Source organism: Aegilops tauschii, chromosome 2, assembly GCF_002575655.3.
Source record: "Aegilops tauschii subsp. strangulata cultivar AL8/78 chromosome 2, Aet v6.0, whole genome shotgun sequence".
Lineage (NCBI taxonomy): Eukaryota > Viridiplantae > Streptophyta > Magnoliopsida > Poales > Poaceae > Aegilops > Aegilops tauschii.
The window spans coordinates 329,573,084-329,645,172 of NC_053036.3; the positions used below are offsets into that span (position 1 = coordinate 329,573,084).

The 72,089-nt window shown below is 45.7% G+C and overlaps 3 long non-coding RNA genes across 4 annotated transcripts; 2 read left to right on the forward strand and 1 right to left on the reverse strand.

The window, feature by feature from the left end:
- The first annotated feature begins 42,814 nt into the window (after positions 1-42,814).
- Positions 42,815-44,287, forward strand: LOC120973375 (uncharacterized). The gene is made up of 2 exons (XR_012202609.1): positions 42,815-43,298; positions 43,988-44,287. It is a non-coding gene; the product is annotated as an uncharacterized lncRNA (long non-coding RNA).
- Positions 44,288-45,636: 1,349 nt separating this feature from the next.
- Positions 45,637-49,882, reverse strand: LOC109740222 (uncharacterized). 2 transcript variants are annotated; one of them, XR_012202608.1, is made up of 7 exons: positions 49,524-49,882; positions 49,256-49,410; positions 49,011-49,160; positions 48,588-48,667; positions 47,877-47,979; positions 46,713-47,333; positions 45,637-46,620 (listed from the first exon to the last, which is right to left on the reverse strand). It is a non-coding gene; the product is annotated as an uncharacterized lncRNA (long non-coding RNA). The 2 variants fall into 2 exon arrangements; XR_012202607.1 differs by having other exon boundaries at positions 49,519-49,859.
- Positions 49,868-53,312, forward strand: LOC123493341 (uncharacterized). The gene is made up of 2 exons (XR_012202610.1): positions 49,868-52,884; positions 52,997-53,312. It is a non-coding gene; the product is annotated as an uncharacterized lncRNA (long non-coding RNA).
- Positions 53,313-72,089: the final 18,777 nt, after the last annotated feature.

Consider the following 72,089-nt stretch of genomic DNA (forward strand, 5'->3'; position numbering starts at 1 on the left):
AGTTGCCGCGGCCTGCAGCAACGCATCAAGAAAGTAGAGATCAACGAGCCAGATCGTTGTCTTCCTTCTTCTTTTGCCCTTCTGTATTTCGGGTGTTGCCACATGTGGCTTTTTTAATTATCTTCCTGAACATGTAAGACAATTATTATCCACTGTCATCGTCCTTATATTCATCAGTCTTACTATAAGTCATAGTCGATGCTATATAGGTCCGTCAGATCTTACATCAAGATCCATGCAAAACTTTCTTTTCAGATTTTCTTTTTTCTCTCTTAAATCTCAGTCGAGTGAGACATAGCCACGCCGTGAAACCAGGGCTCGGGCGCCATTAATGGAGACGTTGGGAGGGAGGTGGGCGGCGGATAGAGGTCAAAGGGCTCTCCTCCCGATGAGCACGCGCAGAGGTTTGATCGCACGCCTCCCGTACTCAAATAGCTACCCCACACGACACCTCCCAGCCAATAAAAAAGGGACGCGTGGCGGCACGTAATTGGTAAGTAGAATGCCCACGGTTTCAATAATACTTGTGTTTCCGATTTGTTACGTGACAGCACTTGTTCCAAAATGACTTTGTTGATTGCTAATGTGTGCGCCTTCACAAATCGGACAGAAAAATTACCACAGCATTTTGGTGCCATGTCATGACACCATGCCAAGTTTCATGATTTTCAGGCGAGTTTTGGATTTACGGGAATTTTAAAGCCAATTTTTTCGATGTTTCCAGCCAAGCCAACAAGCCCAGATGTTTGAATTACATTCCCACTTCTTCCATGGGACCTAGAAGTTCGCCCAAGTACACATAAATAATTTTCCAACTAACTTTTGCACACTGGAGCACGCGCTTGTATTTCAAATTTGAATTATGTGCATTAAATGCCTGGAAAATCAATTAATGTGTAAAAAGGCCAAATGAACCCGGAATAATTCCAAAATTTAGCACGAAACTCCTATTTGGTCTAAGCTGCCTGTGTAAAAAAAATCAAGGCGGGAGAAGGCAATGTATGGCGTTTCGCACACGGAGGTGACACGTTCCCTCTCGGAACCATGAGCCTTCTTGAGAGAAGCTCGGGTTTGCAAGAAGCTTATACCAAAGCTTGTCCCAATTCGGTTGAAAAATTTACCACAACATGTTGGTGCCATGTCATGACACCATGCCAAGTTTCATGATTTTCAAGCGTGTTTTGGATTTACAGGAATTAAAAAATCAAGTTTCTCAATATTTCCAGCCGAGGCACGACGCCCAGATGTTTGAATTCCATTCCCATTTCTTGCATGGGACCTACAAATTCACCCAAGGACACACATGTGATTTTTCAACCAACTTTGGTGCACTAGAGCATGTGCTTGTAGTTCAAATTTGAATTATGTACACTAAATGCCCAGAAATTCAATTAATGTATAAAAAGGCCAAACAAACCCGGAATAATTCCAAAATTTAGCATGATACTTCCATTTGGTTGAATCTGCCTGTGTAAAAAATAAAGGCGGGAGAAGGCAGTGTATGTCGTTTCGCACACGGAGGTGACACGTTCCCTCTCGGAACCACAAGCCTTCTTGACAGAAGCTCCAGTTTGCAAGAAGCTTACACCAAAGCTATTCCCAATTCGGCCCAAAAATTTACCACGGCATGTTGGTGCCATGTCATGACGCCATGCCAACTTTCATGATTTTCAGGTGTGTTTTGGATTTACATGAATTAAAAAATCAAGTTTCTCAATCTTTCCGGCCGAGCCACGACGCCCAGATGTTTGAATTTCATTCCCATTTCTTTCATGGGACCTACAAATTCACCCGAAGGACACACATGTGATTTTCAACCAACTTTGGTGCACTGGAGCATGTGCTTGTAGTTCGAATTTGAATTATGCACATTAAATGACCAGAAATTCAATTAATGTATAAAAAAGCCAAAATGAACCCGGAATAATTCCAAATTTTCACTCATGTAGTTCTATGTTGCCTCTATAAAAAATCAAGGGGGGAGGCAGCGTATATCGTTTCGCACACAAAGGCGACACGTCCCCCCTCAGGAACCACGAGTTTTCTCGAGAGAAGCTCCGGTTTGCAAGAAGCTTATACCAAAACTTGTCCAAATGCGGCCAATTTTTTTACCACAGCATGTTGGTGCCATGAAATGACACCATGCCAAGTTTCAAGATTTTCAAGCGAGTTTTGAATTTCCAGGAATTTAAAAACCAAGTTTCTCAATGTTCCCGGCCGAGCCACGATGCCTAGATGTTTGAATTTCATTCCCATTTCTTTCATTGGGACCTATAAATTCACCCAACGACACACATGTGATTTTTCAACAAACTTTGGTGCACTTGAGCATGTGCTTGTAGTTCGAATTTGAATTATGCACATTAAATGCCTAGAAACTCAATTAATGCATAAAAATGCCAAACGAACCCGGAATAATTCCAAATTTAAACACGACACTCATGTAGTTGCATGTTCACTGTACATAAATTTTCTAGCAATTCAAACACCATCCTTTCCCTCCGTAACACCATTTTGTCTTTCAAAACATAATGAAAAAAATCAGGTATGCCACAAACAACTAGAAAGAATCGTGTGGGATGCGATATAAAATTTCTTGGCGCACCGTCTTGTCTGGCTTACAGAGGAAGCTTCGTCGTCTATAGTCCACCACCCGCGCTTGAACCACACTTGCGCGCTAGTTTCTCGCGGCATCGAGCGAAATTTTTCTGCCACCACGGAAATATCTATCTCCCCGCCCCCTCCCTCCCACCAAAAGCCACATTTCCACTGTTCCTCCTTGCTTTCTAAGTTCAAACCTTCACTACTGCTTACTGGTAGATCAGCCTCCTCGCCGGCGACCCTTCTTCTTGCAGCGCTGCCTCCTCGCCGACGACCCTTCTTCTTGCTGTGCGGCCTCCTCGCCGCCAACCCTTCTTCTTGCTCTGCGGCCTCGTCGATATGGTCAGGTAATCCACACCCCACCCACACCATCCTCCTCCTTCCCCATCCCACATGCCCTGACCGACGACGCGACACCTTCAACCGAAATCACTGTCCCCGTCCTCCAATTAAGCGCCGCCCACAGCCATTTTGCACGCAGTATAACGTGGAGCTCAGTAGCATCTGGCAGCGGAGAAGCAAATCGCAGTCGCACACACGCATGAGGTCGCTATGGCTGCCATGCGTGCTGACCGCAAGATCTTGGAGGAGCACCTCGTCTTTGAGGCCACCGTCGACACTGCCAGACTATTGTCTACTTTAAAATACAGTTTGTGTTGTTTTCTCGAGGCCACCGCCAGTGCCTTCTAGTGATTTGTCCTCTGTAATGTTAATATGCAATCTGATGTTCAGTTAACAGTTTGGTCCTCTGAAATGTAATGTTCAGTTAACAGTTTGGTCCTCTGAAATGTAATGTTCAGTTAACAGGTTGGTCCAACAATTGCTACATTTCGTAGTACTGTTCTCAAGCATTCTTTGTTTTGTTAACTGTCGTATCTTCTAGTACATGTTTCTATTCTGCAATGTCATGCTCAGTTAACTATTTTTGGTTCATTTGGTCTCACTACTGCAGGATGCTGCTAACGCGGCACTACGATCAGAGACCCTTCGATGAAACTGTGTGCGATGTCATAATCGCAAACGGCGGTGTAAAAAGCCCGTCAAAAAAGGTGCAAAATGTTTCCGATGACGGATGCATCAAACACGGTTCAGATTTTAGTTGCGTGTGCGATTCAGGGCATACGGTTCAGTTCAGTTAACCGTTTTCGATGAGGAGGAACAAAAGAAACGGGCAGCCAGATGAAGGTGTGTGCGAGGTACAGCATACGGTTCACTCGGATGAACTGTTTGTGATTAGGCAACACAAAAGAAACGGTCAGCCAGATCAAGGTGTGTGCGATGTACAGCATACAGTTCACTCGGATGAACTGTTTGTGATTAGGCAACACAAAAGAAACGGTCAGCCAGATCAAGGTGTGTGCGATGTACGACATGCGGTTCACCCGGATGAACTGTTTGCGTTGAGACAAGAGAACAGAAACGGTTCAATATAACAAATACCATAAATATTGCAAGGTTCAAATACAAAGATTACAACGCCCAAATTCATACATTGCATGCTGCGTCATTTCTGAAATGGGATCAGCCGCTGACAAGTCATGTATGGGTTTGACACAATAACTTTCAATTGCTTTGCCATATGATCTTCCAATATGAAGTTTCGCATTTTTGGAGGCACTTCCATTCCACAGTACCAGCCGACTCTGATAATCTTACCATTTATCTTTCATAATTAAATGCATGTTCAACCTCAGTACCTTCAGCACCTTTGCTCTGGCAAGAAAGAACCTGGCGAGTGTAATCTCCGGTGGGGTCCCTCGGTAGGAGTTCAAATTAATATTTGAGAGATGCAACTCCAGGCATTCGATGTGATTGTCGTTATAAACATCTTCCACCGGGCCTAATATGCACTGCAAAAGAAGAGAACGTGTTTGTGCCTACATGCAGTTTTGAACACTGCTACACGCCCATTTGGTTTGGAGGATTTGTAAAATGCACCAACATGCCATCTTCGATTTGGCATAATTAACATGGGCATTTGATTACAATCTAGAAACATGTAGCCTTCTTCACAAGAGGTTGGATTGGATGAAAAATTCCCTAAGAAAACTAGTACATATGAATCCAAAGGAGAAATGCTTATGGACGATTGTAACCATATGAATGAAGCAACCAATATGGGGTTGGGGTGTATGTCCTAAAATCCTCCAAAATTCCTTCAGAAATCGTAGTACATTGTCCTTGTAAACTAGTGAAAAGGTGCAAAAATTTGAACTCCTTTATGGTTAACATTTAACAGGAAAGGAACATCACCTCGATATACAGCTTCTTCAGGCACAGAAAGCATCTCAGGCAACTGAAAACTTGGTCCAGGTTGGGGACGACAGATTCTAGTGCCAAGACCTTCACTGTGCCCAGAGTCTGGGTGAAGCTTTGCTGGATGACAGACGAACATACATCTTCAAAACTAGAAATAACGTTGATATCAAGAAGGAGAGGTATATAAGGAGACTGTTGTACCTGAAAGTTGTAGTATTTGACAGACGAGTAGCGCACCACTTTCAATTTCGGCGCAGAAATGACATTGATTCTTGTTGGACCTTGTTGATCAATTACAAGTAATCTCTCAAGTGAAGGTGTGTCCTGGATGACCATATTGTGGTCCACCTTTTGTGATCTCTCGTTGCAGCACCAGCAACACACACAAATAGTGTGGAGAGTCCTGGAGGTGATGTGCAAGGTACTCAACCAATTCATCACCTGAAGACGTAGGAACTCGAGTGCAATACAGCCGCGGAGCAGGCGCTCCATGTCATCCTTTGGGATGCGGACAGTGACGAGCTCGAGGTGCTTCAGTCGTGGTAGAAAAAGAGCGGGCGCGTCATTAAGGGGGGGAATGGCAGTTCATGAACTTGGCGAGGCGCAGCGTGGGCGCGAACCAGAGCGCGGACATTGGCAGCAAGCTCATATGCCCATCATTGTAACTTAACTTCTTGAGCTGATCTATGGCGCGGGATCGGAACCACTCGTCAAGCTTGGCTCGCTCCTTGCCATTAGAACGGAACTTGCCCGCGATAAGGCCTTTAATTGGGCCATGGTGACTGTCGAGGATCTGGGAGAACGCATCCAAGCTTTGGCATAGCCATGGCAGAGCTTGTGGGCCTGGAGGAGGTCGATAGGGGTGCAAAGACATAGGGTGGGCCATCGCCGGGAAACGGCGGCTGTCCTCGCCCGATTTTGGATTGGGAGAAGGGATATGATGACTATCAACATATCATCGGGGAGGTTGTTGATGAAGTCTAGGCCTGCTGGAGTCGCTTGCGGTTCTTTCTCGACCCGCCTCCGCTTGTTGGCAGCCTCGTTCTCCACCTCGTCGGCGGGGACAGAAACCTCTGTCTCCATATTCACTCCGTGCTCTGGTGCTTCAGCAGCCCCGGCGTCGCCACTCCTCCGATGGGGCGCTTCGGCGGCATCCTCGTACACTGATGGCTTTGAGGACTCAGAGCAGCGTCGAGGATGCGGGCGGAGAGAAAGGAATTGTGTGTGTGGCGAGGATGGGGGTGCGGCCGCATGGCGGTGCCATTAATATAGACCAGTCGGAGCGAGGCGGGCGGCGGTCCAAGGCTGTCTCGCTTCAAGGTGAGATGAGAACGACTGCTTAATCTCTAGTATGAATGAAATCTATGCTTAATTAATGAATTTTAGTTGCAAAAAATAGATAGTGATATTGATTTTTAGCTGCATATTTTGACAAATCATAGTGTCTCTTGGCTTAGCGCCGAAGTCTGGCTTTAATTTACATACCGTAATCTGAACCGTTTGCGTTGAAGAGATGCACAGGTCATGTGTTGAACAGCTTGTACGCTTCCCGGTGAGCCTGCGCACCGGACTGCGCTCGCACGCCTCCCATTCAGTCAAGCAGTTGTCCACACGGCACCTCCTATAGCCATTAAAACCAAGACACATGGCGTCACGTGAATGGTTAACTGAACGCGCACGGTTTGAATTATACAAACGTTTGAGATATTAAAGTGGCAACTATTTTTTTCAAAATGCCTTTGTTGGCTGTCATTATTCGAGTGCGCCTTCTCTCAAAATGGACATGAAAAATACCACAGCATGTCGGGTGCCCTTCCATGATAACATGCCAAGTTTCATGAATTTCAGACGAGTTTTAGATTTACTAGAATTTAAAAACAAAGCATCTCAATGTTTTGCCGGCAATCAACGGTGCCCTGGTGTTTGAAATTCATTCTCATTTCTTGCATGGGACCTACGCATGCACCCAAGGACACAGATTTGATTTTTCAACCAATTTATATGCACTGGAGCATGCGCATGTAGTTCAAATTTGAATTATGCACATAAATGCATTGAAAACTTAGTTAATGCATAAAAATGTCCAAACGAACCCCGAAAAATCACAAAAAATCACACAACACTCCTGTTGTTCTATGTTGACACGAGAAAAAAATTGAAAGCAATAAGAGGCAATGGATATCGTTTCGTCCCCAATGGTGGGACGTTCCCTACCAAAAACCATCATGCTTGTTGTGAGAAGCTCCGGTTTGTGAGAATTACCTGCCCCAAATGGGACAAAGTTTGTACCACGGCATGTTGATGCCGCTCCATGATAGCATGCCAACTTTCATGAATTTCAGACGAGTTTTGGATTTAATAGAATTTAAAAATCAGGCATCTCAATGTTTTGCCTGCAATCAACGGTGCCCTAGTGTTTGAAATTCATTCCCATTTCTTGCATGGGACCTAAGCATGCAGCCAAGGACACATATTTGATTTTTCAACCAATTTATATGCACTGGAGCATGCGCATGTAGTTCAAATTTGAATTATGCACATAAATGCATTGAAAACTCAGTTAATGCATAAAAATGTCCAAACGAACCCCAAAAAATCACAAAAACTCACACAACACTCCTCCTGTTCTATGTTGACACGAGAAAAAATTTGAAAGCAATAAGAGGCAATGGATATTGTTTCGTCCCCAAAGGTGGGACGTTTCCTACCGAAAACCATCATGCTTGTTGTGAGAAGCTCCGGTTTGTGAGAAGCATATACCCAAACCTGCTCCAAATGGGACAAAATTTGTACCACGGCATGTTGATGCCGCTCCATGATAGCATGCCAAGTTTCATGAATTTCAGACGAGTTTTGGATTTAATAGAATTTAAAAACCAGGCATCTCAATGCTTTGCCGGCAATCAACGGTGCCATGGTGTTTGAAATTCATTCCCATTTCTTGCATGGGACCTGAGCATGCACCCAAGGACAAAGATTTGATTTTTCAACAAATTTATATGCACTGGAGCATGCGCATGTAGTTCAAATTTGAATTATGCACATAAATGCATTGAAAACTCACTTAATGCATAAAAATGTCCAAACAAACCCCGAAAAATCACAAAAATTCACAACTCTCCTGTTGTTCTATGTTGACACGAGAAAAAAAATTGAAAGCAATAAGAGGCAATGGATATCGTTTCGTCCCCAAAGGTGGGTCGTTCCCTACCGAAAACCATCATGCTTGTTGTGAGAAGCATACACCCAAACCTGCCCCAAATGGGACAAAATTTGTACCACGTCATGTTGATGCCGCTTCATCATAGCATGCCAAGTTTCATGAATTTCAGACGAGTTTTGGATTTAATAGAATTTAAAAACCAGGCATATCAATGTTTTGCCGGCAATCAACGGTGCTCTAGTGTTTGAAATTCATTCCCATTTCTTGCATGGGACCTAAGCATGCACCCAAGGACACAGATTTGATTTTTCAACCAATTTATATGCACTGGAGCATGCGCATGTAGTTCAAATTTGAATTATGCACATAAATGCATTGAAAACTCAGTTAATGCATAAAAATGTCCAAGCGAACCCCGAAAAATCACAAAATTTCACACAATACTCCAGTTGATCTATGTTGACACGAGAAAAAAAATTGAAAGCAATAAGAGGCAATGGATATTGTTTCGTCCCCAAAGGTGGGACGTTCCCTACCGAAAACCATCATGCTTGTTGTGAGAAGCTCCGGTTTGTGAGAAGCATATACCCAAACCTGCCCCAAATGGGACAAAATTTGTACCACGGCATGTTGATGCTGCTCCATGATAGCATGCCAAGTTTCTTGAATTCCAGACGAGTTTTGGATTTAATAGAAGTTAAAAACCAGGCATCTCAATGTTTTGCCGGCAATCAACGATGCCATGGTGTTTGAAATTCATTCCCATTTCTTACATGGGACATAAGCATGCACCCAAGGACAAAGATTTGATTTTTCAATGAATTTATATGCACTGGAGCATGTGCATGTAGTTCAAATTTGAATTATGCACATAAATGCATTGAAAAATCACTTAATGCATAAAAATGTCCAAACGAACCCTGAATAATTCCAATTCTTTTATTATCACTGCAGATAAAAGGTCTAGCAATTCAAACACCGTCCATGGCCGCTGTGACACCATTATGTAATTCAAATCAAGACCAAAAATCAAGTAGATCCCACATAGTTTATAATAACCAACCGTGTGAGATGCAGCACAAAATATCTTCGGACCGTGTCTGAATAAGGGACCGTGTCTGATGACACTTTGCGCGCCAGTTTTTTGGCTGAAGCGATTCCAAATTTTCGGCTTCCGCGGAAATATCTACCTCCCCGCCCCCTCCCCCTTACCAAAAGCCACATTTCCCCTGTTTCCGCCTTCCTTTCCAAGTTGAAACCTTCACTCCTTGCTTGCAGTGCCGCCGCCTCCTCGCCGACGATCCTCCTTCACGCTGCTCGGCCTCGCCTATCCAAGTAGGTAATCCACACCCGACCCCCATCCTCCTCCTCCTTCAACATCCCACATGCCCTGACCGTCGGCGCGAGCGCGACACCTTCCACCCAAATCACTAACCCCTCCACCAAATAAGCGCCAGCCAAAGCCATGGTGCACGCAGTATAGCTAGGACCTCAAGGAGCATTTGGCAAGGGAGAAGCAAATCGCGGCCGCAAGCGCGGATGAGGTCGCAACGGCTGCCATTCGTGTCGACTCCCAAATCTTGGAGGAGCACCTCGCCGTCGAGGCCACCGTTGACGCCTCACGCGCCGACGCCGCAACGCGGTTGGCTGCTTTAAACGACAGTTCGTGGTGTTTTCTCGAGGCCACCGTCGGTGCCTTCAACGAAGACTACGAGGTGTTTTCTCAGCGTGCATGTGCTTACCTCATCTCGAGAGCCAGCAGGTTGGTGCCGGGGCGGCTCAGGCAACTCACCACTACAACGAGGGCACCCACGATGCGGAGGCCTCGCCCTCTTCCATGTCCAAGGAGCCAATCGTCATCGATATCTCTGATAATGAGGAGTAGCTTGTCTTATTAGCTCACTATAAGGACCCATGTTCAGTTTGCTAGCTACTGCCTTTCCTTAACAAATTCTAGTGAATTGTTATATCTACTTTCACCATGCAATCTTCTGCTATAGTGTATATGTTCTATATGTCGTGCAATGTGGTGTTCAATTAACTGCTTGGTTCAATTCTTCAAATGTGATGTTCAATTCTTCAGGATGCAATATTTCCAAGTTGTTAAGCATGCTTGGTTTGGTTAACTGTCTGATCTTCTATTAGGAGTATGTTATATTGTTCAATTGGTGTTTAGTTAACTTCTTGGTTCATTTGTTGTGGCTTGGTTCACTTGTTGTGGTGTTTAGTTAACTGCTTGGTTCAATTCTATAATGTGATGTTCAATTGTTGTGGCAGCATTCTGTTATTGTATACCATGTGAGGAATAAATCGAATTTGGCTGTACTAAATACATGAGAAACAAATACAATTGCTATATTTCCAAGTTGTTAAGCATGCTCGGTTTGGTTAACTATCTGATCTTCTATTAGGGGTATGTTATATTGTGCAATGTGGTGCTCAGTTAATGTTTGGTTCATTTGTTGTGGTGTTTAGTTAACTGCTTGGTTCAATTCTGCAATGCGATGTTCAATTGTTGTGGCTGCATTCTCTTATTGTATACCATGTGACGAATAAATCGAATTTGGCTGTACTAAATACATGAGAAACAAATACAATTGCTATATTTCCAAGTTGTTAAGCATGCTTGGTTTGGTTAACTGTCTGATCTTCTATTAGGAGTATGTTATATTGTGCAATGTGGTGCTCAGTTAACGTTTGGTTCATTTGTTGTGGTGTTTAGTTAACTGCTTGGTTCAATTCTGCAATGCGATGTTCAATTGTTGTGGCTGCATTCTGTTATTGTATACCATGTGAGGAATAAATCGAATTTGGCTGCACTTAATACATGAGAAACATATACAAGTGCTATATTTCCTAGTTCTTAATCATGTTTGGTTTGGATAAATGGGTTTTCCATGTGGCTTGAATTAATATGATGAATCTGCAATGTGCTTATTTATCATCAACATATTTTACTGATAGCATCCGAACCCTTACTTAACCTGATGACTAACTACCTTATATTTGTTGCAGGGAAACAATGGGAAGCACTGAGGTTTACAAGATGGTACTACCTATTATACCTTGCCTTTTTGTATTCCTTTGCCCCATTTCCAATATAGAGAAGATATTTATGCACATCCTTGTTTTCAGGCTTCACTGATGATTACCTCTCAAACCACCTCTGTGGTCAGGAGGCGAGGAAAGTTTTCATACAACACCCATGGTTCAATATTGAAGTGTTCCTGAAGAGGTCGAAGGATGGACGATCAATCATCCACGGGCACTGGCCTAAAGTTGCAAAGACCTTCAACATGAATGAAGGCTCAATATTCGGCTTCAGCTTCAGCAGTTTTCCAGATGAGATGCATCTCTCTATGTACCATCTATGATGCTAATTTCGAAAGGTTCTAGATGTTGCATGTGAAACTTACTTCTGGTGCAGTTGTGTAATGGGGTAGCTGAGTGCTGAAGCTATATCATGTTGTACTCCAATGTATTTCAATTATGAAATCCTGCTTCCTTAGTATGGAAATGGAATATATTATGTGCTTAATATGAATGTCAATTAGATTAGTAAATGGATTATTAATAATAGGCAATTAGCTTGCTAATTGGGTTTTCCTATTACAAACGGTTAATGAGAAACCACCGTGGACGATGACCTCAGGCAACGCACACAATTTCTAGGAATAAACCGTGTTGGATCAATGAACAATCACACACGACATTCTCTTCAAAACTGTTTGCGTTACGCCACCTTGCGCAAACGTTTTCCTTGTAGTGACTGTGTGGGATGTATATACGAATGGAAATGTTTAGTCATGACTGACTGTGTGGGATGTACTTACGACCGGAAATGATTTCGCCTGTATAATCATATTTTTTAGCACTACTGTACGTATTTTTGTATTTGAGTGCTCGTCGGTCGCACACGATTTCATTTTGCCGAGCGTGTGTGCCAGGAGGGCATATCCCCAACGGTTTCTGGGTCATGTGGGAAGGACCCTCCTATCGCCCACACTCACTTGGCGACGGTTCCAAATGCCGTCGCGGAAAGGGGTTAAAAACCGTTTGTTTAGGACCGACGCGTACTAGTGTCTGCTGTCCATTTAACTGTTTGTTTCAATTCCGCAATTTGATTTTCATTTGTTGTGGGTACAATTTTGTATTGTTATGCATGTGAGAAATAAATCGAATTTGGCTATACTCAATACATACTCTACTGATAGTATGGCAACTCTCAGTTAACCTGATCAAGATCTTCCTTATGTGCGACACTGCGGTTTACCATCGAGTTTGCTCATGCATGGTCCTTTCGCTAATAGCACATTATTGTGCAATTGTAGGAATCATTCTAATATTTAGGTTTCTTACAATTTGGTCTTGCACATGTAGGTCCTACTGTCAGAGGCTTAGACCCACTGTTCGACCCATTTTGCATATGGGGAAATGAGATGTCCATGAATATCAGTCAAGTCAAGAAACTCAGAAAGATTGTTAGGATGAAGAAACTTGCGACGAATAACAGCAACAGCTTTGTTTGCACAATGAAGAAGACATCAATCAACTATAGGATGGTACTAACTCTTTTACCTTATTTTTACCCCTTGCGCCATTACAAAATTTATAATAGCGATTTATGCATATCTTTGTTTTCAGTACTTTTCAAAGCAGTTCACCGATGATTACCTCTCAAACCACCTGCATGGTCAAGAGGCGAGGAAGGTATTCATTCAACGCCCACGGTACAATATTGAAGTCTTCCTGAAGAGGATGAAGGTTGGGCGGGCAATTATCCATAGCCATTGGCCTAAAGTTGCAAGGAACATTCAACATCACTAAAGGCTCAATATTTGCCTTCCGCTTCTGCACTTTCCTAGATGAGATTCATCTGTCTATTTACCGTGTATGATGCTACTTTCCAAAGGTTTTCGATGTTGGATGTGAAACTTGGTGCTGTTGTGTAATGGCGTAACTGAGTGTCGAAGCTATCTGACGTAATTCGATTATGAAATCCTGGTTGCCGTTATACGGATATGAAATATCTGGTGTGTTTTATAAAAATATGTAACATCCCAAATTTTCAATTTGGAATGTTATACACAGGTCATTCATGCATCTCATATTTTATTGCATTTCATTTTGCGATCCTCGAAATTCCGAGCAACTCAAGGACCCTCGGAGAGAGTTGGGGATTTCACATTTTTCATATTTGAATTTTATCAAATATTGAAACAATGATCACGTTGGTTTTAATTTATTTTTCTCTCCGAAAATATTTCATATTAAAATATATGAGAGGAGATAATATGACTTCTCCAAAATAAATGAAATATTGGAGGAAAATGTTAAAATCAAATATTTGATTTTATTCGGATTTTATTGCTATTTTATTTGCATAGGAAAAATACGCGTTTTTCAAAATTGCATTATAGGCCCAAATAAATGTTCACCTTGTCCGGCATTTTTTAGAGGACGGGGAAAATTTATTTTAGGATTTTTGGAGTCCATTTAGTATTTCTTTTCTTTCTTTTTCTGCCCGTCGGATTGTTTAAAAAAAAGTGTAACCGACTCCAGGCCGTACCCGGCCAGGACACCTCGGGCCGGCCTTTTTAAGCCGTGACCGCGGGGCCCCGACAGCCCAGCCGCCCCACGCCCCCTCGCAAACCCTAGCCCGAGCCGCCGCCTCGCCGCCCGCACCGCCGCCGCTGCCCGCCACCCGCGAGCGGCCCCGCCGGAGCCCGCCGCCGCCTCGCCGGAATCCCGCCGGACTCGAGGTAGCCGCCGCCGGTTTTTCTTTTAAAACCGTTCGTTGTTTTATAAACCCTAGTTCGTTTTTTAGATTGGTTTGTCGGTTTTCTCGGTTTAGTTTATTTAGCGGACGTTCGTCCGTATGTTCGTTTTAACGAACGGTTTTCGCCCGTTAGTCGCAGACAGCGAACATTCGTTCGTTAGCCTATTCGTCAGTTTTTCTTTTTTTCGGGTTTTTCGCGATTATTTTCGACCGCGATTTCTGATCCGATTTTCGTTCTAGCGTAACTTCTCGCTCGTTTATCGGAATCAGGCGATTCAAACGCCTAGATCTTCACCTCGAAGCCCTCTTTCTGCTTAACCACCTTGAACAAGATTTTGGCACTGTAAAATTTGACTTTAGTCCAGATTAGTAAACGGATCTTGTTTCTTTCGCAGTTTGAGTTTCGTTGCTCTGTTTGATTTGATTCTTTTTGCAAACCGGAGTTCTTAATTTGAACTTGCTGGTTAGATCTTCTTATTCGAGTTTTACCCGTGCATCTTCTCTTGATTGCTTATGTATGCTATTGTTTGTTTGCGATAGAATTCCCGGAGTGCGAAGCGTGCTACTACGAGTCTCTAGGTTTTGCGGATCGTCAGTAAGGCAAGTAACACATTGATCATACTCTTTTCATACCCAGTTTTTATGCATTAGTTCCAATCCTCAAACGTTGCATGATTAGGATGTGATTAACTTGTGGGTATTGGGAAGTAGTTGATGAGGTAGAACCTATTACCTGTTTTATTATCAAACCCTCGGGAGTTACTTCTACGTTATGCTTATATTGCCGTGCTATGCTCGTAGACGTGGATTGGGTTTGAGTGTATCCATGACAGATGTGAGTTGTTAATTAATGGTTCAACTTAAGGTGGCTACTTTAATAAACATTTGGGTGGTCATCTGGGGAATCCAGTGTTGTCCTAGGAGATCCCGGGGCATCCGTGTGATCATCCTACGGTCCGCCACCCAGGCTCAAAGGGATCGTGAGATTATTCATGCTAGAAACTTTCGTGTGCAGCCACAAGCTATTATGGGCTCTAGCATAGTTTGAGTAAGTTGCATGACCTCTTCCAGTGGTAGGCTAGCAGATGTAGAGGGATGTAGGTTGGTACTGTCTACCCGGGGTTAGAGTTAATGCTTCTGAAAGACTGTGTCTCGGTCATCCGTTTCTCAAACACCATGTAGTGCGAGAAATCCAATGGAGGAGATCGAGTCTTGTGGGGAAAAGTGTGCAAACCTCTGCAGAGTGTACAATCTAATCATGGTTAGCCGTGTCCCCGGTTATGGACATTTTGAGTATCTAGTACTTGGATTATCCTATCGTATCTCATCACTCTAAATTAATATGTTGGGTTGTTAATGATTACTTTAATTGGGATTGAGATGGGGGTACCATTCTCAATGTTTCAACTACCATGATAGTCAAATAAAATTTATTCCTTTGTTGTAGGGAAAAATTGGCTTTTCGCAAAAACCATATAACCATAGAGCCTCCACCAGCCATATATGCATGTATTGATAGCTTTTATCTGTTCATTGCTCTACTGTGTTATATTGCCAGCATATTCCATGTGTTGACCCGTTTTCGGGCTGCAACGTATTATGTTGCAGACTTTTCAGACGAGGAGTAAGGTTCGCTAGGTCGTTGTCATGCAGCTCAGCTATGCCGTTGGAGTTGATGGACTCACTTTATCTTCCAAGCCTTCCGCTGTTATCGTTTTAGATGGCCTTAAGCCATATTTATTGTAATAAGTTTTCTTCTGAGATATTCGATGTAATAAGTGTGTGATTGCCACTCTGTTATAAATCCTTCGAGTACTGTGTGTGTCAGCATTACCGATCCAGGGAAGACACTGAAGCACAGAGACTTGACCGTTTGAGGTCGGGTCGCTACAAGATGGTATCAGAGCACACGCTGAGTGTAGGACACGACCACTAAGATAAGCCATAGGTCACTCTTCTCTACTCATTTCTGACTCCTCTCCATTTTCTACTCTTTAGGATGGCGGATTCAAGGAACAAGTTTGCATAACCGGATGAAGACACACCCTTTGGACGACACATGAAGGAAGCCACTAGGTACCTGAACATCGGAATACCAAGCTTCATCGGGACCTACAACGCCACTTTACCAGAAGAGGAGCGCTGGATGATACGAGTTCAAGTTCCAGGAAGCACATTCACGCTAATCACAAAGCCCATAGAGTTTTCCTTTGATGCACCAACCTGGAGTCTCGGCAAGAGCATGGCAGCTCACATCGCCATGGGGCACATCGGCCAAGTTTACCACAAGGATCTCAAGGATACTATCTACCAGATATGTGGGCGCCGAGATGAGCAATGGGAGATAGTCAACACCAAGAAGGGCAGGTCCATTGCAGCTTTCATCCAGGAGTTAAACCAGCACATTCGACGCCAGGAGAATCAGATGTGCACAGGCATGATAGATTTGAAGAAGGCAATGACTAGGATCACCGAGCTGGAAGAAGAACTCAAGTCTACACGCGACGGATATGAGGAGGAAATCGCGACACTATTGGAGAAGAACGACGACCTGATAAAGAAGATCGGAGTATTCATGGGAGACCCCGCGCCAGGAGGAGAAGGCGACGATTCCACTTGCCCGGAGAACTACATCATCATCGACGACACTGACTCCGACCCCGATGATAGTGATGATGAATTTGAAGACGAAGCTGGAGCGGACATCATGGCTTCCACCGATCAAAATTTCTAGATGACCACCAAATGAATAGTAGTATTCCCCCATGTATATAGTAGTAGTCTGAGCACTTTTAATGATAGTTCTAGATCGTTTGTATGCCTTTGCTTGATTGATTGAGTGATATGATTGTGTTTGTCTCATGTGCATATGGGCAGTGTTTTCTCACTAGACCTCTTTTCTATTCTAATCTCTCCCCTCTAAACCCATCAGATGCCTCTAAGACATGACACCGGATTTGTCTTCCCACCGGAGATCACCCAGTTGATCCAGCAGCAGAATGCCTTGATGCAGATATTAGTCCAGAACCAAGGCAACAACAACAACAACCCGCCCCCAGTTGACAACTTAGCCCGTTTTCTGAGGTTACAGCCGCCGGTGTTTTCCAGTAGCACCGAGCCAATAGTTGCGGATGACTGGCTACGCAGGATTGGAAGGGAGTTGACCACCGCTGGTTGCACAGATGCAGAGAAGCTGCGTTTTGCCGCACATCAGTTGGATGGACCAGCAGCCTCATGGTGGCAGAATTACACAGCCACTTTCCCCATAGCCAATGTTACTTGGGACCAGTTTCAGCAAGCATTCCGCACAGCCCATGTCTCAACTGGAGCTATGAGCATGAAGAAGCGTGAGTTTCGCAACTTACGCCAGGGAAACCGTGCTGTAGCTCAGTACGTGGATGAGTTTAGCAAGCTATCCCGTTATGCACCTGATGATGTGGCCACAGATGCCGTGAAGCAGGAGAAGTTTATGGAAGGGCTTAATGATGAGATGAGCATGCAATTGATGGTGGCAACATTTGCTAACTACCAGGAGTTGGTAGAGAAGGCTCTTATGATGGAAGGGAAGCAGCAGCAGATTGAGAGCCGCAAGAGGAAGTATGGGCAAGGAAAGTACAATTCTGGAGCTCAGCAGAAGCCTCGTCTAACCCCGAACTCGGGAGGACTTATTCATAACCATGGAGGCCACACCCACAATGGAGGAAGTTCCCATAATCACAGTGGCCCCAAGAATGGAAACGGGAACGGCGCAGGCAGCAATCAGAACCGCTCTAACCCAGCCACACCCGCCAAGAAGGATCAAAGTCACATTACCTGTTTCAAGTGCGGGAAGACTGGACACTACGCCAACGATTGTCCGGAATTAAAAAACGGCAATGGCAATGGAAGCGCTGGGAAGAAGCCCAACCCTTTCAATAGGGGACAAGTGAACCACGTGAACGTGGGGGAGGTTGAGGAGCAGCCTGATGCAGTTATCGGTAAGTTTTTGGTTAAGTCTTTTACCACTCTTGTTCTTTTCGATACTGGTGCATCGCATTCATACATATCAAGGGGATTTGTGGACAAGATTAAGTTGCCAACCCTAGCCCTTAGGACACCCCTGTTAGTAAGTTCACCTGGAGCAGAATATATGGCCAGCCGATGGTGCGGCCAGATACCCTTAACCATTGGTAGCCATGTTTTCCCGTCAGACCTAATAATATTGGAGTCGCAAGGATTGGATGTGATATTAGGCATGGACTGGATGTCGAAGTATGGAGGAAGCATTGATTATGCTAGTAAGTCAATTCTGCTCACCACCCCGGAGGGAAAGGATCAAGTATGTATCCAAGCATTCGTCAAGGAGGACCCAAGTAAATTCCCTCTCAGGAGTTGTTCAGGAGGAAGTGCATGTTGTGAAGGATTACCCGGATGTGTTTCCAGAGGAATTACCCGGCATGCCGCCAGATAGGGACATTGAGTTCTTAATAGAACTGTTGCCAGGCACCGGACCAATATCAAAGCGACCATACCGGATGCCCGCAAATGATCTGGAGGAGATTAAGAAGCAGATTAAGGAGTTATTAGAGAAAGGTTACAGCCGACGAAGTTCATCACCGTGGGGAGCCCCAGTGCTTTTGGTTGAGAACAAGGATGGATCTTTAAGGATGGTTGTTGATTATCGCGCACTAAATGAGGGGACGATCAAGAACAAGTACCCATTGCCGATGATCAATGATTTGTTTGACCTGCTGCAAGGAGCTAAAGTGTTTTCGAAGATCGATCTGCGATCAGGATATCACCAGCTGAAGATTCGAGAGAAGGATATACCAAAAACAGCATTCACCACAAGGTACGGGTTATATGAGTATACGGTCATGTCATTTGGACTGACTAACGCCCCTGCCTATTTCATGAGTATGATGAATAAGGTGTTCATGGAATTCTTGGATAAATTTGTGGTGGTGTTCATTGATGATATAATGGTATACTCGAAGAATGAGGAGGAGCACAAGGAGCATTTGCGTTTGGTTCTCGAGAAACTCAGGGAACATCAGTTATATGCCAAGTTCAGCAAATGTGAGTTTTGGTTGAAGGAAGTTGGATTCCTTGGACATGTTATACCAGGAGAAGGTATAGCAGTAGACCCCACCAAGGTTCAGTCAGTCACCGAGTGGTTGGCACCCACCTCAGTTAGCGAGATCCGCAGTTTTCTTGGACTCGCGGGATACTATCGGAGATTCATTGAGAATTTTTCCAAGTTTGCGAAGCCAATGACGGCATTGTTGAAGAAGGATACCAAATTCAAATGGACGGAGGAATGTGAGGCAAGTTTTCAGGAGTTGAAGAAACGTTTGACTACAGCCCCAGTGTTGATTCTGCCAGATATACGCAAGGATTTTCAAGTGTATTGCGATGCTTCACGCTCAGGACTTGGAGGTGTACTTATGCAGGACGGACGAGCTGTTTCATAGGCATCCCGACAGCTTCGACCGCACGAGTTGAATTATGCTACCCATGATTTGGAGTTAGCATCCGTAGTGCATGCGCTCAAGACTTGGAGACATTATCTTATCGGAAACCGCTGCGATGTGTACACGGATCATAAGAGTTTGAAGTACATTTTCACACAGAAGGAGCTGAACCTCAGGCAGAGGAGATGGTTGGAGCTTATAAAGGATTATGACATGAAGCTTCACTATCATCCAGGCAAGGCCAATGTCGTTGCAGACGCTTTGAGTCGGAAGAGTTACGTCAACACTCTCGTGAGCGGAGGAATGCCAAAGGAGTTAGCAGAGGATCTCAGGGAACTACGTTTGGAGATTGTTCCTAGAGGTTTTGTTGCAGCAATGGAAGTTCAATCTACCTTGTTGGGAAAGATTCGAGAAGCGCGGAAGGATGATAAAGAGATTGCCGAGATAAAAGAGAGAATGAGCAAAGGAAAGGCGAAAGGTTTTCGTGAGGATGAGCACGACACCTTATGGTTTGAGGACCGCGTTTATGTGCCCAATAATGCGGAGATCAGGAAGTTGATACTTCGGGAGGCTCACGACTCGCCATACTCGATACACCCCGGAAACACCAAGATGTATTTGGATTTGAAGGAGCGTTTCTGGTGGACTGGTACGAAGAAGGATATTGCTGAGATGGCCGATATACCTCTGAGAGATATAGTGCCCTTGGAAGCGATTCAGTTGGACAGTGATTTGACATGTGAGGAGAAACCTGTCAAGATTCCTGAGTTTGCCAGCCAAGTTACTCGCAGTAAGGTCAGCAAGTTTTGCAAAGTTCAGTGGAGCCACCATACTGAGGATGAAGCCACCTGGGAACGAGAGGATGATCTTCGCAAAGACCACCCACACCTATTTTCTAGCCAACCCGAATCTCGAGGACGAGATTCATCTTAAGGGGGGTAGGTTTGTAACATCCCAAATTTTCAATTTGGAATGTTATACATAAGTCATTCATGCATCTCATATTTTATTGCATTTCGTTTTGCGATCCTCGAAATTCTGAGCAACTCAAGGACCCTCGGAGAGAGTTGGGGATTTCACGTTTTTCATATTTGAAATTTATCAAATATTGAAAGAAGGATCACGTTGTTTGTAATTTATTTTTCTCTCTGAAAATATTTCATATTAAAATATATGAGAGGAGATAATATGACTTCTCCAAAATAAATGAAATATTGGAGGAAAATGTTAAAATCAAATATTTGATTTTATTCGGATTGTATTGCTATTTTATTTGCATAGGAAAAATACGCGTTTTCAAAATTGCATTATAGGCCCAAATAAATGTTCACCTTGTCCGGCATAATTTTAGAGGACGGGGAAAATTTATTTCGGGATTTTTGAAGTCCGTTTAGTATTTTTCTTTCTTTTTCTGCACGTCAGATTGTTTTAAAAAAAATGTAACCGACTCCGGGCTGTACCCGGCCAGGACACCTCGGGCCGGCCTTTTTAAGCCGCGACCCCGGGGCCCCGACAGCCCAGCCGCCCCGCGCCCCCTCGCAAACCCTAGCCCGAGCCGCCGCCTCGCCGCCCGCGCCGCCGCTGCCCGCCGCCGCCCGCGAGCCGCCCCGTCGGAGCCCGCCGCCACCTCGCCGGAATCCTGCCGGACTCGAGGTAGCCGCCGCCGGTTTTTCTTTTAAAACCGTTTGGTTTTTTTATAAACCCTAGTTCGTTTTCTTAGATTGGTTCGTCGGTTTTCTCGGTTTAGTTTATTTAACGGGCGTTCGTCCGTACGTTAACGAACGGTTTTCGCCCGTTAGTCGCAGACAGCGAACGTTCATTCGTTAGCCCGTTCGTCAGTTTTTCTTTTTCTCGGGTTTTTCGCGATTATTTTCAACCGCGATTTCTGATCCGATTTTCGTTCTAGCGTAACTTCTCGCTCGTTTATCTGAATCAGGCAATTCAAGCGCCTAGATCTTCGTCTCGAAGCCCTCTTTCTGCTTAACCAACTTGAACAAGATTTTGGCACTGTAAAATTTGACTTTAGTCCAGATTAGTAAACGGATCTTGTTTCTTTCGCAGTTTGAGTTTCGTTGCTCCGTTTGATTTGATTCTTTTTGCGAACTGGAGTTCTTAGTTTGAACTTTCTGGTTAGATCTTACTATTCGAGTTTTACCCATGCATCTTCGCTTGATTGCTTATGTATGCTATTGTTTGTTTGCGATAGAATTCCCGGAGTGCGAAGCGTGCTACTACGAGTCTCTAGGTTTTGCGGATCGTCAGCAAGGCAAGTAACACATTGATCATACTCTTTTCATACCCAGTTTTTATGCTGTAGTTCCAATCCTCAAACACTGCATGATTAGGATGTGATTAACTTGTGGGTATTGGGAAGTAGTTGATGAGGTAGAACATATTACCTGTTTTATTATCAAACCCTCGGGAGTTACTTCTACGTTATGCTTATATTGCCATGCTATGCTCATAGACGTGGATTGGGTTTGAGTGTATCCATGACAGATGTGAGTTGTTAATTAATGGTTCAACTTAAGGTGGCTACTTTAATACACATCTGGGTGGATTGCTTGTTTGGGCACCTGGGGAATCTAGTGTTGTCCTAGGAGATCCCGGGGCATCCGTGTGATCATCCTATGGTCCGCCACCCAGGCTCAAAGGAATCGTGAGATTATTCATGCTAGAAAGTTCCGTGTGCAGCCACAAGCTATTATGAGCTCTAGCATAGTTTGAGTAAGTTGCATGACCTCTTCCAGTGGTAGGCTAGCAGATGTAGAGGGATGTAGGTTGGTACTGTCTACCCGGGGTTAGAGTTAATGCTTCTGAAAGACCGTGTCTCGGTCATCCGTTTCACAAACACCATGTAGTGCGAGAAATCCAACGGAGGAGATCGAGTCTTGTGGGGAAAAGTGCGCAAACCTCTGCAGAGTGTACAATCTAATCATGGTTAGCCGTGTCCCCGGTTATGGACATTTTGAGTATCTAGTACTTGGATTATCCTATCATATCTCATCACTCTAAATTAATATGTTGGGTTGTTAATGATTACTTTAATTGGGATTGAGATGGGGGTACCATTCTCAATGTTTCAACTACCATGATAGTCAAATAAAATTTATTCCTTTGTTGTAGGGAAAATTTGGCTTTTCGAAAAACCATATAACCATAGAGCCTCCACCAGCCATATATGCATGTAGTGATAGCTTTTATCTGTTCATTGCTCTACTGTGTTATATTGCCAGCATATTCCATGTGCTGACCCGTTTTCGGGCTGCAACGTATTATGTTGCAGACTTTTCAGACGAGGAGTAAGGTTCGCTAGGTCGTTGTCGTGCAGCTCAGCTATGCCGTTGGAGTTGATGGACTCACTTTATCTTCCAAGCCTTCCGCTGTTATCATTTTAGATGTCCTTAAGCCATATTTATTGTAATAAGTTCTCTTCTGAGATATTCGATGTAATAAGTGTGTGATTGCCACTCTGTTATAAATCCTTCGAGTATTGTGTGTGTCAGCATTACCGATCCAGGGATGACACTGAAGCATAGAGACTTGACCGTTTGAGGTCGGGTCGCTACAAAATATCAATTTGATTACTACATGGATTATCAATAATAGGCTAATTACCCTACTTATTGGGGTTTTCTATTGCATACGGTAACTCAGCCATCACCGTGGGCGATGAACTCAAACAACCCACACGGTTTCTAAAAAGTAAGCGTGATCGATCAACTAACAATCACACACGGCTTCCGGCAGAGAACTGTTTGCGTTAGGCCACCTTGCACAAACGTTTCCACACAAAAAACAGTGTGATATAAATACGAACGGAAATATTTTTCTGGGATTCACAGTGTGGGATGTACATACGAACGGAAATGATTGGGTTTCGATGCCTCGCAAGATCGCACATGAGCTCATTTTGCCCCAGCCTGTGTGCCAGGAGGGCCTATCCCCGACGGTTTCTGGGTCGTGTGGGAAGGACCCCCCTATCGCCAACACTCCTTGGCGACGGTTCCAAACGCCGTCGCGGAAAGGGGTTAAAAACCGTTTGTATAGCAGGTCTCTGCACCAGTGGTGGCAGACCCGTTGACTAAACCTCTTGCACGAGCATCACATGATCAGCACCATGACTGCATGGGTGTTAGATTCATTACAATGTAAACTAGATTATAGACTCTAGTGCAAGTGGACTGTTGGAAATATGCCCTAGAGGCAATAATAAATTCATTATTATCATATTTCCTTGTTCACGATAAATGTTTATTATTCATGCTGGAATTGTATTGACAGAAAACTTAAATACACGTGTGAATACATAAACAACACTGTGTCCCTAGTAAGCCTCTTCTAGACTTGCTCATTGATCAAATATGGTTAAGGTTTCCTAACCATAGACATGAGTTGTCATTTTATAATGGGACCACATCATTAGGAGAATGATGTGATGGACATACCCAACCATAAGCTTAGCATCAGGTCATTTAGTTATTTTCTACAGCTTTCTTCATGTCAAGTATCAGTTCCTTAGACCATGAGATCGTGCCACTCCCGGATATCGGAGGAATGCCTTGTGTGCTATCAAACATCACTTCGTAAGTGGGTGACCATAAAGGTGCTCTACAGGTATCTCTGAAGGTGTCTGTTGAGTTGCATGGATCGAAACTGGGATTTGTCACTCCGTGTGACGGAGAGATATCTTTGGGCACTCTCGGTAATACAACATCACAAGAAGCTTCATGTGACTGATGAGTTTAGTCACGGGATCTTGTATTGCGGAACGAGAAAAGATACTTGTAGGTAACGAGATTGAACTAGGTATGGAGATGTCGACGATCGAATCTCGGGCAAGTAACATATCATCGAACAAAGGGAATATCATATGGGATTAACTGAATCCTTGACATCATGGTTCAATCGATGAACATCTTCGTTGAATGTGTAGGAATCAATATGCTATTGGTTATTGCCAGAGAGGTGTCTTGGTCATGCCTACATGTTCCCGAACCCATAGGGTCGCACGCTTAACGTCCGGTAGCGCTAGGGAAGTATTGAGATATTAACGGCGGAAAGTCTGGAAGTTGTCTCGAGTCCCGGATGGGACCAGGGATATCACGAGGAGCTCCGGAATGGCCCGGAGATAAAGATTTATATATGGGAAGTCCTGTTTTGGCTACCGAAAAGGTTCGAGGGCACGCCGGCGGTGTACCGGCGTCACCGAGCGGGTTCCGAAGGTCCACCAAGGGGGTCCACCTGCCCCTGGGGGCCACATGGGCTATAGGGGGGTGCCCTGGCTAGCATGGGCCAGGCGCACCAGCCACCAACATGCCCATGCGGCTAGAGGAGGGAAAACCTAGTGGGGAGGGGCGCCCTACTTGCCTTGGGGCGAAGTCTCCCCATAAGGTCGCCGCCCCCTACATTGGAGGAGGGTCTTAGGGCCAGAGCCCCCTCCCCTCACCCCTATATATAGTGGGGCATGGGAGGGCAGCCGCACCCTTCCATCCTTTCCCTCCGTCTCCCCCAACTCCTCCTACCTTTCCATCGCTACGCGCTTGGTGAAGCCCTGTCGGAATTCCGCTGCTGCCACCACCACCATAGCACCGTGTTGGTTCTGTTCTCATCTACCTCCTCTCCCTCGCTTGCGGAGTCAAGAAGGAGAGGACACCATCGAGCTGAACGTGTGCTAATCTTGGAGGTGTCGTTCGTTCGACACTAGACCAGATTGGATCGTGAAGAATACGACTCAATCAACCGCGTTACGGCGCTAACGCTTTCGGTCTACAAGGGTATGTAGACACACTCCCCTCTCGTTACTATGCATCTCCTAGATCGGATGTTGGGTGTTTTGTAGGAATTTTTTTTATTTTCATGCTTCGTTCCCCATCACCCAAGATCGAGTTCTTCTCATGGTTGGCTCTTCAGGAAAGGGGGCGCCGACCCTAGGCCCTTGGACGGCTAGCCGACTAGAGAAGAGAGGATGGAGCACTGCGGGCTTTGCACTCTTTGCAAGCGCGCCAACGAGATGGCTCCTCACTTGTTCTACAAGTGTAGATCCACCTTGCTTGTATGGAGATTGGTCAAGAGATGGCTCCTCACCTGTTCTACAAGTGTAGATTCACCTTGAGTGTATGTAGATTGGTCAAGGAGTGGATTGGCTTGGCAAGCCTTGAGATGGACGGATGTCCGCCCATGCGCTCTGTCAAGCAATGGTGGCTAAATATGTCGAGACCAAACATCGTGCACCAGAAGGCCATGGCGTCACTCGCCATGCTTGTTAGTTGGGTAATTTGGAACGAAGAGTGGAATGCCAAAGTCTTCATAAAGAAGTCAACACCTCCATTCTACATCCTCAAGAGCATTGAGAAGAGTCGAGGCTATGGGTCACGATGGATGCCAAGCATTTGATAAATATCATAACGCCAGAGTAGTTCGGTGATGTAATAATGTTCTGATGGGCAATGAGTTGAGCCTTTGAACCTTGTATTTCACCTTCTCCTTGTTTAATGAATGAGGCAAATCTTTTTTCTAGTTCTCATTTTTTGTACAATTAGAAGTTCAGAACTAAGAAATTTGTTATTATAACAGCAAAGTGTTTTTTGGCTCAAATTATGACACCAAAGTTACCAACCACACAATTAAGTTGATGCACATGTCGCAAACAAAATAAGTTTTACCTTTATAAATCGATGGTAGGTGTCATCAGACTGTACTCGTAATCCCCCCCTCTCACGATCGCGTCCGTCCCTTGCGGGCGGCCGGCCACGCCCTCCTCCCTTCCTCCCCAGCGGCCCCTCTACCCACCCTCCTCCAGCCCTCGCCGGCGTGCATCGTCGGGCTCTGCCCGGGCGGCGCCGGCGGCGGCGTCCCACTGCTTTTCCCCTCCCGGTGTCCCTCCTGCGCGGGGCAGAGTGGCGTTGGGTGGTGCTCCCAGGCGGCAGTGGTCCGGCGTGGCGGCGGGGCGACCCGGCGCGCGTGCTGGGGGCTCGACTGCGCGGCGGCGCCGTTGTTGGCGGCGGATCGACGCGGTGGTGCTGGGTGGCGGTGCCCGTCCGGCCTAGATCTGGGCCCTTCCGGACCCCTTCTGGGCCGGGGTGGGACGGCGGCTTCTCCATCGGCGGCGGCGATCCCTGGAGGTGGTGTGGGGGTGTAGGGCGGCTGCGTGCTGGCGGCTGGCTACACCGGGGTGGCAGCGGCATTACGGGCCCAAGATGGGCTCAGCCGGGCCCGGGTGGCTTGGTGTGTCGTTGCTGCCGCGTCCGGCTGGCTACCGAGACATTGCGGGAGGCACAGGCATCCTGCACGATGGCGGTGAAGGTGGTTCCCTCCGGCTCGGCTCCGGTGCTGCCCCTCCTGTCTCCTAACGTCCCTTTCTCCGTCCTCAAGGCCTCGTGATGGTGTTCTCAATGAGGCAGCATGGATGATCTCAAGGCTGTGGTGGGGTAAGCTGGCGGATCAAGATGGATGGTTGGCTCCAGTCGGCTGGTAGTGGTGGTTGGGATGCGGGAGAAATCCCTGCCGGTTCTTCCGACTCCGACACGGTGGCGCCTGCGGGTGCCACCTTTCCCTCAGGAAGGGCGTCGGTGTTGCCCATCCCCACTCGGTTCCGCGTACCGGGGGAAACCCTAGGATATGTCCGGGCAGCAATGTCGTCGACGTTGCATCCCTTCTTGGAGGTGCTGCTTGGCACGCGGTGGAGCGGAGCCTTGGTGTGCGATAGGACAAATCCGGAGGGCGCAACAGTGACGGATCATCTATGCTTTGTCGAGTTGCCATTGTTGGCATTTAGTCCTTTCTTCTTCTTTTGGGCTTGATGTGTTGTTGGCTTCAACAGTTATCATGTGTTCGGTGAAAATTGCTTTATAATCTAAAGAAGGGGAAACCATTTTTCGATTATAAATCGGTGGTATGTGTAGGTTTGGTTGTCCGGTCATTAGCTACTGCTAGACAACAACATTACCTACAAATTAACTTTAATTGCTAGTACATCAGTGTTGTCCATGATGTGATGTAGCCTATGGAATCTCGTTCACTTATAATTATCGTGTAAGACTATTTTACTTTTCGAATCTTTTATATGCGCCAATAAAATATTGATTCATCATTGCGACCTGTGGAAGCTTCTTCAATCATTGCGGAGAGTATGCGGATTGCTAACCCTTGCGAGTTCCGGTGCGCGGTTACCAATTTTTTCAGAAAAAAGAACGACAATTAAATTAGTAAAACTGCATGGCCATTAACCTATAACAGTTTGGTATTATAGAAAGAGTATAGTGTTCACAAAAAAATTATAGAATGAGTATACGTTCACATATAATGAAGTATAGGAGTAGCTGCAAAATAGCAAAATACTCCCTTTGTTAGTGATCTAAAAGATAGTATATTAGTTTTTTATGAGAATCTTATATTAGTTTATAGAGGGGGTATTTGTATTCGGTCTGGAGTGGCCAATAATGCTCAAGTATAGTAGTGCATTTGTTTTTACATATACTAGATGACCCGTTGCGTCCCTGGCGCAAAGGCCGAGAGTAAGCCAACTATTGAAAGAGTGTGCATCAAAATATGTAGACGCAGAAGGAAACATATGGAAATAAGTACGGATTGATGATAGATAGATGGTTGCCGATGATACATGTTTTCTAAGAATCTTAGAATTATCATTTACAATGTTATGAGCAAGGCATGTAGATAGGCAGAGCTACGTTAGACAGATGTATCGCTGGATGTTTAGAACGATTTTTTTTAGTCAAGTCTTCATAGTTGTTGTTCTTCGTGGCGCAAAGGGTGAGAGCAAACCAAGCACGTTGGAATATTTAGATACAGATTGGATCATAAGAAAATAGATATTTAGGTATGGAGTTGATACATATAGTGTTATAGTAAAGACATGGGACCAGTTTACATAGCTTATTTACATTGTGTTTACCCCGCAATCTACATTGGTAAAAATGCAGTGTATAGATAGCTTCGATCATTTAACTCGTGGTGATTAATGATGAATATTATGTAGAGTGATCGATACATGTGTCATCGGTATTGAAAATTGACTTAGGTAGCATGGCCCGTTGCGCCTCTGGCGCAAAAGGTGAGGGTAAACCAAGTATTCAAATTATGCAAATAAGATTTGTCGTAAAACTGCTAATAAAATTCCCAGTAAAAGTTTCATGAATTTCGGAATTTCATATCACCGGCTTATAGTTCAAACTCAAAGTTGGGGCATATATAAATTTGAATCTGAGTTATATTATATAAGTAGTAGCATATGCCATCTCTGCATGTGCCATCGGTAACGAAAATGACTTCGGTGTTGTGAGCAGCTCTTCATGGTGGATGTGATTGATGGGTTGTCATTGCCTTGCAACATATCTTATTTGTGCACTATGGTTCAGATTGTTGTCTTTGGGCGTTGATCCTGTTGTGAAGATGGTTCAGCTGGACTATAGGAATCAGCTAATTTACCATCTGTGATTATATTTTTCGTCAACTTTCATCGGGGCAGACGACGAAGACATTTTGCCATCAGCTGCCGATGACAAAGAATGGCTAACGGCAAAGGTCACTTTGTCGTATGTGTTTTTTTGGTTCACGACAAAGAGAAAGCATAGTCTCGCGGATTGATCACTCGAATCGATGGCGTGGCAGCCATCCCCACCACCGCCCCTCTCCCTCCTCTCTTTCTCTCCTTCCTCCTCTACCTTCCTCTCTCCCACACTCCAACCAGCCCACCCCATGACGCCAATGCCTCTTCTCCACGTCCGGCCGGTTGGCGAGTCGCCGGAGCAACAGCACCGCCGGGCCTCTCCCCGCCTCCATCCTCCTTCACATGACCTCCCTCCCCCCTTCTTCTGGCGGCTGTGTTCTCTCCCCTCTCTCCCTGCATGGCCTTCCCCGCTTCCTCCCCCGGCCATGGTCGGCCGCACGGTGGCTCCAGCACTCCACCCCACCGCTCGACTCCCACCTCCGCCACAGTGGACCGACCGCACCCATCACCGCTGAAACGCCACCCACCGCCACCGAAACGCCACCTAGATCAGGAGAGGTAGCATGTTCATATATAACGCCGTTTACCAAATGGAATTACTGTACACACGATGCTCGCCGGACGAAAATCACGTGACACTATGATAAACGGCTGCAGCCCACTGGTCTACAGGGAATACATGGCTGCAGGTTTGTGTCGTGCGTGAATCAGCTGTATAATATTGTCCATGTAGCAGAGCTCGGAATCAAATGCAAATACTTGCTTACCGTAAATATTCAATGGATGATATCATTGGTAGGTTAAAATAGAGATCTAAGTAGCTATATGATGAAGGCACGACCTCGGACGCGCCTCTGATTTGGCCCGATCTTTCACGATGCAACAACCGCAACTAAATTTCACTGATAAAGCTCCCAATTACGCGAGCGATACACGCAACCTGAAACAGTGGTAACAATAACTGACAAGCAATACCTCGGCAAACAAGGCACCTCCCGTCGGAGTAGAAGCAACCGGCACGTAATCCGTCGTCGGGACGGACCTCAAACCAATAGCTAGCAAATTCTCGATCACGAGAATCCTCTCGCCAAAGTGTAAGCTTGTGAATAGAAAATCTCACACAAATAAACAAGATGAGCGCCCAGAGGGCCGCTTCATAGTCTGTCTAAACTCTAGAGAAAAATAACCTGAAGAAAAATAAAGTCTTGACGGCCAAAACTATATATAGGCTAGATACAAACCGACTCAGATGAGTTCGGCCTAAACAAGGCACGCAGGCCATACTACGTGCAGGATTTACCAACCCCTGCGTGACTTGTGGTGCAACTGATTTCGTTGCCGTAATTGTTTTGATCTTCTACTTTGGTTTTCCTTTTCCAAACGTACACAGCTGGCCGATTGATATTCCCTTGTACGCGCAGACTCTTTCCCTTCCTATTTCCCAGGACATGCAGATTGGTGGTTTGTATTTTCCGTGAAGCAGCACTAACAAATCTACCGCATGTTGTCTCTTTCCTTTTAATGCTCCAGGTTCTCCACGTCCTCTTATCTCTCCAAACGCATGCATGGTACTGGTTTGCAATTCGGTTAGGAAACAACTCCCTTCCAGGTTTTGTACGTGCATGCACTTGTATGGACTCATCAAATCTAGCAATTCTCTCATAATTAACATTACCTCCTCCTTTCTGTATTATTGGCAGAAATCCCGGACCACATAATATACGCAAGTGTCCATCTCTTCCTTTGCTAAGATGTGTCATTTCCTCTATAATTTTATGATCCTTGTCTCGGTGAACTAACTTCCTCACATCCGCCTCACCGACTTGCACTGTAGTCGCCTCATCCATAATATCCTCTGTTTGCATCCCTTTGTCGACGACCGCTGTAGTCGCCTGTAGCCCCTTGTGACGCCCCCGATTATATCGTACACTAATCATGCATGCGAACGTGTACGATCAAGATCAGGGACTCACGGGAAGATATCACAACACAACTCTAAAACATAAATAAGTCATACAAGCATCATAATACAAGCCAGGGGCCTCGAGGCTTGAATACAAGTGCTCGATCATAGACGAGTCAGCGGAAGCAACAATATCTGAGTACAGACATAAGTTAAACAAGTTTGCCTTAAGAAGGCTAGCACAAACTGGGATACAGATCGAAAGAGGCGCATGCCTCCTGCATGGGATCCTCCTAAACTACTCCTGGTCGTCGTCAGCGGGCTGCACGTAGTAGTAGGCACCTCCGGTGTAGTAGGAGTCGTCGTCGACGGTGGCGTCTGGCTCCTAGGCTCCAGCATCTGGTTGCGACAACCAGGTAGAAAGGAAAGGGGGAAAAGAGGGAGAAAAGCAACCGTGAGTAGTCATCCAAAGTACTCGCAAGCAAGGAGCTACACTACATATGCATGGATATATGTGTAAAGGGCCATATCAGTGGACTGAACTGCAGAATGCCAGAATAAGAGGGGGATAGCTAATCCTGTCGAAGACTAAGCTTCTGGCCACCTCCATCTTGCAGCATGTAGAAGAGAGTAGATGGTAAGTTCACCAAGTAGCATCGCATAGCATAATCCTACCCGGCGATCCCCTCCTCGTCGCCCTGTTAGAGAGCGATCACCGGGTTATATCTGGCACTTGGAGGGGTGTGTTTTCTTAAATATCCAGTTCTAGTTGTCATAAGGTCAAGGTACAACTCCGGGTCGTCCTTTTACCGAGGGACACGGCTATTCGAATAGATAAACTTCCTTGCAGGGGTGCACCACATAACCCAACACGCTCGATCCCATTTCGCCGGACACACTTTCCTGGGTCATGCCCGGCCTCGGAAGATCAACACGTCGTAGCCCCACCTAGGCTCAACAGAGAGGTCAGCACGCCGGTCTAAATCCTATGCGCGCAGGGGTCTGGGCCCATCGCCCATTGCACACATGCATGTTGCGTACGCGGCCGGAAGCAGACCTAGCCTAACAGGCGTTCCAGTCCAATCCGGCGCGCGCCGCTCCGTCGCTGACGTCAAGAAGAGCTTCGGCTGATACCACGACGTCGAGTGCCCATAACTGTTCCTGCGTAGTTGGTTAGTGCGTATAGACCAAATGGCCAGACTCAGATCAAATACCAAGATCTCGTTAAGCGTGTTAAGTATCGGCGAACGCCGACCAGGGCCAGGCCCACCTTTCTCCTAGGTGGTCTCAACCTGCCCTGTCGCTCCGCCATAAAGTAACAGTCGGGGGCCGTCAGGAACCCAGGCCCACCTCTACCGGGATGGAGCCACCTGTCCTTTCAGCCCCCTCATCAGAATCACTTGCGGGTACTCAACGAGCCGACCCGACTTTAGTCACCACATGTGTCATGTATATAAAGTATATAATATATACCCGTGATCACCTCCCGAAGTGATCACGGCCCAGTAGTATAGCATGGCAGACGGACAAGAGTGTAGGGCCACTGATGGAACACTAGCATCCTATACTAAGCAGTAGGATAGCAGGTAAGGGTAACAACTGTAGGAACAATGGCAGGCTATGCATCAGTATAGGATTAACCGAAAGCAGTAACATGCTACACTACTCTAATGCAAGCAGTATAGAGAAGGAATAGGCGATATCTGGTGATCAAGGGGGGGGGGCTTGCCTGGTTGCTCTGACAAGAAGGACGTGTCGTCAACACCGTAGTCGAACTGGGGGTCGCCGGCAGTCTCGAGGTCTACTAGAAAGAAGTAACGGAGGGGGAACACAACAAATAACAGAGCAATCAAAGTATAACATGGCAATGCGCGGTGCTAGAGGTGACCTAACCCGGCAGTAAGTTATACTGGTGAAGGGGGAAAACATCCGGGAAAGTATCCCCGGTGTTTCGCGTTTTCGGACAGATGAACCGGAGGGGGAAAGTTGTGTGTTTGCTATGCTAGGGATGTGTGGCGGGCGAACGGGCTGCATATCCGGATTCGTCTCGTCGTTCTGAGCAACTTTCATGTAGAAAGTATTTTCATCTGAGCTACGGTTTATTTTATATAATTTTCTAAAGTTTTAAATTATTTCTAGAATTTATTTAATTATTTTAATTCAACATTATCCGGAATAGTGCATGCTGACGTCAGCAGTCAACAGAGGTGTTGACTGGTCAAACTGACGTGTGGGTCCAGTGGGACCCACCTGTCATACTCTGTTTAGGTTAATTAGGATTTAACTAAACTAATTACGGTTCATTTAAACTAACTAGTTAATTAGACTAATTAAACAGGGTTAATTAACTTAATTAATTCACTAATTAATTAATTAATTAATTAATTTTATTAATATTATTTTTAATTCTTTTTTTACGTTCTAGGGCCAGGCCCACTTGTCATAGGCACAGGGGCCTTAACAGGCATACGGGCAGGCGATTGCGGGCGCATCCGAGCGAGCACTCGCCCGCAGGGCGGGACGAGGCCGCCGGGGCACCGACGGCGGGGCAAGCCGGCGCGGCCAGCCGGGGCCACGGCGAGCGGAGGCGAGGGGGTGGCGCCGGTGCGGCCAGTGGCACGCGGGCGGCGCGGTGGCACGGCCGCGGGAGGAGGAGAGGGCGAAGACGAGGCGCGACGAGCGTGGTCCAGACGGGGCCAGTGGGGGGAGGAGACAGCGCAGGCGCTCGGTTGGCCGCGGCGATGCGAGTGACGCAGTGGGCGCCGACGATGGTGAACGGGCGTGGTGCGGTGAACGACAGAGAAAGGGGGAAAACAGGGATCGAGGGCGTGCTCACCCCCGTTGCCGGGGAACACCGGCGAGGCGTGGGGGAGTCCGTCGTGGCAGGAGGGTCGGCGGAGGCTGGCGCGGGCGTCGCGCGGAAGGAGTCGATGGCGTTGGCTGGCTTGCTTCGGTGGCCAACGACCCGGGGGCCGCCGGTGACGAGGGGGTGGACGTGCGGCTCAGGCGAGCACACACGCGCGCCGGCAGGCAACGGCCACGGTCGGGCGCGGAGATCTAGGCGGTGGTGCGAGGACAGCGGGAGGAGCTGCGGGCCGGAGGAGGCAGTCGTCGGGCGCTGGTGTGCTCGCCAGGACCGCGGGGAGCAGCGGGGAGGAGGCCGTGGCGTGGGGTGGCCTTCTGCGCCGGCGAGGTGGGGTGACGGGCGGCGGGATCGGCGATGGGGGTCGGGAGGCCGTTGCCCCGATCTGGATCGAATCGGGGAAGGCAGAGGGGATCGTGCGAGGGGGAGAGTGGGGGGTTGGGCTCTAGGGTTCGGTCGGGTGGGGGGGTTAGCAGGGGGCGGCTGGGCCGGCCTGGTTGGCCCGGTGGCCAGCTGGGCCGAAGCCCAGTGAGAGAGGGGGGTTTGCTTTTCTCCTTTTCTTTTTTTGTTTCCTTTTCTTCTTTCTATTTTTATTTTTATGTTGTGTTTTATTTATTTTAGTTAGCAAAACAGTTTTACAAAAATACAACCCCTACTCCTAAATTAGCATAATAACATAGGCCACCTACTCCAAAAAGGTTTGTGATTATATAAACTAGATTAACATTTGTTTAGTATTTAAAAGCATTTAAATAATTGTTTTGCTGCTGTTTTTACTTACTAAAGTGCAGTTAAATACTTTACAAAAGTGTGGTTTCTTCACCAATATTTAATATGGACTATTTGGCTCACTCCGAACATTTTAGTTGTAATATTTGTAAACTTTTATTATTTGCTTTTATTTAAATTTTGAATTTGTTTCGGTTCTGAACTATCGAGAGTTTATCAACAGTAAACGGGGTGACGTGGCATCGTTAACGTGGGATTACTGAAGCTTAATTATCCAGGCGTCACAATTCTCCTCCACTACAAGAAATCTCGTCCCGAGATTTAAGAGGGGAGTAAGGGGGAAAGTTCTGGTTACGATATTCTAACGGATCTTCTCGAAGAAGTTAATCCTTTGGTTGATGTCTTCAATTCTTTATTCCAATGCATCATGATGAAGTCGTCGTCCTTTATTCGGGAACTCCATCGTACTTACGAAAGGATAAGGGGGCATTACGGAAAAATGGGCCGCTACAATGTTTGCTTATCTAGTAGATAACATTAGGGAGGGTGTCGGGAGGTAACCCTCGAATTGAAACTTAAGACATTATCGACAGCAAGTAAGAAGGTGCAAAATAGAAGTTTAAGCGGGTAGGCAATCGTTCGATGCCTGAACAAGTGTGAAAGGGGTCCAGAGCAACGAGAATAAGTATTGCGTCTGATACCAAAGTATATTACTAGGAAGATGACCCATGAATTATATACGAAATCAAGCGCGAGGAATAACTTTGGCAACATGGGGGTACAGGAGAGTCAGGTTTCGATCCTGTGGAACTGTGGGTTATGGGCCCACCATGTGGTTAAAAGTAGGAAGGCCGTTGGAATCTTACACGGTCATGATAGCAAGACATGTCAGAGGGTAGCCTGTCAGTTATGTTGGCAACAACGTTGGTACCAAGGGCGAGGGACAAAGAGAACCATTTTCCTGCTCGTTGAACGAGGCAGACCAATAGGCAAGGTTCTCGTCCATCGGTGGTTACCGGAATGTCACCAACAATAGTAACAGGGTCTTACTGACAGAGTTGTACACCGAGGTGTTTGCACAAGCAGGGAATTAATACTGCTTAGATCATAATGATCACCAGAAACGTTAAACCAACCAATGGAAAGGAAAATATGATTATCAGATTAAACAGAACAATGGAAAGGAAAATGTGTTTAAACACATATTTCAGGGGTATATCCTTCCCAAGGACAAGGGTTAGAAGAGAACCATTTAGGTTAGGGAAGAGGAAGTTCATGACATTACTCAAACAACGATGTTTAAATAATTGATAATGAAAACTTAGCATTGTGCTTCAAATGTTTTTATTGAAGATCGGATTACCACAGACATGCTTCGAGATAGCATTGACATGGTCATTAGGTAAGATCAGGCTATGGATACACAAAGGATCCATCAGGAACAACTTATAGAGTAAGTCTTACAATTTCCTCATGGAAGAATAGCTAACCTTGCTAAAAAGGAAAACTTATAACAATAGGTCCTCCGGCCAGGTGTGTTAGGCATGACATCACCTTACCGGGTCATAAATAGACCAATGTTATAACTCTTGGAAATATGTTCCAACCATCATATCTGACCGAGATTCAGATCTGATTGGTGTCAGGATAACTCAGACTCAGGATGCCTGAGAAGAAAGGTGCCACACAAATTGTCGAAACGACATCGAAGATTCTCGGGGGATGAACTATGGAAGCGAGTTCCGAACAAGGGTTCATCATTAAGTCAAGGAGAGGTGAGGAGGTGACTGATTGATTCAGCGACAATCCATTGAGATTTCCAAAAGATGGATTTCCACAACTATGTGACCAAGGAGATAACATTAGCTAGATCGAATGACTTAATGATGTATGCTCGAGGAAAACATACTTAGTTAAACATTGGTTGAAATGTGCACCCGAAATATGGGCTAGGTAGCACGATCAATGTTCGAATGATGATTCATTAAGCCATAGACGTAGAATGAAACTATAGCCCAATAACTTCAAAGCAATAGGGTTGCTAGAAGTTTAGAATTTACACATCACAGACCATTTGTCGGTATTTCATTTAGAAACAACACAGGGACCAAGAAAGAATGGTGATGGTGAGAAGTATCACTGTACCAAGAATTCTTAAGAGGTGGAGTAATGCTCACGACATTCTTGACATCAAAGATGGTAATACTCCACGGTAGAACATAACATAGGTTGGATAGCAGGGAAATCAAGATACAACACAAAATATGAACAAGTTTGTGTTGGGGGGAGGCAAGAATGTTGTCGATGATAACACAATTCATCGAGGGGCAAGGATGGTATTTCTCATCCTGAATTTCGACACACAACTTGGAAGAAGTCAAACTGTTGACAATGATCACGACAAATTTGTCGAGAGGTTTTCAAGAAGATGTAACTGATCGACGATGACATCAAGTCAAAGGAATGATGAAAGCGAAAGGTTATTGGAACCATGGGTAGGACACAAACTCGAAATCAAGTTTGCTGTTCAAGGAGAAGTGATATGACGAGGAAGATCGACGCAAGATTAGCTCACTGTCGAAATTTGTGCGCTGGGAAGGACCAGGTAGCACAGTTAAAATCGGCACGATAAAGACATAGCCGAGCAGGCTAGGGATGACGTGATCGAGTACGAACTCGTAAGCAAAGGAGATTACTAAGAGTTGTTTAATCGTGATGCGGACTCGATTCAGTTATCGATGTCCTTGAGTGTTTAATAACTCGGAGCCCGTGAAAAATTGGAACCAATGAGAATGTAATACTTGATGGTGAACTCATAAGAAGTTATGCAGTTCCGTGATAATCTCGAGATACCAGGGGGGCAATACTCGACGACAAACCAAAGTAGAGGTTGGACTGGGGTATTGCTCTTACAGAAGACAAGTGCTTAAACTTGTACGAGAAATGGTATTTAAAGGAGAACATGGTCGGAACCACGATTGCAAAAGGCCAGATCCCAGATATAAGATGAACTTATACCGAGGGAATAATTAACTTAAGAGAAGCTTTAATGATAAGATCTACATCGTGTCCATGGGCATGAACACAAAGTTCAAGGTCGACTCCCACTTCTCCAATGCATAACCTTTTATCCACTTCTCGTTATCGAAGTTGTAGTGTTGAAAAGTTATCTGGCGAAGCACCAGAAGAGTATGACTCGTGAAAACTTTCGGGTTCACACGGATTAGAGAAGGCTTCAACCCATAGGGGCATCTTGGGAACATATACCGCAAACTTCAGGAGTAAATAACACAAGCTCAAAAGCAGAGCATGGTTGGTCAATCAGAGGATAGGATTTACCAATGGAGAAAGAACTTCCAAAGTGATTGGATATGAAGGACGCTATCGGATAAAATCCCACAAAGGATCAGGTGGTCCTCAAGGGATCTGATGTGAGCATCGGTACTCAATCAGAGGTAGATACAATGCAAGGAGATCAAATTATAGAAACAACCGACTAATTCAACCAAATGCAAAGGAATTATGTTTTCCAAATCAAGAGATCAGAGGCAATGTTCTGATTAGGGATGGATAAGTTGAATAGCCTTAGGGGTACAATCGACGGCAATTGGATTGGTTGAGAACCAGCTCATCTTTAAAATGACGTCTGAGCCGGAAAGATAATTTAAAAGGATCAACTGATGATTGTGTGCATTCGCACTCATGTTGAATCAACAGGATCAAAATGACGGTGTCAAAGGAGACTAATGAATATTGCCAGATATATGGGAAGCATCCATAATGCAAGTAGACAAGTATTTGCAGAGCAATAAAGCTGCTAAGGATTTTCGGAGGATTGAATAGTATTTCAAAGACTTTTGTGAAACACCTGAGCAACTGGGGATGAGCGGATACTCGAAAGTGCGAGAAATTATTCTTAGGGGTATTCAGGTGGCAAAAACTGCAAGGCAGTAGGCACAAATTATTCTCGGGGTATCTTGTAATAAAAAGATCGACTGGGCATAAAAGTAAGCACGACAGGTGTAAGTGTTTATCCATAGGGATATTTCGGTGTAAGGGAATTGCAAAAACAACGGGCACAAGGTCTCGAAAGAATATCGGAGAGTATCTTCGAATTCTTCTGGTGTAGTAGGCGATCATCTGTGATAAGGGGCTCTCCGGGAGAAGTAGTTACGAGAACCTAGAGTCAGATTTAGTAAAATTATTTAACCCGAATAGAAGAGAGATCAGAGTCCCAGAGTAAGGATCGAGGAGTAAAAAGATCCTAATACCACCCAATGGCGACGTGGGCCCATAAGCCCCTTGTGACGCCCCCGATTCAATCGTACACTAATCATGCATGCGAACGTGTACGATCAAGATCAGGGACTCACGGGAAGATATCACAACACAACTCTAAAACATAAATAAGTCATACAAGCATCATAATACAAGCCAGGGGCCTCGAGGGCTTGAATACAAGTGCTCGATCATAGACGAGTCAGCGGAAGCAACAATATCTGAGTACAGACATAAGTTAAACAAGTTTGCCTTAAGAAGGCTAGCACAAACTGGGATACAGATCGAAAGAGGCGCATGCCTCCTGCCTGGGATCCTCCTAAACTACTCCTGGTCGTCGTCAGCGGGCTGCACGTAGTAGTAGGCACCTCCGGTGTAGTAGGAGTCGTCGTCGACGGTGGCGTCTGGCTCCTAGGCTCCAGCATCTGGTTGCGACAACCAGGTAGAAAGGAAAGGGGGAAAAGAGGGAGAAAAGCAACCGTGAGTAGTCATCCAAAGTACTCGCAAGCAAGGAGCTACACTACATATGCATGGATATATGTGTAAAGGGCCATATCAGTGGACTGAACTGCAGAATGCCAGAATAAGAGGGGGATAGCTAATCCTGTCGAAGACTAAGCTTCTGGCCACCTCCATCTTGCAGCATGTAGAAGAGAGTAGATGGTAAGTTCACCAAGTAGCATCGCATAGCATAATCCTACCCGGCGATCCCCTCCTCGTCGCCCTGTTAGAGAGCGATCACCGGGTTATATCTGGCACTTGGAAGGGTGTGTTTTATTAAATATCCAGTTCTAGTTGTCATAAGGTCAAGGTACAACTCCGGGTCGTCCTTTTACCGAGGGACACGGCTATTCGAATAGATAAACTTCCTTGCAGGGGTGCACCACATAACCCAACACGCTCGATCCCATTTCGCCGGACACACTTTCCTGGGTCATGCCCGGCCTCGGAAGATCAACACGTCGTAGCCCCACCTAGGCTCAACAGAGAGGTCAGCACGCCGGTCTAAATCCTATGCGCGCAGGGGTCTGGGCCCATCGCCCATTGCACACCTGCACGTTGCGTACGCGGCCGGAAGCAGACCTAGCCTAACAGGCGTTCCAGTCCAATCCGGCGCGCGCCGCTCCGTCGCTGACGTCAAGAAGAGCTTCGGCTGATACCACGACGTCGAGTGCCCATAACTGTTCCTGCGTAGTTGGTTAGTGCGTATAGACCAAATGGCCAGACTCAGATCAAATACCAAGATCTCGTTAAGCGTGTTAAGTATCGGCGAACGCCGACCAGGGCCAGGCCCACCTTTCTCCTAGGTGGTCTCAACCTGCCCTGTCGCTCCGCCATAAAGTAACAGTCGGGGGCCGTCAGGAACCCAGGCCCACCTCTACCGGGATGGAGCCACCTGTCCTTTCAGCCCCCTCATCAGAATCACTTGCGGGTACTCAACGAGCCGACCCGACTTTAGTCACCACATGTGTCATGTATATAAAGTATATAATATATACCCGTGATCACCTCCCGAAGTGATCACGGCCCAGTAGTATAGCATGGCAGACGGACAAGAGTGTAGGGCCACTGATGGAACACTAGCATCCTATACTAAGCAGTAGGATAGCAGGTAAGGGTAACAACTGTAGGAACAATGGCAGGCTATGCATCAGTATAGGATTAACCGAAAGCAGTAACATGCTACACTACTCTAATGCAAGCAGTATAGAGAAGGAATAGGCGATATCTGGTGATCAAGGGGGAGGGGGGCTTGCCTGGTTGCTCTGACAAGAAGGACGTGTCGTCAACACCGTAGTCGAACTGGGGGTCGCCGGCAGTCTCGAGGTCTACTAGAAAGAAGTAACGGAGGGGGAACACAACAAATAACAGAGCAATCAAAGTATAACATGGCAATGCGCGGTGCTAGAGGTGACCTAACCCGGCAGTAAGTTATACTGGTGAAGGGGGAAAACATCCGGGAAAGTATCCCCGGTGTTTCGCGTTTTCGGACAGATGAACCGGAGGGGAAAAGTTGTGTGTTTGCTATGCTAGGGATGTGTGGCGGGCGAACGGGCTGCATATCTGGATTCGTCTCGTCGTTCTGAGCAACTTTCATATAGAAAGTATTTTCATCTGAGCTACGGTTTATTTTATATAATTTTCTAAAGTTTTAAATCATTTCTAGAATTTATTTAATTATTTTAATTCAACATTATCCAGAATAGTGCATGCTGACGTCATCATGACGTCAGCAGTCAACAGAGGTGTTGACTGGTCAAACTGACGTGTCGGTCTAGTGGGACCCACCTGTCATACTCTGTTTAGGTTAATTAGGATTTAACTAAACTAATTACGGTTCATTTAAACTAACTAGTTAATTAGACTAATTAAACAGGGTTAATTAACTTAATTAATTCACTAATTAATTCACTAATTAATTAATTAATTAATTTTTAATTTTATTAATATTATTTTTAATTCTTTTTTTTTAACGTTCTAGGGCCGGGCCCACTGGTCATAGGCACACGGGCCTTAACGGGCATACGGGCAGGCGGTTGCGGGCGCATCCGAGCGAGCACTCGCCCGCAGGGCGGGATGAGGCCGCCGAGGCACCGACGGTGGGGCAAGCCAGCGCGGCCAGCCGGGGCCACGGCGGGCGGAGGCGAGGGGGTGGCGCCGGTGCGGCCAGTGGCACGCGGGCGGCGCGGTGGCGCGGCCGCGGGAGGAGGAGAGGGCGGAGACGAGGCGCGGCGAGCGTGGTCCAGACGGGGCCAGTGGGGGAGGAGACAGCGCAGGCGCTCGGTTGGCCGCGGCGATGCGAGCGACGCAGTGGGCGCCGACGATGGTGAACGGGCGTGGTCCGGTGAACGACAGAGAGAGGGGGGGAAACAGGGATCGAGGGCGCGCTCACCCCCGTTGCAGGGGAACACCGGCGAGGCGTGGGGGAGTCCGTCGTGGCAGGAGGGTCGGCGGAGGCTGGCGCGGGCGTCGCGCGGAAGGAGTCGATGGCGTTGGCTGGCTTGCTTCGGTGGCCAACGACCCGGGGGCCGCCGGTGACGAGGGGGTGGACGTGCGGCTCAGGCGAGCACACACGCGCGCCGGCATGCAACGGCCACGATCGGGCGCGGAGATCTAGGCGGTGGCGCGAGGACAGCGGGAGGAGCTGCGGGCCGGAGGAGGCAGTCGTCGGGCGCTGGTGTGCTCGCCGGGACCGCGGGGAGCAGCGAGGAGGAGGCCGGGGCGTGGGGTGGCCTTCTGCGCCGGCGAGGTGGGGCGACGGGCGGCGGGATCGGCGATGAGGGTCGGGAGGCCGTTGCCCCGATCTGGATCGAATCGGGGGAAGGCAGAGGGGATCGTGCGGGGGAGAGTGGGGGGTTGGGCTCTAGGGTTCGATCGGGGTGGGGGGGTTAGCAGGGGGCGGCTGGCCGGCCTTGTTGGCCCGGTGGCCAGCTGGGCCGAAGCCCAGTGAGAGAGGGGGGTTTGCTTTTCTCCTTTTCTTTTTTTTTCCTTTTCTTCTTTCTATTTTTATTTTTCTGTTCTGTTTTATTTATTTTAGTTAGCAAAATAGTTTTACAAAAATATAACCCCTACTCCTAAATTAGCATAATAACATAGGCCACCTACTTCAAAAAGTTTGGTGATTATATAAACTAGATTAACATTTGTTTAGTATTTAAAAGCATTTAAATAATTGTTTTGCTGCTGTTTTTACTTACTAAAGTGCAGTTAAATACTTTACAAAAGTGTGGTTTCTTCATCAATATTTAATATGGACTATTTGGCTCACTCCGAACATTTTAGTTGTAATATTTGTAAACTTTTATTATTTGCTTTTATTTAAATTTTGAATTTGTTTCGGTTCTGAATTATCGAGAGTTTATCAACAGTAAACAGGGTGACGTGGCATCATTAACGTGGGATTACTGTAGCTTAATTATCCGGGCGTCACAGCCCTTGTCATTGACCGGTGTATTCACCATGACTTGTATACTAGGCATGTTTGTGGTAGGGTATGCTTCATCACTATACACTTGAACGACACGATAAAATGTACATTGTAACGTAGATAACCCATTGTGTTAAACAGCGTCGAAATCGTACTCCATGCTATGTCCAGTGACCACATTCATTTCTTTCACAAATCGATTGTGGTGAATGTCAAAAAAATAGTTGTACGTGTCCATATGATAAAAAATGCATAAAAATGAATTATTTGAAAGTGTGACTGAAAACTAACATTAGTTGGGCATACATGCAATGAATAAGGGTACTATAAGTGCTAAAATGTAAAATGGCCAAAGAGATAAGGTTATCCCGTGACACGTCACACTCTCTGCCTAGAGACATCGCCAGCTCGCCGCCGAGAGCTACACAGGTGGCAGGAGGGGAGGTGGCAGCTCGGCACGTCGTGGAGGATTGCTGGTGTGTGTCCCTGCACTGCGCCCCACTCTGGCATGCAGCAGCCACACCGCAGGTCTCCGCTCACGGCTACTACGCACCCACACGAGCCGCCGTCGCGGCGCGAGCTCCGCCTGGCGGCACACTGCCGCAACCAGCTTTGCTAACACTCACTGCCCACGGTCGACCTGTGAGCCACCTGCAACGCCGTGACGCGCTGCTCGATCCCCTCCATGGCCTCGTGCTCGCCGCTGTAGCCTCACGCGAGCCCCGCGCTGGCCATTACCATGGCCGCGGAGTGGGGCAAGACTCGTGGAGGTGCGCATGGGGGGAGCATATTGGCCCACGCTCCTCAATTCTGGTCGGGTGTCGTTGGATTGGGCGGCGAAGATGGCGAATTCCGGCACCTCGGTTGCCACAGGTTCGGTTATTTGCTTCGCTTGCTGTTTGGGGTTGTCGTGCGTTTCCTCGGCTTGTTCTGCCTGAATTGAGCTTCTCTGGAGAGTAATGAGTTCCTGGGTGGATGCTAAGGAAGTAGATACAAGGACTTGATATAATCGAGGTGCCCGACATTGTTTTCTAGCAAAAAAAGTAAGTTTTAGTAATATTGTTGTCTAGGTTGATGAACAAAAAGAGAGAGAATTTCTAATTTGGATAGTTTGGCTGATACATTATCGTTTCCTTTCCTTTGGGATGTTGGTGAATTCCGACCTGTCCAATGGGGAAACAAATGCTCAATTTAGTGACCTCACCTCAAATTCTCAAATTTGGTGTTGAATGATCAGTGTGTTTTATCTTCAACTTCTCATGGTTATGAGCATCCTGGCCACTTACCTGCTGTAAAACTATTGTTTCATTGATGAAATGAAACAGGGTGGTGCGGTCATGCGGCTCTTATATTTCGAGAAATAAAACCTTATGGTTATATTGTAAATTGGTGCTACCACGTCAGGCAAGTGGTGGATCCCTGATCCCTGCATGCAGTCCTAGTTTAGATAGTAATACTATTTAAATTAACTCATGACCAACTGTTAGAATCTGCCACTATAAAATAAGGTGAAAGGCCCCTTGAATTTTATGCCTAGTTCACATAATGAATCCTTTGTGCAGGGAGTTCTAGTGACACATTATACAAGGAGCTATGGCATGCTTGCGCTAGGCCGTTGATCACAGTGCCTCATCAAGGTGAAAGGATTTACTACTTTCACATGGTTATATGGAACATGTATGTCTCACCGCATTGGTGTTTGCTCTTCTTGATGCCCCATAACTAATGAATGAAATTAAACTCAACACAAACAGTAGCTATTTGTGTTATGGGACACTGCTCGATTCTTGTGTTAAAATGACAATATGACTTTGTTTATGTGGAATAATCATCCAGATATTTAAATAATCGTCATCCATGTATTTAAGGATCGTCCATGTACACATTTAGACACATTTAGAACCTGTTAGGGTCCTTGTATGTGTGTGGTGTGTGCTTCTCTTGTATGGTCATGTATTAGTTGACAAATGAATATCCATCAGAGGGTACCACTTTACATATAGTGATTCCAGCCTTGCAGGCCTCACCAGAAGTCCCTTCGTCAAGCTTCACTGTGATGCCTAACTAACTATTTCACAAACATCTTTGTTAACTGATAAAAGCAATAGTGCAGGTAAGTAAACTCATTTTCACATCTTATGACAAACTGATTTCTTCCAGCTGCCCCAAAAACAGAGTATTCATACACCAAGAGACTGTATATTTGTTAAGGGTACTTTACAAATTAATTTGGGAACTGACTAAACATATCATTTAGTGAAGGAAAGTAATCATCGTCTACTAATACTCTACTAAATGAACTACATCCATTCACATCTCTAGTATTATATTATACATGTCAGAGAATGACTAACAGTACTTGTTCTTCTCTGAAAGCTGTCAAGAAAATACAGTCAGTAGAAAAGTTAGAAGGATTTTGAGCTCTAAAAATCCAGCTATCAATACACTTGACTGTCTACCGATCTCCAGCCGGTTAATTTATGAATCATCCGATTTACCTATAAGGGGGCAACCGATCTCCAGCCGGTTAATTTATTAATCATCGGGTTTACCTATGAGGGGGCAATTGTCTGTAAAGTTGTGACATGCTTGCATGCATTTCATAGATAAATATGTAAATAAAAGTTAGGACTTGCTTACATACCTGGATATTTACATTCACATACAGAGACAATATATTTTCAATTCACATGTAGGACAAGAATGTATAGTCACAAACTCACCTCTCCATAGTGCCATCGGTCCAAACAACAAATGGCACCGGGGGTGATTCTCAAAAAAATTGCACTGGGAGTTTGGAGCCCATCCATCTGATTTAGATGATCTGGGAATGAGCAATGATTTTGCCCTCTTGTGGATTTAAAATACAATTAGGAAAGTTCAGTTAACCGGTGAATAGGTGCTTTAAGCTCATCCAACTTCCTTAGTTTTGAAATTAAACAAATCCCTCTCATAACATAATTTAATACATCATATTTATGCAGATATTGCCAATTCAATTTTCTGGTACGCAATAGTTAAAAAATAGGAACTGTTAGTACAACATGCATATATGTAGTATGTCAGGAAGCATGGCTAGAGTTCTGTTATTATTAAAATGCTCCCTCTTGTGAGTTTAATAGCAGTTTAGGATAAAATCCTGGACGCTACACCAGTCACTAAAGTTGAGCGTCGCATGGCTTCAAAGATCCAGCTGACGGCGATAAACTGATGACGCACACAGTCAGCTTCCTCATCAGAACAAAGCTTACACGCATCCTGGGCCAATTGTGCTGATCAGAAAGGCAAAAGAAATGGAAACACACCCTATTAGACTTCCTAGTTCCTACACAGAAGCACTGACACTTCACACACACACACACACACACACAATGTTTAGGATACTTTGTAGACTCAAGGCCTGTATTATAGGCGTGTTAATGCTTTAAGTGCCAGAACAAATCATGCTCCCGTGCACATCACAACACAGACATGCATAAACATAGTCAGTAGGTAGGTGGTGGTGGCCTTCATCAATTCTTAAATAAAAAACGAAATATTAAGCTTTTCTCATTGCCTCATAGCCTTCTCTTCAATCCCTGCTTCTCACAAAGTGTATTCCTCTCCCTCCAATGCAATGAACAACAAGTGCATACACCATAGAGAGAATGTTAGCAACTGAACATATGACATGTCCTTCATCAATTCTTAAAAAACCCTGAGAATGAAGCTCTTCTCATTGGCTTATATAGCCTTCTCCTCAATCATTGCTTCTCACAAGGTGTTTTCAGATTCACAAATAACCAAATAAGGAGGCAACCAACAACACATAGTAGCACATAGTAGCAACACAAGCAGAGTCAGGCCAAGCAGCAGCGAAGCCTGGCAGCAGGCAGCAGCAAAACCAACAACAAACACATCTACCAGCACAAAATCAAAGGGGGCAAGAGAGGAGAAAGGAGCTCACCTGCCTGAAGGGACAAGAACGGCCTAAGGAGCAGGGGCGTGGATGACGGGTGGGCGGGCGGGCTTCTCGAGTGGACAAACGACCACGCAAGAGCCGGCCTTCTCTGCGGCCCATGCTCCTACTACCAAGGATGACGACGATGACGCCATGGACCATCGAGCCGCCACTTGTTGGGAGGAGGAGGGGAGAGGTGGCTGCCTAGCCACCACACTGCCTCTTTGCGGACAACCTCCTCCTCGCTAACCCTACCTGCATAAGAACAAAAACATAGGAAGCCATGAATTAGGAGAAGAGCTCAAGTTACCATGCGAAGATGAGTAAACGGTGAAGAAAGATCTCACCTGTGACGGGTGATGGGAGCCATCCTTGACCTCTCCTCCTCTGCAGGTAGCCGCCGGGTTGGGGCTCGACAAGGTGGGTTCATCTGCTGCTCTCATTGCAGCAGCCAATCCTACTATCCTGACAGAGATCTGCGCCCGATCCAGAATCACGTCGCGTGGCGCCGGATGCCGGCGACCTGCACCTGTTCTGGCTAGATCGTACTAGTGGAGCCCCCGCTGCTGCTCGAGCGCCGGGGAAGAGGGCCATGAGAGAAGGCGGCGGCGCGAGAGGAGCAGGGGAGGCAGGACGGGGCGGAGTGGTGTGGGGCTCGAGGAGGAAGAGGATTGGTCTTGGGCTCCTGGTGCGCTAGGTTTTTCAAAGAGGAATCATTCACGTGCCTCCAGCGAAACCCACCCTCTGCTCGCTGGCCCCCGCAGCCTCACGACCCCACATGTCATCCTCTCTTGAAGCGGCCATGAGCTTGGAAAATAGTGGACGGTTGACCAGTCGCTAGCAGCCAAACAATCACTGTAGGTAATCGATCGGGCGGTCAAAAACACAGAGCGCTCGCAATGCCTCCAGAACGGCGGGTAGCGTAGCGTCCTTTATATGTTCGATCTCAAAAGTTACATTAGGGCTGCCTGAAACAAAAATTGCATATTGGGAGACGTGAAAGGAAGAACGACCATCATAAATAATGTCCTACTTACTCATTCAGTGTAGTGATCAGGTGGCTGCAACCGCAAAAAAATGGGGCTTGATGGACAATAAAAAATAGGTGTTACATAGAAGAAGGGGTCACGGTTTGTTTAAACGGTCTGTGCAGTCATAAGGTAGATAATTCAACAAATACACATGTGTATGTACGCCTAGAATCCTTAGAGTTTACATGACACACATCGAGCAAATATACAGCAAAGTTCACTTCTGAATTTGGGCAAACCACAGACAGAAATCATATTATTACCTAAAAAAATACACATGTACATGAACGCCTAGAAAGCTTAAGAGTTTACAAGACACCTAGAGTTTACAACATAAAGAAATAATATTAGTACCTAAAAAATACACGTGCACATGTATGCCTAGAAAGCTTAGAATTTACAGTACACACAACAAGCAAATATACCGCAAAAATTCACTTCTGAATCTGGGCAAACAACATAAAGGAATCATATTATTACCTTTGGGATTAGGGAAGCCGAGCGAAACTGTAAACATAATGTTATATCTAGAAAGCTTTTTTACAGGAACTTGATAAAGCACTTCTGAACAAGGTTGCTTTATCTGCACATACACAAGATACACTCAGACATCATCAAAACTATATTACTTGCATTTCTTGAACATGTCTGCATAGCGATAGAACTACAACAGGCAGCATCACGCACGGATCTACTGATCATGAAGATACACTTCATCTTCTATTGCAATGGCAGCTTGAAGGAAACTATATTACTCTATTTTGTTTTCAGAGATCATGCCACATATAAAGATTTTAACCAAGAAAATTTCATAATTCTGGTCATCAAAAACCTCAAAAAAATACATGCAAACAAACTGCAGATACAAAACCACATGTAACTATTGAATCTTTTAGAGCCCAGTTATCTGCAAAAGAAAAGGTTATCCTCTCTGCCAAGCTTAGCGAATCTCGGTTCAACAACACAAATGTAGTCTTGACCTACTGGGATCACAATCATACAATTGCAGTAGCAAGCTAAGAAAATTGTATTAGGCATACATGGCAAACTTGACAAACTCCTAGGCCCTCCTTAATCAGTTTGCACCAAAAACACCAGAACAATCTAAGGAAAAAAATTCAGCATAGATGGCAACCAAACGCACCAAATCCACCAGAACAAAGAATGCAAAACTTTATTAAGTATTAACACCTCGTGCACACCAACACATCCCTTCTTCTCGCGATGATTTGGTGCCAAGATACCTTCTCGGTGTTGGGGTTCGACCTTGCCTGTGGTGGAGAAGGGGTTCAAAGTCAACTTGCGTTTTATGTCAAAAGTAAGACTGATTAAATTAATTGGGGATATGAAGAACACAAATAGCATTGAAAATAATAATAATGATGGGCATACGACCCTTTGGTTCAGGTAGGGATGTGTCGATCTTAGGTTGTGTATCCTTTGAATTTGATTTCAAACAACTGCGGGCATCAACCTACTATTGTGAACAAAAAATTTCAAACAAGAAGAGCACTCAAATATTCAGCTTGGAAGGCTCATCTGTAAATATTAATTCCCCTCCGTATGGAAAGAGAATGGACAAATATCAGAGAGTTAACTGTCTTTTAGCAATACCTTCTCAACAATAATGATACGAACTTCTAGCACTGAATAGTTAAGATATTTGATGCAACGTTCTGCCTCCTTAAGAGTACCCATGGTAATAAATCCAAATCCTCGTGATACCCTTGTCCATGGATCAAGTACTATACTTGCATCAATCACCTGTGGCACAGCCAGCAAGATAAAGAAGTGGAATTGTTAGCAATCTTTTCTATGCAAACACTATTTTCCTCAGCAAATATGTCCACAAAGATTACCTCTCCCTCTGTAGAAAAGTGCTTCTCTAGATCTCAGTCAGTTAGATGAGATGAGAAACCAGTCATGACAATATTGTTCCCAGGATTCTCAACGTCACTTGAGTCCACGCTCCTAAGATGGTGTGCCTCAACCTCAACGTGCGGGCAGAGGTGGCCTACGCGTGGCAGCGAGTCAACCAGCTGGGTGGTCACCTTCATCCATCTCGTTCCAGAACGGGATCTTGAGGGAGAGGTGAGAGGAAGGAGGGTATGGGAGAGATCACCTCACCATGGGGAACTATCGTCTGCCGTCGCCATCTTCTCCACCACGGTCGGCCGGCGGCTGAGCGAGCTCCATGAAAGGGTTGGGCAGAGCTCCTCCCCGCCTTCTCTCGCCGGCAACGCCCAAGAGCACGCGCATCTGCCACTCCACTCCATCTGCACCGGCTGACCAGGCCCGAATGAAGACCGTGAAGATCCATTAGGTCGGGGTACCGCCATGAAAGGAGGCCGTGGGAGGTGGGAGGTGGGAGGTGGGAGAAGGCGCCGCCGGGTGGGGAGGTGGGGAGGAGGGAGGTGGAAGGATTGGGCTGGCGAATGGGAAGTGGAGAGGGATGCGGGGCTCGAGGATTGGGCGGATTGGTTCCTAGGGTTTTCACCGCACCTCCCGCATAGTATATTTCTCTCACCCAGAATTGCATGTACATCCACTTCATTTGCTGGACCTACACATGACGAGGCCCACCTGCCATTGACCATCGATGAAGCAGTGAACGTGCAATAGAAATTGACGGTTGAAGTAACGCCAGCAGGTAAAACCGTACCACAGTAGAACCATCGGACGCCCCAAAATCGCTACCGCTCGCAGGAGCCCTCGCTAGGCGGATTGCCTAGCGAGGTTTATATGTTCAATATGGCTGTGTTCCAAGACAATGACGGATCATGATTGTGCCTAATTCCAAATAGTGTGCTTGATGTGAATGGGCAACTGATTATAGGAGGAGACCACACAGCACAGAGCTAGCCAGACATGTTGGTGGATAGGGCTGAAGCTTGCTTTTGTCCCGATAGCTACACACACTTCACCTGTACCTGCCATTCCGCCCAGTTGATCACAACACTACTGTTCCAGACGTCTCCATTGTTCCGTTCGTCTATAATCCCCTGCCATGTACAACTCCCATGCCATGTATTTCGCCGATGTTTTGTTGGCAATTATATTTTGCTTCTTTGCCTTTGGCCATGCATGTCTTGCAGGGGTGAAGCCAGGAAGAAAGATCATCATTGTCAACACGTACAAGTAGCACTGGTGCATCCATCCAAGAACGAAGTAGTACTAATATATCGGACGTTTTGCCTCCCGAGCTCAGATGCTTTTGCCCATAAACAGTTCTAAAAAAAACAGTAAAATCGGTAAAAATAGCAGAAAAAAATCGAAAACTGGTTTTTTTTTTTGGCGTGCAAGATACTTATGTGTGTGATGTCCGTGCAAAATTGATGAGGTTTGGATATTCGAGAAGCTCGTGGCAAAAAGAATTATGAGTGTTGGAGAAACATTTTTGAAAAGCATTGTTTAGAGCCGATTTTGTCTTTTTTTGCACGAGCTCCTTGAATGTCCGGACATCCCAAAAATTTGCACTGGCATCACGCACCTGAGCATTTTGCATGACAAGAAAATCAGTTTTTGTTTTGCTATTTTTGTGTGATTTTACTGCTCGCCGGGTGTAGATGAGACCGGGCATTGTTTTGAATTATCTTAATATACCGCTCAAAATAAATAACTCATACTAATTAACGTGTGTATATTTATTTTTGTAAACTCACATAAATGAGATTCGTATTGGATCAATTAGGTGGATAGATCGACTTTAGTGTCACTTGCAGATCGGAACTACAGATGGAATCATCAATTTATGAATAGACGGAATCATCAATTTCCGCGTAGGAGAAGACTTGCAATTGGAGGCCGCTGTCATGCGAATAGACGGAGCGACAGGGCCAAGTACGTTTCGGGGAGGAAGATAAGCGAGCGTAAGTTTTTTTATTAGAAGATAAGCGAGCGTTAGTTTGAGCGATCATCCGGGTTGTAGGCCGTAGCATTGGTACATTTTGCTGGAATTTTGTCTATTTTGGGCCAGCTCAATAGTATTTTTAGAAATTCTTAATAAATCCTAGATGCCCACGCAGTCCATTCGTGCAAGGCAATATGTGAAACTAAATTTTAGTCCCACATTGCTAGCTTGGTGGGAGTTGGACCTCCTTATAAGGAAAAGTTGTTTTCCCCATATATGATCATGAAAATAAAAGGGACATTCATGTGCGCTCCTCCTCCGCCGCACGCCTCACCGTGGGTTGAAGGTTTCACCTTTTGTCGCCGCCCTCTCGCCTGCTCATATTTTCAACAATCCAAAAACCTTATTATAGTCAAATTTACCCCGAGTGCTTTTTGAGGGTATCCACTATAAGAGGTCGCGCTTGAGAGCAGTCTTACACCGGCCCCAAGACCAGTGCTTCTGCCGCTGCTCCTATGTCTTCGTGTTCTCTCTGTTTAAGATCTTGCCTCGGTTTCTTGCTCTAGCCTTTCTTGTTTCACTCTATGTTCTACATATGTTCTGTTCTAGTTCATATGTTCAGATGCTATTTGCCTTCACTCTGCTAAATTACATGACATGTTTCATCTGTACTACACAAGTCATGTTTTATCTAGTATTTCTGTTAGCAAAAGCGTATGGTAAATTGCTCATATTTCCAACAATCCAAAAACCTTATTATAGGCAATTTACCCCGAGTGAATTTGCTGCTTCCATGAGACCTCCTATGTTTGAGGGTATCCATTATAAGAGGTGGCGCTTGATAGCAGTCTTATGGTTTCAAACCATGAGTTGCTATGACGCCACTCTTGGCAAATCTGAAGGAGATTATGATGCTCAGCAGGAACAAGCTTTTCAAAAAATGGATACCCTGTTTAAGGCTTTTCTCTTGAGTGTTCTTGTTGAGAACATAGTTGATGCTTATGCGTCAATTGATAATGGAAAAAACATGTGGGATGCACTCGAGGCCAGGTTTGGGGTCTCGGATGCCGGCACTGAGCTGTACATCATGGAACAATTCTATGACTACATGATGACTAAAGAGCGCTCCGTGGTTGAGCAAGCTCACGAGATACAGTCATTTGCTAGAGAACTTGAGCACTTCAATTGTATGCTACCGGACAAGTTTGTTGCTGGAGGCATCATCATTAAGTTTACTCCTTCGTGGAGGAACTTTGCTACCTTACTGAAGCATAAGAGGCAGGAGTTTTTCGTTCTGGATCTCATTGGTACTCTTGACGTGGAAGAAAAGGCGAGAGCAAAAGACACACGTGCTCGAGGTATTGAGGGAGGATCTAGTGCCAATCTGGTACAGAAGAAAAACTTTCAGTTCCACAAGTTCAGGAACAAGGGCAAGTTTGATGGTAAAGCAAAGTTTGATGGGAAGAACAAGGTTGTACAACACACCAACTTTAAGAAGAAGAAAGGTGTTTGTCATGTGTGCGGAGATCCTGATCATTAGGCTCCTAGTTGCCCTAATTGTTATGACAAGGATCATCTTGGGAAAGGCGGAAATACCGCTAATGTGTTCATTGGTGACATTGACACGAAAGATGTTGGGTATGGTATATTTCCCACTATTCTTTCAGTATGTCATTTCCCTGATTGGTTAATTGACACGGGTGCTAATATGCATGTATGCGGTGATATTTTCATGTTTTCGTCTTATCAGACCGCAGGGACTTCAACCGTGCTGATGGGCAACGGTTCAAGTGCTTCTGTTCGTGCTGTTGGCACGGTCGATCTAAAGATTACTTCGGGGAAGATCGTGCTGCTGAAGAACGTGCATTATGTCCCCTCCGTCAATAAAAATCTTGTTAGCGGATCTCTTATGTGTAGAGATGGCTACAAGCTTGTCTTTGAGTCGAATGAATTTGTAATATCCAAGTATGGAACCTTTGTTGGTAAAGGATATGAGTCAGGAGGCATGTTTCGTTTATCCTTGTCAGATGTTTGCAATAAAGTTGTTAATCATGTTTGCAACAATAGTGAATCAAATGTATGGCATTCATGTCTTTGTCATGTTAACTTTGGTTGCATGTCGCGACTAGCCAAGTTGAACTTAATCCCTAGTTTCACCACTGTCAAGGGATCTAAGTGTCAAGTTTGTGTGCAAGCTAAGCAACCTCGTAAGTCTCACACGACCGCGGAAATGAGAAATCTTGCACCAGTAGAGCTCATATATTCAGATCTATGTGAAAGGAATGGTGTTTTGACAAAAGGTGGAAAGAAATATTTCATGACATTGATTGATGACTCCACTAGATACTGCCATGTGTATCTTCTGAAATCTAAGGATGAAGCTTTGAACTTTTTCAAGATCTATAAAGCTGAAGTGGAAAACCAACTTGATCGTAAAATCAAGAGGCTTAGGTCCGACCGTGGTGGAGAGTATTTTTCCAATGGATTTGATTCTTTTTGTGCAGAACATGGTATAATCCATGAGAGTACGCCTCCATACTCACCTCGGCCAAATGGGGTAGCCGAAAGAAAGAACCGTACTCTAACTGATTTGGTTAACGCCATGTTAGACACATCGGGTCTCTTCAGGGCATGGTGGGGGAGGCGATATTGACTGCATGTCATGTCCTAAACCGAGTTCCCACAAAGAATAAAGAGATAACTCCATCCGAGGAATGGGAGAAGAAAAGGTTAAAGCTCTCTTATCTACGAACCTGGGGTTGTCTGGCGAAAGTCAATGTGCCAATTCCAAAGAAGCGTAAGCTTGGACCAAAAACTGCGGGTTGTGTTTTCCAGGAATATGCTTTTCATAGCATTGGTTATAGATTCTTGGTTGTAAAATCTGAGGTATCTAACATGCATGTCGGTACAATCATGGAGTCGAATGATGCGACTTTCTTTGAAGATATCTTTCCCATGAAGGATATGGCTACCTCATCAAATCAGGAGATGCCTAGTTCATGGAATCAAGAATTAGTTACAAATACTGAATCTACCATTTCGACAGAACACTTTGAAAATTATGTGGAGGAGAACAATGAATTTCCTACTAGGAGCAAGAGACAGAGGACTGCAATGTCCTTTGGTGATGATTTTGTTGTGTATCTCATAGATGACACTTCCAGTTCTATTTCAGAGGCCTATACATTGATACATCTCCAACGTATCTATAATTTTTTATTGCTCCATGCTATTATATATTCTGTTTTGTATGTTTAATGGGCTTTATTATACAATTTTATATTATTTTTAGGACTAACCTATTAACCCAAGGCCCAGTGCAATTTGCTGTTTTTAGCCTATTTCAGTGTTTCGCAGAAAAAGAATATCAAACGGAGTCCAAACGGAATGAAACCTTCGGGAGTGTGATATTTGGAACAAACGTGATCCAGAGGACTTGGAGTGGACGTCAAGAAACATACGAGGAGGCCACGAGGCAGGGGGCGCGCCTACCCCCTGGGCGCGCCCTCCACCCTCGTGGGCCCCTCGTGGCTCCACCGACCTACTTCTTCCTCCTATATATACCTACGTACCCCCAAACCATCGAGGAGCACCACGAAAACCTAATTCCACCGCCGCAACCTTATGTACCCATGACATCCCATCTTGGGGCCTTTTCCGGCGCTCTGCCGGAGGGGGCATCGATCACGGAGGGCTTCTACATCAACACCATAGCCTCTCCGATGATGTGTGAGTAGTTTACCATAGACCTTTGGGTCCATAGTTATTAGCTAGATGGCTTCTTCTCTCTCTTTGGATCTCAATACAAAGTTCTCCTCGATCTTCTTCGAGATCTATTTGACGTAACTCTTTTTGCGGTGTGTTTGTCGAGATTCGATTAATTGTGGGTTTATGATCAAGTTTATCTATGAACAATATTTGAATCTTCTCTGAATTCTTTTATGTATGATTGGTTATCTTTGCAAGTCTCCTCGAACTATCTGTTTGGTTTGGCCTACTAGATTGATCTTTCTTGCAATGGGAGAAGTGCTTAGCTTTGGGTTCAATCATGTGGTGCTCGATCCCAGTGACAGTAGGGGAAACGACACGTATTGTATTGTTGCCATCGAGGATAAAAAGATGGGGTTTATATCATATTGCATGAGTTTATCCCTCTACATCATGTCATCTTACCTAATGCGTTACTTTGTTCTTATGAACTTAATACTCTAGATGCATGCTGGATAGCGGTCGATGTGTGGAGTAATAGTAGTAGATGCAGGCAGGAGTCGGTCTACTTGTGGTGGACGTGATGCCTATATACATGATCATGCCTAGATATTCTCATAATTATGCACTTTTCTATCAATTGCTCGACAGTAATTTGTTCACCCACCGTAATACTTATGCTATCTTGAGAGAAGCCACTAGTGAAACCTATGGCCCCCGGTTCTATTTTCCATCATATTAATCTCCCGTCAACGAGCTATTTCTGTCGCGGTTTATTTTGCTTTTTTTACTTTTAGTCTTTATCATAAAACACCAAAAATATTATCTTATCATCTCTATCAGATCTCACTTTTGCAAGTGGCCGTGAAGGGATTGACAACCCCTTTATCGTGTTGGTTGCAAGGTTCTTATTTGTTTGTGTAGGTACGAGGGACTTGCGTGTGGCCTCCTACTGGATTGATACCTTGATTCTCAAAAACTGAGGGAAATACTTACGCTACTTTGCTGCATCACCCTTTCCTCTTCAAGGGAAAACCAACGCAGTGCTCAAGAGGTAGCAAGAACGATTTCTGGCGCCGTTGCCAGGGAGGTGTGCACCAAGTCAAGTCAAGATTTGATTTCCCGTCAACGAGCCATTTCTGGCGTCGTTGCCGGGGAGTCTACACACAAGTCAAGACATACCAAGTACCCGTCACAAACTCTTATCCCTCGCATTACATTATTTGCCATTTGCCTCTTGTTTTCCTCTCCCCCACTTCACCCTTGCCGTTTTATTCGCCCTCTCTTTCCGTTGCCTATTTTTTCACTTGCTTCTTGTTTGCTTGTGTGTTGGATTGCTTGCTTGTCACGATGGCTCAAGATAATACTAAATTGTGTGACTTTGCCAATACCAACAACAATGATTTTCTTAGCACTCCGATTGCTCCTCTTACCGATGCTGAATCTTGTGAAATTAATGTTGCTTTGCTGAATCTTGTCATGAAAGATCAATTCGCCGGCCTTCCTAGTGAAGATGCCGCTACCCATCTAAACAGCTTTGTTGATTTGGGTGATATGCAAAAGAAGAAAGATGTGGACAATGATATTGTTAAATTGAAGCTATTTCCTTTTTCACTTAGGGATCATGCTAAAACTTGGTTTTCATCTTTGCCTAAAAATAGTATTGGTTCTTGGAATAAGTGCAAAGATGCTTTTATCTCTAAGTATTTTCCTCCCGCTAAGATCATCTCTCTTAGAAACGATATTATGAACTTTAAGCAACTTGATCATGAACATGTTGCACAAGCTTGGGAGAGAATGAAATTAATGATACGTAATTTCCCTACACATGGTTTGAATTTATGGATGATTATACAAAAAAATTATGTCGGATTGAATTTTGCTTCTCGAAATCATTTAGATTCGGCCGCGGGAGGCACTTTTATGGAAATCACTTTAGGAGAAGTTACTAAACTCCTAGATAATATTATGGTTAATTATTCTCAATGGCACACTGAAAGATCTACTAGTAAAAAGGTGCATGCAATTGAAGAAATTAATGTTTTTAGTGGAAAGATGGATGAACTTATGAAATTGTTTGCTAATAAGAGTGTTTCTTCTGATCCCAATGATATGCCTTTGTCTACTTTGATTGAGAATAATAATGAATCTATGGATGTGAATTTTGTTGGTAGGAACACTTTTGGCAACAACGCTTATAGAGGAAACTTTAATCCTAGGCCGTATCCTAGTAATCCCTCTAATAATTATGGTAATTCCTACAACAACTCTTATGGAAATTTTAATAAGATGCCCTCTGATTTTGAGACTAGTGTTAAAGAATTTATGATTTTTCAAAAGAATTTCAATGCTTTGTTTGAAGAAAAATTGCCTAAGACTGATGAATTGGCTAGGAACGTGGATAGAATTTCTCTTGATGTTGATTATTTGAAACTTAGATCTATTCCACCTAAGCATGATATCAATGAGTCTCTCAAATCCATGAGAATTTCCATTGATGAGTGCAAAGAAAGAACCGCTAGGATGCGTGCTAAGAAGGATTACTTTGTAAAAGCGTGTTCTTCTAGTTTTAATGATAATAAGGACGAAGATCTAAAAGTAATTGATGTGTCTCCTATTAAATCTTTGTTTTGCAATATGAATCTTGATAATGATGGGACTGGAGATGAGTCAACTTTAGTTAAAAGGCGTCCCAATGATTCGGAGTTTTTAGATCTTGATGCAAAATTTGGTAAAAGTGGGATGGAAGAGGTCAAAAATTTAGATAGCAATGAACCCACTATCTTGGATTTCAAGGAATTTAATTATGATAATTTTTCTATAATAGATTGTATTTCCTTGTTTCAATCCGTGCTAAATTCTCCGCATGCTTATAGTCAAAATAGGGCTTTTACTAAACATATCGTTGATGCTTTAATGCAATCTTATGAAGAAAAGCTTGAATTGGAAGTTTCTATCCCTAGAAAACTTTATGATGAGTGGTAACCTACTATTAAAATTAAAATTAAGCATCATGAATGCTATGCTTTGTGTGATTTGGGTGCTAGTATTTCCACAATTCCAAAAACTTTGTGTGATTTGCTAGGTTTCCGTGAATTTGATGATTGTTCCTTAAACTTGCACCTTGCGGATTCCACCATTAAGAAACCTATGGGAAGAATTAATGATGTTCTTATTGTTGCAAATAGGAATTATGTGCCCGTAGATTTCATTGTTCTCGATATAGATTGCAATCCTTCATGTCCTATTATTCTTGGTAGACCTTTCCTTAGAACGATTGGTGCAATTATTGATATGAAAGAAGGAAATATTAGACTCCAATTTCCGTTAAGGAAAGGCATGAAACACTTTCCTAGAAATAAAATAAAATTACCTTATGAATCTATCATGAGAGCCACTTATGGATTGCATCCCAAAGATGGCAATACCTAGATCTATCCTTGCCTTTATGCCTATCTAGGGGCGTTAAACGATAGCGCTTGTTGGGAGGTAACCCAATTTTATTTTAGTTTTTTGCTTTTTGGTTCTGTTTATGAATAAATAATCCATCTAGCTTCTGTTTAGATGTGGTTTTGTGTTTTAATTAGTGTTTGTGTCAAGTAGAACCTTTGGGAAGACTTGGGGAAAGTCTTTGCGATCTTGCTGTAAAAAACAGAAACTTTATCGCTAACGAGATTAGCTACAACTTTTTACTGGAGAGTGCTATTTAGTTGATTCTTTTTGAAGATGATTAATAGATAAATTTCTCACGTCAATCAATTTATTTTAGAAATTTTGGAGTTCCAGAAGTTTGCGTTAGTTACAGATTACTACAGACTGTTTTGTTTTTCGCGTGTTGTTTGCTTATTTTGATAAATCTATGGCTAGTAATGGAGTTTATGAACCATAGAAAAGTTGGAATACAGTAGGTTTAACACCAATATAAATAAAGAATGAGTTCATTACAGTACCTTGAAGAGGTATTTTATTTTCTTTCGCTAACGGAGCTCACGAGATTTTCTGTTAAGTTTTGTGTTGTGAAGTTTTCAAGTTTTGGGTAAAGATTTGATGGATTATGAAACAAGGAGTGGCAAGAGCCTAAGCTTGGGGATGCCCAAGGCACCACAGGGTAAAATCCAAGGACACCAAAAATCCTAAGCTTGGGGATGCCCCGGAAGGCATCCCCTCTTTTGTCTTCGTCCATCGGTAACTTTACTTGGAGCTATATTTTTATTCACCACATGATATGTGTTTTTCTTGGAGCGACTTGTATGATTTGAGTCTTTGCTTTTTAGTTCACCACAATCATCCTTGCTGTACACACCTTTTGAGAGAGACACACATTAATCGGAATTTATTAGAATACTCTATGTGCTTCACTTATATGTTTTGAGTTAAACAATTTTTCTCTAGTGCTTCACTTATATCTTTTAGAGCACGGTGGTGGTTATATTTTATAGAAATTATTGATCTCTCATGCTTCACTTATATTATTTTGAGAGTCCTTTAGAACAGCATGGTAATTTTCTTTGGTTATAAAATTAGTCCTAATATGATAGGCATCCAAGATAAAAACTTTTAAGTGCATTGAATACTAAGAGAAGTTTGATACTTCATAGTTGTTTTGAGATATAAAGGTGGTAATCTTAAAGTTGTGCTAGTTGAGTAGTTGTGAATTTGAGAAATACTTGTGTTGAAGTTTGCAAATCCCGTAGCATGCACGTATGGTAAATGTTGTGTAACAAGTTTGAAACATGAGGTGTTCTTTGATTGTCATCCTTATGAGTGGCGGTCGGGGACGAGCAATGGTCTTTTCCTACCAATCTATCCCCCTAGGAGCATGCGCATAGTGCTTGTTTTTTGATGACTAGTAGATTTTTGCAATAAGTATGTGAGTTCTTTATGACTAATGTGGAGTCCATGGATTATACGCACTCTCAACCTTCCATCATTGCTAGCCTCTTAGGTATCGTGCATTGCCCTTTCTCACCTTGAGAGTTGGTGCAAACTTCGCCGGTGCATCCAAACCCCGTGATACGATACGCTCTATCACACATAAACCTCCTTATATCTTTCTCAAAATAGCCACCATATCTACCTATTATGGCATTTTCATAGCCATTCCGAGATATATTGCCATGCAACTTTCCACCGTTCCGTTTATTATGACACGCTTCATCATTGTCATATTGCCTTGCATGATCATGTAGTTGACATCGTATTTGTGGCAAAGCCACCATGCATATTATTTCATACATGTCACTCTTGATTCATTGCCCTTCCCGGTACACTGCCGGAGGCATTCTGTAACACCCGGATAATTAAGCTACAGTAATCCCATGTTAATGATGCCATGTCACCACGGTTACAATTGTTAATCTCGCGTTAGTTCGAAACCGGCTCGAGTTCAAATTAAAAAATCAAACAAACAATAAAAGTTTTCAAAAGTGAAAACTAAAATGTTGTAAATGTGTTAAATAAATCCTGGGTAATAGTGGTGAAGAAACCTAAATTTAATAAAATGATTAAGTGTTCAAAATAATTAAAACTGTAGGTTTAATAATAAAATAAATGCCTTTTGAATTTTATAAAATATTAAAACTATTTTAGTTGGGGTAAGAATTAATGTGGCAGTAGTTTATTTAAAAGTACCAATTTAGGTGTTAGTGATAATTTTTACTAAAACTAAAATAAAATGTAACTAAAATAAAATAGGAAAGAATAAATAAAAATAAAGGAAATAAAACAAAGTAAAAAGAACAAACAAACAAACCCCCTGGCCCACTGGGCCATGTCCCAGCAGGCCACCAGACCACTAGGCCAGCCCACCAGCTGCGCCTAACCCCCCACTCCCCATCGAACCCTAGCCCGGTCACCCCACTCCCCCGCACAATCCCCACCTCTCCCCGATCCCCTCTCTCTCTCTCTCGCTCCTCCCCGATCTAGATCGGGCGTCGACGCCCTTCCCCCGGGCTTGTCGCCGTCGACCGCCCCACCTTGCCGCCCTCGTCGTCGACCCCTCACCGACGGACCCCCCCCTCAAGCATCGTCGCCGCCCTGGCTTCTCAGGACGCCGCACCCGAGGACCACCTCGCCGTCGCCTCCTCTCCCGCGTCGCCCATCGACCCCGACGCTCATGATGCCGCGGCCACCGTCGCCTTCCTCTCCCTCGCGGGATCTCCTCCTCACCGGCATCGCGTCCCCGTCTTCCTCCCCGAGCACCGCTGCCTAGACCCCACGGCCCCGTGGTGAGGCCCCGGCATCTCCTCCTTCTCTCCTGCTCCGGCCACTTCGGCCATGGTCTCGCTCACCGGCGCCCGCATGCGCGCCGGCCACCCTGGCCGCGCCCGCGCCCCTGCCTCGCCCCGCTCCCGCAGGCTGCTACTGCACTACTCCGCCCGTGCGCGCACGCCCACGTCGCCGTGCCCTTGCCTGCCTCCGCGCCGTGCCCTGCGCCGCCCGGGGCTCGCCTCCACCGCTGCTTGCCGCCGGCCTCGCCCCGACTGGCCTCGGCTCCCCGTCGTCCGCTAGCGCGCCGTCGCCCCAGAACGATTCCGCCACCGCCTGCCTGCCCTGCATCAGTGGCGCTGCTGCGGCCTCGCTGGCCCACGTGCCCGGCCCGCAGCGCCTCCCTGCTCGCGCGCGACGCCGCTGGGTGCCGGTGCTCGTCCCGCACAGCCTCCTCTAGCCCCGCCGCGCCGCTGCTCTGGCCACGGCCACGGGCCACGCGCCGGCCCCCCTTCACCCACCGGCCGCAGCGCCCTATCGGGCGGGCTAGCGCCCATCGTCCGGCGCCCGTAAAGGCCTCAGGGCCAATGACAAACAGGCCCCACCCCCTGGAACTTTAAAAAAAAGAGAAAAAAGAATAAATATAATAGTAAAAATAATAATTAATTAATTAAGATAATTAATTAACTTAGTTAAACATGTTAGTTAATCTAGTTAACAATGTTAATTAGCCTTAATTATCTGATTAGGTAAACAGTCAATGACAGGTGGGTCCCGCACATCAGTTTGACCTAGTCAACGCCCTGTTGACTGCTGACGTCATGATGACGTCAGCATGCACTGTTCTGGATAATGTTGTATTAAATTAATTAAATAAATGCTAAAATTAAATTTAAATCTTTTAAAATTCATATAAAATAAACCGTAGCTCGGATGAAAATACTTTGTACATGAAAGTTGCTCAGAACGACGAGACGAATCCAGATACGCAGCCCGTTCGTCCGCCACGCGTCCCTAGCATAGTGAACCTGTAACATTTCACCTCCGGTTCATCTGTCCGAAAACGCGAAACACCGGGAATACCTTCGCGGATGTTTCCCCCCTTCGTCGGTATCACCTACTACCGCGTTAGGGCACACCTAGCACCGCGTATTATCATGTTACGCTTTGTGTTGCTTTGATTGCTATGTTATTTATTGTGTTCCCCCTCCGTTACTTCTTTCCGGTAGACCCCGAGACTACCGGCGACCCCCAGTTCGACTACGGAGTTGACGACCCCTCCTACTTGCCAGAGCAACCAGGCAAGCCCCCCCCTTGATCACCAGATATCGCCTATTCTTCTCTCTACTGCTTGCATTAGAGTAGTGTAGCATGTTACTGCTTTCGGTTAATCCTATTCTGCTGCATAGCCTGTCATTGTTGCTACAGTTGTTACCCTTACCTGCTATCCTACTGCTTAGAATAGGATGCTAGTTTTTTCCATCAGTGGCCCTACATTCTTGTCCGTCTGCCATGCTACTACTGGGCCGTGATCACTGCGGGAGGTGATCACAGGTATATACTATATACTTTATATACATGACACATGTGGTGACTAAAGTCGGGTCGGCTCGTTGAGTACCCGCAAGTGATTCTGATGAGGGGGCTGAAAGGACAGGTGGCTCCATCCCGCTAGAGGTGGGCCTGGGTTCCTGACGGCCCCCGACTGTTGCTTTGTGGCGGAGCGACAGGGCAGGTTGAGACCACCTAGGAGAGAGGTGGGCCTGGCCCTGGTCGGCGTTCGCGGATAATTAACACGCTTAACGACATCTTGGTATTTGATCCGAGTCTGGCCATTTGGTCTATACGCACTAACCAACTACGCGGGAACAGTTATGGGCACTCGACGTCGTGGTATCAGCCGAAGCTCTTCTTGACGTCAGGGACGGAGCGGCGCGCGCCGGATTGGACTGGAACGCCTGCTAGGCTAGGTCTGCTTCCGGCCGCGTACGCAACGTGCAGGTGTGCAATGGGCGATGGGCCCAGACCCCTGCGTGCATAGGATTTAGACCGGCGTGCTGACCTCTCTGTTGAGCCTAGGTGGGGCTACGACGTGTTGATCTTCCGAGGCCGGGCATGACCCAGGAAAGTGTGTCCGGCGAAATGGGATCGAGCGTGTTGGGTTATGTGGTGCACCCCTGCAAGGAAGTTTATCTATTCGAATAGCCGTGTCCCTCGGTAAAAGGACGACCCGGAGTTGTATCTTGACCTTATGACAACTAGAACTGGATATTTAATAAAACACACCCTTCCAAGTGCCAGATATAACCCGGTGATCGCTCTCTAACAGGGCGACGAGGAGGGGATCGCCGGGTAGGATTATGCTATGCGATGCTACTTGGTGAACTTACCATCTACTCTCTTCTACATGCTGCAAGATGGAGGTGGCCAGAAGCTTAGTCTTCGACAGGATTAGCTATCCCCCTCTTATTCTGGCATTCTGCGGTTCAGTCCACCGATATGGCCCTTTACACATATACCCATGCATATGTAGTGTAGCTCCTTGCTTGCAAGTACTTTGGATGAGTACTCACGGTTGCTTTTCTCCCTCTTTTCCCCCTTTCCATTCTACCTGGTTGTCGCAACCAGATGCTGGATTCCAGGAGCTAGAGATCCCGAGGATGATTCTACATGGAGTTCGGCTTCGAGGAGTAGTTAGGAGGTCCCAGGCAGGAGGCCTTGCCTTTTCGATCGTTGCTACTTTTGTGCTAGCCTTCTTAAGGCAAACTTGTTTAACTTATGTCTGTACTCAGATATTGTTGCTTCCCCTGACTCGTCTATGATCGAGCAATTGTATTCGAGCCCTCGAGGCCCCTGGCTTGTATTATGATGCTTGTATGACTTATTTATGTTTTAGAGTTGTGTTGTGATATCTTCCCGTGAGTCCCTGATCTTGATCGTACACGTTTGCGTGCATGATTAGTGTACGGTCAAATCGGGGGCGTCACACATTCATAGAGTCATATTTTGTTCTAAGTATCGAGTTGTAATCATTGAGTTGTAAATAAATAGAAGTGTGATGATCATCATTAATAGAGCATTGTCCCAAATAAAATAAAAAAAGAAAAAGAAGAAGAAAAACACGGGGAGAAATAAAAAGGGACAATGCTACTATCCTTTTTCCACACTTGTGCTTCAAAGTAGCACCATGATCTTTATGATAGAGAGTCTTTTATTTTGTCACTTTCATATCATAGTGGGAATTTTTCATTATGGAACTTGGCTTGTATATTCCAACGATGGGCTTCCTCAAATGCCCTAGGTCTTCATGAGCAAGGAAGTTGGATGCACACCCACTTAGTTTCTTTTGTTGAGCTTTCATATATTTATAGCTCTAGTGCATCCGTTGCATGGCAATCCCTACTCCTTGCATTGACATGAATTGATGGGCATCTCCCTAGCCCGTTGATTAGCCGCGTCAATGTGAGAATTTCTCCTTTTTGTCTTCTCCACACAACCCCCATCATCATATTCTATTCCACCCATAGTGCTATATCCATGGCTCACGCTCATGTCTTGCGTGAAAGTTGAAAAAAGTTTGAGATTACTAAAGTATGAAACAATTGCTTGGCTTGTCATCGGGGTTGTGCAAGATGAGAGCATCTTGTGTGACGAAAATGAAGCATGACCAAACTATATGATTTTGTAGGGATGAACTTTCTTTGGCCATGTTATTTTGAGAAGACATAATTGCTTTGTTAGTATGCTTGAAGTATTATTATTTTTGTGTCAATATTAAACTTTTATCTTGAATCTTTCGGATCTGAACATTCATGCCACAATAAAGAAAATTACATTGAAGAATATGCTAAGTAGCATTCCACATCAAAAATTCTGTTTTTATCATTTACCTACTCGAGGACGAGCAGGAATTAAGCTTTGGGATGCTTGATGCGTCTCCAACGTATCTATAATTTTTGATTGCTCCATGCTATTATATATTCTGTTTTGGATGTTTAATGGGCTTTATTATACACTTTTATATTATTTTTGGGACTAACCTATTAACCCAAGGCCCAGTGCAAATTGCTGTTTTTTTGCCTATTTCAGTGTTTCGCAGAAAAAGAATATCAAACGGAGTCCAAACGGAATGAAACCTTCGGGAGCGTGATTTTTGGAACAAACGTGATCTAGAGGACTTGGAGTGGACGTCAAGAAACATACGAGGAGGCCACGAGGCAGGGGGGCGCGCCTACCCCCTGGGCGCGCCCTCCATCCTCGTGGGCCCCTCGTGGCTCCACCGACCTACTTCTTCCTCCTATATATACCTACGTACCCCCAAACCATCGAGGAGCACCACGAAAACCTAATTCCACCGCCGCAACCTTATGTACCCGTGAGATCCCATCTTGGGGCCTTTTCCGGCACTCTGCCGGAGGGGGCATCGATCACGGAGGGCTTCTACATCAACACCATAGCCTCTCCGATGATGTGTGAGTAGTTTACCACAGACCTTCGGGTCCATAGTTATTAGCTAGATGACTTCTTCTCGCTCTTTGGATCTCAATACAAAGTTCTCCTCGATCTTCTTGGAGATCTATTTGATGTAACTCTTTTTGCGGTGTGTTTGTCGAGATCCGATGAATTGTGGGTTTATGATCAAGATTATCTATGAACAATATTTGAATCTTCTCTGAATTCTTTTGTGTATGATTGGTTATCTTTGCAAGTCTCTTCGAATTATCAGTTTGGTTTGACCTACTAGATTGATCTTTCTTGCAATGGGAGAAGTGCTTAGCTTTGGGTTCAATCATGCGGTGCTCGATCCCAGTGATAGTAGGTGAAACGACACGTATTGTATTGTTGCCATCGAGGATAAAAAGATGGGGTTTATATCATATTGCATGAGTTTATCCCTCTACATCATGTCATCTTACCTAATGCGTTACTCTGTTCTTATGAATTTAATACTCTAGATGCATGCTGGATAGCGGTCGATGTGTGGAGTAATAGTAGTAGATGCAGGCAGGAGTCGGTCTACTTGTCGCAGACATGATGCCTATATACATGATCATGCCTAGATATTTTCATAATTATGCACTTTTCTATCAATTGCTCGACAGTAATTTGTGCACCCACCGTAATACTTATGCTATCTTGAGAGAAGCCACGAGTGTAACCTATGGCCCCCGGGTCTATTTTCCATCATATTAATCTCCCGTCAACGAGCTATTTCTGTCGCCGTTTATTTTGCTTTCTTTACTTTTAGTCTTTATCATAAAAATACCAAAAATATTATCTTATCATCTCTATCAGATCTCACTAAGTGGACGTGAAGGGATTGACAACCCCTTTACCGCGTTGGTTGCAAGGTTCTTATTTGTTTGTGTAGGTACGAGGGACTTGTGTGTGGCCTCCTACTGGATTGATACCTTGGTTCTCAAAAACTGAGGGAAATACTTACGCTACTGTAACGCCCCGGATTCGATGCGTCAGGTGTCTGCCAGTTATTCGCCATCGTTGCCATGTCATTCGCTTGCATGTTGCATCTTGCCATGTCATCATCTGCATTTCATCATCATTTTTTTCAAAACTTGCATCCGGTCCTTTTCCCCGTTGTCCGTTTCGCGATCCGACACTCTCGCCGCACCCATTGCACCCCCCTCTGTTTTCTTTTCGTGAGCGGGAGAAAAACCTTCTCGGAATGGGTCGGTATTTGCCGAGTGGCCTTGGTATAGCACCGACAGACCGCCCGTCAAATTTCGTTCCATTTGGAGTTCGTTTGATGCCCCAACGGTTAACCGCATAGCCCGAAACCCCTCTCTCTTTGCAGCCCAGCCCCTCTTCACCACAGCCCATGAGCCCATCCAAACCCCCTCCATGCTCTCGGTCGTTCGATCACGATCGTGTGGGCGAAAACCGCACCTCATTTGGACTCTCCTAGCTCCCTATGCCTATATAAACACCCCCTCCCCTCGAAATTCGCGGATGAACCCTAGCCCCGCTCCCCTCGCGCCGCCGGATGAAAACCCCGCCGCCGGACATGTCCGCCGCCTCCACGTCGCCCGGGCCAATCAGAGCCCTCCACGTCACCCCGCCGTCGCTCTCCTCCAACCGGCGCGCGCCACCTCGCCTCCTCTCTCCTCCCACCCGCGCTGCGGCCCGCGGGGCCCGAAGCCAGCTCGCCAAGCCCATCCAGCGCCGCCCCGCGCCCGCGCTTCCTCCGTCGCCCGCGCCCGTCTCCGTCACCGGAACCCCGCCGGCGCCCCTTCGCCACCCGCCGGCGCCTCCCCGCCGCCGCCTGGCGCCGCCTCGTCTCCCCGCCGCCGGCGACCCCGGACCCCGCCTCCACCGCGCCACCTCCGTCGCGTCCGACCGCCCTCCGCCGCCGCCGCGCTGGATCCGGCCGGAATAGCCCGTCCCCGACCCTCTCCGGTGAACCCCGCCGCCTCCGGTCGCCCGCGCCTTGCCGGTCGGCCGCCGCCGCCGCCCTGGGCTCCCTTCGCGGACCCGCGCCCGTCTCCGCCCCGACCCGCACCGATCCGCGACCTGCTTCGTCTCTGACCCGATTCGCGTTGACTTTTCGCGAGGGTATATTCCACCAAGTCCCCAGTTTTTCCACATCATGCATGCATCTTGTGTACCTTGTATCTTTGCGTGTACTGCTCCGTTTTGCATGCATAATATACCAAAATGTTCGCCCTAAGATGCTCTTCATTTTGTTCCATTGTGCCATGCTTGTTTGAGATCATCTTGATGCCCTAATCATCGTTGCAAGAGTGCTATATGCTGTTAACTGCTGTCTGTTATATGAACTTGATGATTTGTCTTTTTCATTGCATTATGTGTGTGCATCCTATGAGCATGAGCTCTACACGTGTTTTGATCTACATCATGCCATATTTACAGTGGTGCTTGTCTTGTATTTTTGTGATCTATATGGTGACTAGCACAAGCATGCAAAGTAGCCTCCATGATGTTGCTGATTTCTGTGACTTAGTCATTTCTGCTAAGTCTGAGTCTGTTATGTTTTGTTGCTATGAAACCTGCTGCTACAAGTCATTCTATGTATAATCTGGAGATGTTCACTAAGAATGTTTTGTTATACATGTTATGCTCTATCCATCCATGTATTTGTTTGCATTTATAGCCTGCTTTAGCATGTTGTAATCTTGCTCTCAAGTTGCTAAATAATATTGCTGTCAGCCTGTTAACATGAAGTTCAGTTTTGCCATGTGTTCTGCTAGTGATCCATGTACCCTATGTTCTTGCTCTTGCCATGCTTAGCTTCATAATTATGCCTTCTTACTGCTGGTTACCTTTTCATTCCATGTAATGCTCTGTAGTGAGTGGTTCAAGCTCACCAACATATCTACTTATCGTTATTTCTGCCATGCTCTGTTTTTCTTCCAAGTCTGAATCTGTTTATAAAACTTGCTATGTTTACCTGGGTGCCATCATATCTTCTGTGCCTTTTTGGCTCATGATCAGTAAGGGATTTTTGTTCTATACAATTAGTAGATTCTTTCCCTGCCTTTGTTTACTATGATATGTTCCTGCAGGTTGTCGTTTGATAGCTCTAAACTTTGCAACCTGATGTTATTTCTGCCATGTCCAGTAATTTCTGCTAAGTCTGTGATCTGTTATTATTTGCGATCTTGCCATGTCCTTTTGAGCATGTTATACTGCTTGCTGGAGATATCTCATGTTTATGTTTTGTCATGCTTTACCTGTACATCATGTCCATGCCTTTTTTTTCATTTTGGGGTGCTGTAGCATATTGTTTTGATGCTTGCGATAGGCCTAGTTGCTGTTTTGGGCAGTTTGTTGCTATATCTTGTTTGGAGTGTATGTATTGCACCGTTGCTCCGTTTTGAGCATGCTCTATATGAAACTTGCTTAGTTTTGCATGTAGTTTCATGTTACCTTGTTGCATCCATGTTTTGAGGTGTTTGCTTGATGTTTGAATGCATTTTGCATCAATGCCATGTTTAACTTGTTTTGCTCATATCTTCTAGGCCGTAGCTCCGAATCTAATGAACTTTATATGTAACTTGACTAGAATTTCGTGTAGATTGTTTTGGTGCATCTTAACTTGCTGTTTAACAACTTGAACATAAGGTTTATTCAGATCTGGACCAATTTCGAAATTTGCATATGAGGACTTACCGGAATTGTTATATGTTGTTTCCGGCCTCATTTAAACTTGCTTTGATGTGTTGTTCTTGTATGCATCATATCTTGCCACGAGTAGCTTCATGTAGCCTTGTCATGCATCATACTTGGTTGAGCATCATGCCTTGTTCATGTGTGGTGTGTTTACCATGTTGTGTGCTTCTTCTCGATTGTTCCTGTTGAGGATATAACCATTAGAGTCACCCGCCCAGGAGGGGCCGGGTTACGTCATAATGATCATCACGTGAAGCCCAGTACCAAGCTTAAGAATGACGGATCAATAATGGGCTTAAGACCCGGAGGCGGCTTAAGGCCCGTAGTGATAAACCACCGTTATGGCAAGACTTGTAATGTAAGGCAAGAGTAGTTAAGAGTCCGGGCCGGATACTGTTATAAGCCGGCCGGGACTCTGAGAGCCGCTGGGCGTCATCCTCTCTATATAAAGGGGTGACCCGGCGGCGGTTCAGGACGAGGACAATAGATCGATAGACAGGCAAAGCACTTTAGCTCCCTGGTCATCGAAACCCTAAGTAATGCCACCTCAACTGGACGTAGGCTTTTACCTTCACCGTAAGGGGCCGAACCAGTATAATCCTCGTGTTCCTTGTCCCGCTTAACCCCTTTAAGCTTCCTAGCTGCGATGGCTCCACGACTAAGTCCTTGCATGAGGGCATCTGCCGTGACAATTCCACGACAGTTGGCGCCCACCATGGGGCCAGCGCACGGTGGATTTGAGTTCTTGAAGGGCAGCTTCGGAGGGCTCAAGGGATACGCTGTGGGCCGGATGACCATGAGTCGTCGCGGCAAGCTCTACATCGACGATGCATACTGGGGCCCCAACGCCCGCTCAATCGAGTATGGTACCGGGTCCCCTTCGGCGGAATCCATGTCTTCATTGGCAAGATTGGTGAGCCGGGCCTTGAGCCGGACCTCTGCGCCGATCTCATCGAGACGGCTCAGCGTGCACGACCCGCCCGAACTCTGCCTGGCTTGAAGCATGCTTTCGTGGGATGCGTCCATGGAGGACTCTCTGAAAGATCTGGATCTGGCGAGGAGACGGCCGCTCGCTCTGACGGCGAGTCATCGACAGAGGAGACCGACTCGTTATACCAACTTCAAGATGGCAGGCTCAGGGGTTGTTCCGATGGCGACAGTATTCCGGACCCCTTTGAGCCGCCGAGCCGGGTTGGAATCTTCATGGCTGGCGCACAACCTATTCAAAACCCTGCCGCCGGGGCAGGAAGCCCTGTGCCCTCGCCGGCTCAGGTGCTGATGGATCTCACAGACAAGATGACGGCCCTGTTAACCGCTACGGTCGCCCCAGCGGATCAAGCTCAGCATGACGTGGAGGTGGCACAGTTAAAGTTGGATCTAACAAAAGCCAAGGAGGATCTGGCGGTGGAAGGAATCAGGATGGCTGCGGAGAGGGCGGCTCTCGACGCCCAGACTCAGCTGATTCAGGCACAGTCTTTCCGGCTCACGATGGATCAGAACGCGTCCAATGAGGTCATGAGAAGGAGGCATCAAAAGGCCCAATCTCGACTCCCTCCGGTTTACGATCCTCGAAACCTCTTCAACACGCCTGGTGCAGGGCCCAGTAACCCGCCAGAGATCGCGACGCCCGGGGCTGGAATGTCAATTCAGCCCCAAGTGATGGGGCCTCCCCGGGTGAACGCTGCCCCGCCTCAGTACGTGCCAATACCACCGGGTCATTATGCCAACCCGTTGGAAAACATGGTTGCCGCGGCGGCGCGACTGGCGGCTCTCCCAATCGATGGCGACTCTCCGACGGCGGTTGAAACCCGCCGGGTCAGAGAACTCCTTCAGACGGCTCTGGCGCAATAGGAGGCATATTCATATAGCCGGGACATGATTCATTCAACCCCTCGTCCAGGCCGGAGCCCTAGTTATAGCAGACACATGGTCTCAGCGATCGGCTCTAGCAATGTCCAACGCCGTAACTTGCCTCCAGGCCACGGCCCGACTCATAATGGAGCTTTTAACGCGGTAGACCAAGACAGAGCACGACAAGAGGCGGAGCAGGCGGCTCAGTTGACGGCTTACCAGCCACTCCCGGCTTATCCGACGGCTTCCATCGACGCGGGTATACCTACGAGGACTGGAGGTGTTCCTTGTCTGGTGCCGGCTCTCCGTAATGAACGTCTGCCAAAGGATTTCAAGGGGCCTAGGAAGGTACCTAATTACACGGCTGATTTACAACCCGGAGCATGGATCGAGAGTTACGAGATGGCTATGGAGTTGCTGGAGGTTAGTGAAGCCGCTATGGCCAAGTACTTCACCATGATGTTGGATGGGACTGCCCGCACTTGGTTGAAAGGACTGCCACCGAACTCTATTGGGTCTTGGGCTGAGCTAAAAGCCCGGTTCATCCAAAACTTCAAAGATACATGTAGACAGTCTATGTCAATTGTGGATTTGACTAACTGTAAGCAGCAGGAGGGTGAGTCTACAACCCATTGGGTTCGCCGGGTCAAAGAGATAATACATTCATCTGATAAGATGGATGCCGGCTCTGCAGTCTTAATGTTAGAGCAGAATTGTCGTTTTGCGCCCCTGAAGATGAAGCTCGGGCGGCTCAAGCGTGATTGCAACGATATGGGTACGCTGATGGCGGCTCTGGTCAAGTACGCCGACTCTAATAGTACCAAGGATCCCGCGTCGGACGATGAAAGGACAGGGAAGGGAAAACGGAACGGCAATGGCAAGGGCCCCCAGCATAACCCGGCGAACCAAGGAGATAACAAGCGGAAGGT